The 72,089-nt window shown below is 41.8% G+C and overlaps 2 long non-coding RNA genes and 1 other non-coding gene across 3 annotated transcripts; 2 read left to right on the top strand and 1 right to left on the bottom strand.

Moving 5' to 3' along the window:
* Positions 1-20,875: 20,875 nt before the first annotated feature.
* On the top strand, positions 20,876-54,060 carry LOC122459320. Its single transcript, XR_006279924.1, has 4 exons — positions 20,876-21,549; positions 50,637-50,789; positions 51,254-51,599; positions 52,893-54,060. It is a non-coding gene; the product is annotated as an uncharacterized LOC122459320 (long non-coding RNA).
* Positions 33,817-34,580, top strand: LOC122459323. Its single transcript, XR_006279930.1, has 2 exons — positions 33,817-33,863; positions 34,521-34,580. It is a non-coding gene; the product is annotated as an uncharacterized LOC122459323 (long non-coding RNA).
* LOC119850252 lies at positions 50,634-50,797 on the bottom strand. Its single transcript, XR_005290789.1, has one exon. It is a non-coding gene; the product is annotated as a U1 spliceosomal RNA (small nuclear RNA).
* Positions 54,061-72,089: the final 18,029 nt, after the last annotated feature.

Raw genomic sequence — 72,089 nt, 5'->3', positions numbered from 1 at the left:
CTGGGATTGGGGATGGCTAGATGTGGGGCTAGTGGACACTGAGTGGGGTTGATGAAGCTGGCAGCTGTGAGAGCTCCTGCAGCAGGAGGCTGATGTGACCTACTCTCTACATTTGGGGAGCTGGTAAATCACCATACTTACACCTGGGAGTAGGCAGGGGGTATTCAACAATTGAAAGGCAAGCCAAAAACACAATATAAATTAAACAAAACAAAAACACCCCTCATATGAGCCGGGGGTTCGGTATCGATGTGGCTTCAGTGGCCCACATAAACACACAGCCTTAGATGGTGATACAGTATCCCAGCAGTAGTAGCTGCTGTTTTGAGCTGTGCTTCAGGCCCTACACTGCTTCTGGATTTGGAGTGGATTTTGCTCTCTAGGCCTACTATGCTATGACTTGCATAGAGCCTGGCTAATGTGTGTGAAATGAATTTCACCCAGTGAGAATAAATCTTACATGAAATACAACAGACCATCAATGTGGTCTGCAATCGAGGGGGAGTCTGCAATGTTCCCCTCTGGTGTTATCTGGACTGGTGATCTGCTAGGTCACTCCAATCCTTGACTCTGGGAGCCAGCCTTACCCTGCTCTGCTGTGAGAACCCCCACTCCTGGGCTGTTCATGCACAGCTTCTGGCATGTAAGCTGCTCCTTGGATTGTGCAACTGAAGGACACTAGCCAATACCTCCGGTCCCAGACACAACCCTAGGAACCTCTGTCCAGTTATGCCCACTGGATGCTGCAAGCTTATGTGAGTTCATCACTTTAACAAAGAAATTGATATGTATGTACCAGGCTTGTTATCCCAAGGGGAGTCTCTGAATTGCTTCAAACCAAACACGCTGCTTTGGTAGAATAAACAAACACATTTATTAACCACAAAAGATAGATTTTAAGTGATTACAAGTCAAAATTTAACAAGTCAGATTTGGTCAAATGAAATAAAAGCAAAACGCATTCTAAGCTGATCTTAACACTTTCAGTGCCCTTACAAACTTAGATGCTTCTCACCACAGACTGGCCGGTTGCCCTTCAGCCAGGCTCTTCCCGTTGAACAGTGCTTCAGTTGCTTGGTGGTGATGTCTGTAGATGGAGGTGGAAGAGAGAGGAAGAGCACGGCAAACATCTCTCCCTTTTATCATGTTCTTTATTCCCTCTTGGCTTTGTCCCCCTCATCTTCAGAATCAAGTGAGCATTACCTCATCGCAGTCCCAAACTGACCAAGGGAATGGGGGTGACTCACTCAAGAGTCCAACAGATCCTATGTTGCTGCCTAGGCCAGTGTCCTTTTTCCTGTGTGGCTGGGCTGGGTTTGTCCCATACATGCCCTGATGAGGTGTGAACTGCCCCTTTGTTCCTGGAGAGTTTTGCCTGGGCTTGTTTTAAGCCATGAGGACACATTTTTAGCCTCATAACTATATACATGAAGTTACAACCTATAACATTGCTATAACAACAATGCTCAGTGCATCATGAGCCTTCTGAAGACACCCGACATGACAAACTTTGCATTGGATACCACAAAATCATAATATAAGGATAAACATGGGGTTTCAGGGTGTTCCCCTGAGATACAGAGTGTCACAAAGTCTTCAGTGCTGCCTGTTTCAGAAGTGAAACAGCAAAGAAGTACAGTCACTGTGCGAAGGTTATTCCCAGGGCTGGGGAACAAAGTCCAGGAGACGGCCTTCCAGCACACACAAGGAAACTTTATTAACCTCTCACCCAAGCATGACTTCCATAATAGGGAACAGTCCCAAGACTCTGCCCTGTCTTCACCCACAGAGCATTAGACATCAAGGAGTGAAGTTTCACACAATCCCATGAGCGCCTCTCAAGCTCTTCTCATGTGTGCAGCCCTTTCTTCCTCTCTCTTTCATACTTCATTGGTCACGTGTCCTATATGCACCTCCTGGTGTTTTCATCGCCCTATTGTGCAATCTCTCATGGTCCTGCCTCTGCCTCGTATTCTGCCCCTGCACTGCTGCTGCTGCATGATCCCTCATGGTCTCAGTCTCCCAATTGCTGCCATCATGCCACCCCTCGTGGTCCCATCACTGCACTGCACCATCCGTAGTCATCTTGTGCATCCATTTCTGCCACCATGTCATCCCTTGTGCCCCCTCCCCTATAGCTGCTACCACATAATGCCTCATCCTGTCCCCATTATGCAGGCCCTCTTGGTCCCCCCTGCCTAGCTATTGTGGCTGAACCATCTTTTGTGGTCCTTCTGCTGTCATACCATCCCTCATAGCTCTTCTACTTCCTCCACCGACTACCGCCGCATAATTTCTCGCAGTCCCCTGTGACACGTATTGCAAAGTAATGCAGTACCTTGGGGACAATATTGGATTAAGTTTATGATTGTTTTGTGTACATGGTGGGCCAGGGATTGTCTGCAACTCCATGTGGGGAGGGTTACCACACCTGCTTCAGTAACTAAAAAGTGTGGATGTGAGAGAGAGAGAGAGATTACTACCATCCCAGAGGTCGTGAAACACTCCAGAGAAGTACTATCCCTGGGGTGGGTTGCATATACTCATTTAGGGCAGTCCCAGAGTAGAGGTAAGAGACATAGAACAAACAGGCTATAAAGGCTGAGTTTAAACACTCAGAGGTTTTCTTTTGGTTCAGCAAATGGACGGGACCTTTGGTCCTGTGGGGGGGGGCAGCTCTCACAGAAGGGTTGGAAGGACTTCAGCCTACCAGAGCCCCAAAGGACTCCTGGGTGATTTCTGGTATGTTTAGTGCATGTGTACATTGGGGTGTGTGTGTATTTGTCTGTTTGTTTTTCTCTGCATGCTTTTATCCTAAATGAATGTACTGTGCTGAGAAAGGACTGTGTGGTAACCTGTAACTGATGGCCATACACTGTTCATAGCCCTCAGGGAGAAAGCAATGCCCAACGGGTGCTGACTTTTGGGCAGACTGGCTTGCTGGGGATATGACAGTGAACTACAGACAGACAATTGCAGCTTAAAACCCCAGTCTGGAGATTCCTTCCCAGAAAGAGGTACATTCCTTCCCAGAGCTAGATGGCTGAACCTGACTGGGCATTCCCTAGAGCAGACCATGGAGGAGATCAAAGGTGTAGTTATCCTGAAATTGTGACACCTGCCATGGTGAGATCCCTGAGGGTCCTATTGCCTCTGCTGTGCCCTCCCTTGTGGTCTTTGCACTGCCTCCTGTGTATGATCCCTCACTGCCCTTAATTTCAGGGGTCTCCCTGTTTTCATCTTGAAATCTACTGCCTCGACATTTAGAAATGAAGATAATGATGTCCACATTTGGGAATCCTCTGAGAGTTCAGTTCTGTGCAAATGCTGCTTTTGTGTAGAACAATTTTCACTGATCAGCCTCAGACTCCAACATACCTTTCATGCCCGGATTCAGTTTGTCAGTGGCTTGTGAAGTATGCCTTTAATTTGCTGTCAAGGACCTGAACTGGCTCCAATTGACTTCAATGAGAGCTAGATCAGGCTCTCGGCTGGCTTTTGAAATAGATCTTGTCTATATGAACTTCCTGTCATAGAAGCAGTTTTGAAGTCCGCAGCTGAAGTCCATTACAAGCTGTGGGGAGGTCACAGTCTTGCTAGTTACAATGTGTTATATAGTTGTAGTCAGAGGATTCTCTATATTTTAGACAAAAAAAGTTCCCTCAAATGAGAGGGAAATCAAAATAGCATAAAGCAGCCTCTCAGGTTTCAGAGAGCTTTTATATATTATACATAGTAGTGAGGTAAAGAATTAGGAATTTTATTGCTGTCATATCCTGCCAGGAAAGATGTCTATCTAGAACAAAAAATCTCCACCCAAATACCCTGAAATGTCCCTTCTTGACAAACAGTGAATCCTAGGTAAAAGCTGGAATGGATTATTTGGGGATTGTCTCTACTCTATCTCCACACACCCCCAAATGCCTGTTGAGAGTCACGTAGGGGATTATTATAGGACATTACACGCTCAGTAGGATCTTCACTCAGTTAGTCATGATCTTTCTTCTAAATTTTTCTGACCCCTTTTCTCAGAACTTAAAATCAGACAGATGTATTGATTGTATAATGGAAACATCCTCTCGCCCTCTTCCTCCTTCCTATATCCCAAATCCCAGTAACATCATCCACTTTTTCATTGTTTCGTTCTTTCAGTTTATAAGCAAACAATAAACACCCCCCATTGTCCTGCATGTATTTACAATACATCAATATACACAGTATGAAAATATAAATTCATTACTAACTGTCAGAGTGTAAACATAAGCCCCAATGCTAACTTTATGATCTTCCATCCAGCTGATCTCCAAGTGCCAAGGAGAACTGTTGCTCTCATAGCATTAATGGAGGGATAACAAATTCTGGTTCTGGAAGACCAAGGGTGAGATAGCTCTACACTATGTATGCAGGAAAAGGGATGAGAGGAATGCAAAGGGGCTCTGAGGGTATGTCTACACAGCACTGTTAACCCAGGATTCGAACTTATGCTCAAGCCTAACCCTCCTTCTGTCTACACACAAATTGTACTAACCTAGGGCTTGGACCCAGGATCCCAGAACCCCAAAGGGGTTGAGCTTCAGTCAAGCCAGCACCCAGGATTCAAGCCCTATTGCTTTGCAGTATAGATACAGATCCACTGGACTTGTGCTCTGGGAGTCCACCACAAGTATTCCACAATCCCCCAGGCCAATATTCTTTGTTCTCTGGACAGTCAAGCTTGGTGGACAGTCAAGTTTTCCCTCACTGCACCACAAACTAAAGGCTAGAACAACCACATTTTGGGAAGGCATTAGGAATTCTGGTATATTGGGCTTCGGCCCACATAATGCAATGTAGATGCTGGAGCCTTCACTATCATCTTTAACTCAAGGTGGAAAGCTGAGTTGCCCTGTCTTCAGTTCTATTTTAACCCCAGGCAACATGGGTTAGCTACCATGAGTTAAGAACATTCCTTTTTTTTTTTTAATTTTTTTTGCAGCGAAAACATACCTTGCATATGTAGACAGCAATTGCACTGGCTTATTTTTCCACTAGGCAATTTATCTATTGCTTCCTGTGAACATTTGATTGAGGATTATTATTTTCTAGGGTTCTTGCTCCCACCGAGTATCTTTGTGTTCAGTTTCTTCCCCCAAGATGATTTAGGCTGCATTTTTCAAACCTGGATCTCATCTGGTTATTTCCTTACCCATGCTTTTAATCTCTCTGGGTGCTTTTGTACTCCTTTCTGTTTAGTGTCAGCTGCAAAATTTCGTTAATTTACAGTTTGCTCAGTGTCCTGGATCATTAATGAAGAGATTAAGATTCTGACACAGAGCACCTCCCCTACCACCTGCCTTTGCTGACACAGAGTACATTACTGCAGCAGCATGCAGAATCTCCATTGTTGCAAGGCAGCCCAGACTCTCCTGAAGTTAGGCTTCTTATGTGGCAGCTCAGTGACTGCTGCCACCACCCCAATTCAGCAGCGAACATTACTAAAAACAAAACATTAATTAAAGATTCCAGAAATGTACAGTTTAACTCCCTCTCCCACCCCCAGCCCAGACACATTTTCCAAGGAGGTGCCAGGCTTTTGGTTTTTAATCTAGCCAATGTTGCCAGATTCACAGCTTTGGAAACCGAACACTTCCATTCAGCCACAGAACAGCTGCTGCACAGGTCTCAGCAGTGCAGTCTTCTCCACAGCATCCCTCAGGGGGTGCCTGTCAGGCTTCAGAGATGAATTCAGTTTTCACATCCAAATCCTTGGCCTCCTTATTGAGACTGCTAATGTTGAAACCAATCTAGAGGAACATCCCCATACCCACATCTATCATCGGAGTTTGTTGTTAGCCACTTAAAACAAATAACCAACTATGATGTATGGGTGTAAACAGCCAAGGTATTTATTAAACCATCAACAGTTCTAAACAAGGTAAACCAAATGAATAAGAACACAGGTAAAGCAAGGACCCCACAACAGGTGATAAAAAAGGTAAGTAAAGGACTGGCAGAATGCTGACTGTGACTGAGGATAAGTTCCCTTCCCTAGGACGGGACCTAGGTAAGAGAATGGAGGATCAATGGATCACTACCATGTCTTGCAGCTATGAGGATCCTCACAATAATAGGACAGCTCCGGACTCCATCCAGTTAGGTGGAACCCATAGGTAAGGAATGGACCTCAGGATCAGGTGATGACAGCTCTGTCCCAGCGATGACTCAGCTTGTACTCTCCCTGTGACGTCGTAGGTGTGTGTTTGTCCTCAATGAAAGAGTGGCAACCGGTGACACACTCTCTGCATGCAAGTGAGAATTACCCTCCTGTAACCAGATGGAAGAGCACGGTGCTTAGCGTACTCCTCTGAGGCAATCTAGAGAGCTGAGGTGTCTGCTGTGCTTTCCAACGGTTGCAGTAGCAGCACCTCCAGACTGCCATTCAGAAGGGCAGCCCCCTCCCTCTGCTATGCTGGCACTTATATGCCCTGCTGTTACTGGGCAGATCACAGGTCACATGGTTTTCTTGGTTTCCCGACTGTCGGCAGAAAGGACAGGAAACTACACCTGAGGAGGGGGGAAGAAGGGCAAGCAAGATGGATTCCCAGTTGTTGTTTGGGCATTTCAAGATGGCGCACCTATGATGTTAAGCACCAAATCTTTTCCCCTACACTAGGATATGTGCACCAAGCAGTGTCAATTGTGGGGTGGTGTCCATCGTTGAAGAAAGCTAGTGGATACTGTGATCACCAGCAGAAAGTAATCATCTTTCCCTCAGCATACTTGTTTGGCCTCCATTACCATTGTATCTGAGCACTGAACTAATCACTTGTTACAGTAACCAGTGCTATTGTATGTTACTTACACGTATGTCTGGGTAAAACATACCGACTGGCCTGCTGAATGAACCAGGTTTCAATGGACTATTAATAAATGATAGCAGCACAAGAGCTACAGCAGAGGTTTTTCAGCTTTGTTCAGGATCAGTGTGGCTAAAACCTGCAGGAAATAAGGCTGGCGCCTTTGATCTGCAGTAGTTAAAAGCAGTTCCTCTTGTGTTTAGAGTCCATTTAGAACAAGGGCAAAAATAAACAAAAAAAGGGTGGAGGGGAGCTCTACTTTTTAAGTTTGTATCAATAGGAGATCATCCAATTTTCAGCTTTTTTACAATCATATATTACGGGGGGAAACAATTATTCACTACCAGATGAGATCACTAGTGCATATAACACAGGCTTCAGCACTTTGTACCATCACACAGTGTGTCAGAGTTATCAAAAGAAGAAAAAGTGTTACCGTTTCTCAACTGTGTTCTTTCTGAGGCAAATAGGGAGATATCTGGGGGCAATTCAAAAGGCAGTACTGGGGCACAGGGTCAACCTTTTGTTTGAATAGTATTCCTCTGGAGAAAAAACAAAGCACTGTCATGCTGCAGACTCCTGAATGTTCATATGGCTTGGTGGTTGGCTCTTTGAGTGGTAACCTAGTCCAAGAGGTTTGCAATAACCACAAAATAGACAGTCATACTCAAAAATATTGCTAACACCTTTGGTACTCTGGCAACTCACCTGCCTTCTGAGCCTCTGAAGGAAGGGACTGGGTAATCATGGTCTTTTGTACCCTCAGGAAACAGTGAACAATGAATATTTGGGTTTGGATCGATCTATTATCTGAATTCAGCTTTAATGCCGTAAGATGAAGAGAAGGACTGGGTGGGATCCAAGAGAAATGCAAGTAAAATAGGAGGTAAGGAAAAGAACAATGATAAGTAAAACGCCGTACTGTAATCTTCTCCCTCCCCTCCATCACATCTCTGGCATATGGCAAGCTCTACAGATTGCTCACCAGCTCCTCCACTAATTGCATGCGGCATGTCTCACATTTTTTCCAAGTTGTATTTTGTGTTACTTACTACCTAGCTACTAAGTAGCTTTGGGGAATAGGGGGTGGAGAATGAAATGATCCAATATTGCTTATATTAAAAATCAATGGGACTTGATTTCAATGAGACCAGCATGTTACTTTCAGACTGTGTTATATGTACAAGGTTTGGTTCTTGGATCTGCTGTGGCACTTCTGTACCAATTCAGTGTGGAGCTGTAAAGCCAGCAGATCTGACCAACTGAATACCCAAATGGTATAGAGCCAGTACAACTGTATTGTCACCCTTTCCCCACCTCACCTCACCTCCCTCCGTGTAGAAGGCACGGCTGGGGGAAAGAGGCTTTACTCTGGCAATTGCTGGAACAGCCTGTTGGAGCTATTGGCAGCCAGGTATAATTTAGAGCAGCCCTCAGGATAGCCTCTGGACTGCTCTAACTTTATGCTGGGGGTCAAAACTATCCCTAGCTGTCCCTAGAGGAGCCGCAAAGCTGCCATCAAGCCTCCTTTTGCCCTTTCCCCTATTTCTGTGCTCAGCACAGCTCTATGTGACCCATAATTAGTCCATGGCATAATGCCATGAAAATAAACACCAGTACTTGCTTGGTGATCAGCCTCATTGTGTCTTGTCAGTTGCCCAGCTATATATGGTATCAAAGGACACAATTATGATAGCATCATGTTCAGTGATAATGTGTGGAGATTAAGTTTGTGAGGAAAATATCAAGTATAGTAATTGATAGGCTGTTTGAGAACCCACCAAGCCAACTGCTCTTTCATGCATTTTTAGTGTAAAGAAGGAGATTGTCTCTTATCAGGCTTCACTCTATCCTGGATGTTAAGACAATTGATACAGAATTAAGATGAAGCAAATGTCTGTCTAATGCCTTTCTTTGCAAACTGGGGATTTAAAGTTTGGATTTGGGTAACTTTTTCATACAGATAATGAAACATATCTTTCTCATATATATTAGAGTGGTTTTGCTTTGAAAGGTGACTGTAAAATGTGTTTCACTGATTAGCAATTCAAGCAGCATATATTCCTTCTCAAAAATCAGTGTCAATAATAAACATTCTGCAGCCCAACAAGGCTTGTAGAAATGTCTGCGTAACCTTATCATCATCAGTGAGCTTGCACTTGCACACATGCAATTGGTTGAAACAATCAACCATTCTCATGAAAAGGCACAAAAAGGTAGAGGCCCCAGCCTTCTCTCCTAGTTGGACTGCCTCTGTGGAGTTAGCAGGATTAAACAACAGTGAAGGGTGACTTTGCCTCTACAGGCAGAAGGTGTGATTCCCTATATTGTGACAGGGCAAGGCCAGATGGCTATAGAAAAGTAGTGGGAGATAGATATATTAGCCCCAGGCTAAACAAATCCCTGGTACCAGGTTAAGTGAAATGGAAGCTGCTCCAGCTCAATTAAGACACCTGGGGCCAATTAAGAACTTTCCAGAAGGCAGGGAGAAGGCTAGGTTGATTGGGACACCTGAAGCCAATCAGGGGCTGGCTGAAACTAGTTAAAAGCCTCCCAGTCAGTCAGGTGGGTGTGCATGTCAAGAGCTGTGGGAGGAAGTTGTGCTGTTGGAGAGGCTGAGTAGTACACACCATATCAGGCACAAGGAAGGAGGCCCTGAGGTAAGGGTGAAGTGGAGCTTGAGGAAATCAGGGCTGCTGTGGGGGAAGTAGCCCAGGGAATTGTACATGTCATGTTTCTAAAAGGTCAGCTACTATAGCTGATACTATTAGGGTCCCTGGGCTGGAGTCTGGAGTAGAGGGTGGGCCCGGGCTCCCCCCCCACCTTTGCCCCCGTATAATCACTGAGACTGGGAGACAATAGAGACTGTGCAAGGAAGGATAACTTCTCCTCACCTCCCTTGCTGGCTTATGATGAAAATGGCTCAGTAGACTGTGACCCTTGTCTCTAGAGAAAGAAGAGTTACGTGGAGGGTCAGAGTGAGCAGCCAACAGAGAAACTTCCACCACAGAAGGTGAGCCAGAAGCTGCCCCCAGCCATGACGGCGGCAAGTCATTGGAAGAAGCAGAAGCCGGCCCCTGGGAGCTTGGACAGGTTAGTCCCGGGAGAGAGACTTTTAGGCAGGACCAGGCGGAGGACCCCAGATATGATAACGCCAGGAAAGAGGTGGCCGAGATTGATGGGATACCCGTGAATGGGAGGTCCGGAGTCCCGGACCTTACTTTATAGTGAAGAAAGATCTCCTGTACCGCGTGGTGCAAATGCAGGAGCAAGAGATACAACAACAACTGATGCCACGAAAACATCAAAAAGCTATATTGAGTCTTGCCCACAGTCACCTGTTTGGAGGACACCTAGGGGTAGAGAAAACCCAGGCACGGATCGTGCGGAGGTTCTTCTGGCCAGGAGTACATGAAGATGTCCGGCGATACTGCACCTCTTGTCTGGAGTGTCAATTACATAGCCCTCACCCGCACTTGTGGGCTCCTTTGATACCTCTTCCAATAACAGAGGTTCCTTTCAAACGGATAGCCATGAATCTGGTAGGGCCCATAGAGAAGACAGCTCGGGGGCACCAACAGGTGCTTGTTGTACTGGACTATGCAACCCGGAACCCGGAAGCCGTTCCCCTGCGCAACACAGTTTCCAAGACAATAGCTAAGGAGCTAGTACAGATCTTTGCCTGGGTTGTGCTACCAAAGGAGATATTGACTGATCAAGGGACACCTTTCATGTCCAAGTTGATGAAAGATCTCTGTTCATTGCTCCATGTACAAGCCCTATGGACCTTTGTATACCACCCGCAAACAGATGGCCTTGTGGAAAGGTTCAATAGGACCCTCAAGGCCATGATCAGGAAAGTGGTGAGCCGGGAAAGATTGGGATACCCTATTGCCTTACCTCATGTTCGCCATCTGGGAGTTCCACAGGCCTCCACGGGTTTCTCTCCATTCAAACTACTATATGGGCACCACCCTCGGGGCATATTGGATATAGCCAGAGAAGCCTGGGAAGAGGAGCCAAATCCTGGAAGGAACATAGTTGAGCATGTACTACAGATGAGAGATCGGATAGCCCAAGTTACGCCCATTGTACAGGAACACTTGGAGAGAGCACAGGAGACCCAACGAACCCATTATAACCACCAAGCGAAGCTTCGACGGTTCCAACCAGAGGATCGGGTGATGGTACTGGTGCCCACAGCAGAAAGTAAACTGTTGTCCCAGTGGAAGGGATCTTACAAAATAATCAAAGCCGTGGGAGAGGTGAACTCTAAGGTGCGGCAGCCAGATTGCCGGAAATCGGAGCAAATTTACCACATCAATCTTCTAAAACCTTGGCACGATCGAGAGGCATGCTTAGTCATGCAGGAGACCCTTCCCCAGGAGGATAATTTACACAAGCAAGTGAGGATATCATCTGACTTGACGCCAATCCAAAAGATCGAGGCAGCCGACATGATTAATCACAACAGAGATGTGTTCTCTACAAAACCAGGGCGGATGACTGAAACCTATCACCATATCTGCACGATTCCCGGAGTCAAAGTAACATTGAGACCCTACTGAATCCCAGCAGCCAAAAGAGAGGAAATCAAGGCCGAAGTAAAGAAAATGTTAGAATGAGAGGTTATTGAAGAATCTTACAGTCAGTGGTCCAGTCCAATTGTTCTAGTGCCTCTGAGGCTAGTGAAATCCACCAGGAAACGCGGGACCCATGGAGGCAAGGACAGAGCTTTGTCACAATATGCACCTGGACTAGATGTGTGAAGTTAAGGGGTGGGGGGGTTTTACATTGTCACTTTTCAGAGCAAAGCTGTACTGCAAAGTTGAACAGAAAACGAACATTGTGGCTAATCTTTCTGTTTTTTTTAATAAAGCTGGGATTATTGGATGTATGGATGGGATTATGGATGTAACCAGTAAGTGAATGATCATTTTAAAAGTCTCTCTTCTTTTTGCAGTTAAAATAGGTACACTGAACTGCAGGAAATTTAATTTAGCTGACGTTCAAATTCACACACCTAGTGGCATTTAACTGATAGCACTATTTTCAAGTTACATCCTATGCAGGATCATTTTCAGATTAAAGACAGGCAAAATGTTTCAGACTCAGAAATAAAAATTAACTATAATTTTTGCTCAAAGCTTAAACTAAGCTATTTTGTTGTTTGTTTTAAAAAAATCCTCCCACCGCTTCATTCCTTAGTTTTAGCCAAAACAGGGTAGCAAAAATAGCTGAAAGCCCATTTTCAAGGTATTTTCAGATTAGCCCTAACCAAGGAGACCCAGTGAGAGCTTGAAGTCATAAATGACTAGGATAAAGCGGTTCCAATAAGTGCTTTAGGCATTCAGATATTACCCTATTGGACACAATATAAGAATCTAAATAGAATATATAGAAAGTACTTGAGATTGGCCTCACTCTAGTTCTTACTATGGCTGGTAGGTGACACCTAATCAAAACAGTGGTAGCTTTTGCAATGACCTCTACACAGGTAAGTTAGAGGCAAAGCACCTACAAGTTACAGTGGTTAACAGAAAACTATGAGAGTGTCCTGCCACTTTAAGGCCAAGACTGAAAGATTGAACCTTCCTTTGGCTGCAAAGCTAAAGGAATAAGATATTTCATTGTGAAAGATAAAGCGATTTCTTACAATATCTTGGACGAACCTTATTGAATTAAGCTTAAGTATCTTGGAAATTTCTCCCTTAAGAGTTCATTGTATTAAAAATACAAATGTTTGTGGGATTATATGTAACTTCTTTAAGAGGGAGGCAGGACTAAAGAAAACCTTGGGAAGCGTTATGAGCTTCAAAGGACTCAGTGAGCCAGCCAAGATTAAATTTTTAGTTGAGTGGGTTTCCTGGGAAATATATGGGAGGAGGGGAATGTGAATTACACACCTCTGGACCCATCCTTTTGAAGCCACGCTAAGGAAAAAATTCATTGTCTGTTGATTGCTTGTTATGTGAGGGCAAAATGAGAGGCCCAAACTGGATAAAACAGTGACTTTCCAATTCATGGGTTATGAACTTGTAACCACAGAAAACCCCCTTGGTAGGGTTTGAAGGTCTGCTCACTGGCTAAAGCCCTTGCTGGCATTAGAGTGATCTCTGGTATCCTTATTAGCATGCATGTAGGGTCTTTTGCTGGTTTTAATGCTTTTTTTCCCTCTGCAATGCTTTTATTTTAAGAATAAATGTGCTTGCTTCGAAAGAGCTATGTGGTAATTTTTAACTGTGCCAGTTGCACTGTTTATAGCCTTCAAAGAACACAAAGCAAAGTAGGTCTGCTTAGGCAGTCTGACTGTGCTGGGGAATTCATAGTACGTGCAGGGAGCTGTGCAGCCTAGGAATACCCTGCTCAGGGGTGGAGAAGAGAGAGAGAGGGCGCGAGAGAGATACATGTCTCTGCCCAAGAGAGGTGACCTCTGCGAAGTCAGAAGCCTGTGAATAGGTGCCCTTGCTGGACCACAGAGAGTAAATACAGGTGTAGTTGCCCTGAACTGTGATGCTCAGCAGTTATTGTCCCCATTAAAGCATATGGGGCAGGGTTTATTTTAGAAAGTGACAGCATAAGCATTATCAAACCATGCTGGCTTAGCCCTTCATGTAGCCTTATTCATTACACTCTATCCCCACTTTCCCTTGCAAAAATTTATCTAAAGTTTTAAATGCTGCACCCTTAGAGAATCTGATATCAGATGCCAGTGGAATCAGTTCACATTCCTGAGAGTAGTGCCTTCTAATGTACCCTCCCTGTTTATGGAGTGGAAGGATTCTAGGCTGCTTGCAAAGGGCATTAAGCCTGCCCTCCTGCTGGAATGGACACCCTTCACTCTATCATAGCATCACTTCTGGAGAGTATAGTCAAAAATCCATGTACAGAAGCTGCTTCAAAATAAGTCCTGGTCATGATCCAATTTGACATGACTGCAGCTACTGATCCATACCTGATAAGAAAAGCAAGAATATGCTCAAAATACTCTGCAGCACAAGGAAAATGAGCATAATGTGAGTGATATATGCTGGAAAGAATGCAGCTGGTAACATAAAGCTGGAGTTAAGTTTGTTGGTCATTGTAGTTTTGAGATTATGGACTCTGGCCTAGATTCTCAAAAGTATTTAGGCTTCTAATTCCCATTGAAATCAATGGGATTTTGGGGATCTGGGGGGCCCATATTACAGTGCTAAACCACAGTTTGCAGTGGGATAGGATGAAGGGAGGCTCTTCACAGGTGGCAACTGCTAAAGGAAGTCTACCTAAGGCAGGTAGAATCTCCAGAAATGCAAGGGATCGCCTGCAGCATTACCTATTGTTTTCTCTCTTGAAAGATGCCGCATGAGCCAGCTATGGTCTGTTGGATGTTTTGGAAAGGACAAAGCCTCGTCCTTGTACCCACCCTTTGTTTCCATGACCCTTTGGCATGGTACTAGACACCATGCACTAAGGGAGTATAAGAATTGGGATTGTGGCCAGCTTGTGCCACAGGAACTCAAGTTGGGAGGCCTCCTTTAACCTTCTGCTGCTTGTGAGAGCTGACACAATGCTGGCCACAATCTGGCTCTGTGCACGCAACTCTCCATTCCTCCAGAGAGCACTTATGCATTCACATCATAGTTAGAATGAGAGCATTTAGCTACAAACAGTTCTGTAGAGAGTTGTTCTCATCTGTTGTCATCTCAAATAATGTTGATTATTCTGATAAGGAAGCCCTCCAGGAAGCATTTTCATTTTGTGTCCAAGAAGACTCTACCTTGGTTGTAATTGTCAGTACTGTGTAGTAACAGTTATCTAAGATACCGTGAGCATTCCTTAGATTAGAAAATAGCATTGTGACAATAGATTGCTGTGACATTACCCCAGGGTACAGTCTGGACTGATAGTTGTATCCCCTCAATTCTCCAACCTTTGGGTGCCTTTTACACGGCTTTGCTGTGATAATAACTACTCCTGGTCTGCCCCCACACAGCTTCCAGCATGTAAATCACTCCCAGCTATACTGTATGAGTTCTGTACCCTGCTAGCCAGCCAGCCACTCATGAATTATGTTAGAGCAACACCAGCAAATTCCCAATCCCAGGGAATCCCAACTTTTCCTCAGAAATGTGCTTCTTTTCCTGCCCAGTATCCTCCTGGACGAGACAAGCTCAGAGAAAGTTCATTATTTCATTAATCAAAAATGATGTACATAAATCTTGTTATCTCAAATGGAAGTTTCCCGAAGACTTCAATCCAAGTACACAGCAGTTTAGATAAAACAAGTTTATTAACTACAGAATGATGGATTTTAAGTGACTACAAGTAATGAGGCATAAAGGTCATAATTGGTTATAAGTTTAGAAAAAAAAAGCAAACTAATACCTAACTTAACAATCTAAATGAATCAAAAGCAAAGCTTTCTCTCACCGTATTCTTTAGCAATCTTACTGACTGGAATCCTTTCAGCCAGGACTCCTCCTCCCAATTCAGTGTTAATTTTCTTGTCCTTCAGGTGTTGTTGATACCATGAGTAGAGATGAAGGGAGAGATGATCTGGGGCCTCTGTTCCTCATTTGTATCATTTTCCTTTTCTTTGAGAATCATCTCCAAATGAGGTTCAGGAGACAAAAAGTCTGGAGAGATGAGAACTTCCAGCTGCTTCTTAGCTAAGATTTAAATTTCTCGCTCACACCTTTTTTCCTGCCAAAGAATGGCCACTTAACCTGGTGTTGGGCAGTGTGATTTTATTGACACCTGGGGAAAGTGTCTGTTTGCCTTTTGTTTTCAAGGAACTAGTTTGCGCCTGCTTTTCTAAACTTGGAATACATCTCAGTAATGTTATACAATAAAATCTTATAACTTTACATACAATGCTGCCACAGGTATTTTACCAGAACAATATCAATCAGCAAGTTATGAGTTATCAAATGATACCTCAGAATGCATACCTTTTTACAAAATCCATTATAGTTTTATAAAAAGTGTGAACATAGGAATACAGACTGTCACAATTGCAAACACTGATTTTTTATTAATGGCTATTACTGTGTGTCATAATGAGAATTGTTGAACTTGGATACAAAGTATATGTTGATAGGCTGTGTCTGCCAGGACTGCAAGAACAGACTAGTAATACAGCTAGAATGAATCAAATGTTTCAATGCAGTTTAATACCATGGAAATAAATTCAGTATTCATCATTATCCACTAAGCATCTCTGGAGATGTCTACACTAATGTCACAGTAAATCTATTCAGCTTTTCAGAAAAGAGACCATGTTAATTTCTATTAATACCTAGCATAACAGAAACTTGTTTCACAAGAGTTTTAGACATTACACCTACAATTAGTTAAAATGTACATGCTTTATGACCTTTTCTCATTTACTGAGGTCTGGCTCTCCTCATTCTGAAGATTTGTAAGCTTACAAATCTATCTTAGACAGTACAGTTCTAAAGTAATTAGTCTTGCTAAATTTTGCCTCTGCACAAGATTATTTTATATTAAGGTTTTGCTTTAACAAAACTCAGAAACTTCAGTCCCAATAGTTTGGGGATTTTTTTTACCTCAAAGTTACATATGTAAATTTCTCTAGGTGTAAAAAAAAATCCCTACAAATTAAGGTGCTAACAATAGTTACATTCACTACAGTAGGAGTATCCCTGTGAATGTTAGAGACCATCAGAGCAACACTCATGTCTATTATGGTGTTTAATTCCTGTCAGATAATTTCTATTTGTTATTAATTATTTCTATATCAGAAGTGTCTAGAGCCCCCTAATGAGGACCCTGTCGTATTCCCAGGTTCAACTCTTCACAATATGTATCCCACTACCTCAAAAAATTGGTCACTTAGCTGTAAAATTTTGACACTTCTGTGTGACAATGAATAAAGGGCTAGAAGTGACTGATATTCTCATTTTAAAGGTATTACCAATAAACCGGGAAACAATAACATGACCACTACAAACACTCTGCTTAGACCCAGTAGGAAACTTGACCAAGCTCAGAAGACAGACAGTCTGATCAAATGAATACAATTTGAGTGGAAAGAACCATAAAGTAGGGCTTGTCGGTTACAAATCCCAAGACCTAAAAATACAAATGTACTGGTAGGGTTTTACTACTGACCATCTGATCAGGAAAGTGATGTTGAGTGCACAAAGTTGGGGGAGATGAGTCGACTGATCTTGTTTTCATTTATATCAGTCACTTGACACTACTGAGGCAGCACAGATGGCCTTAAAATGGAAGTAAACTATATTTGTACCAACTTTAAAGTTCCCTTATACATTTAGAATGGTGTAACATGGCAGTAATGTAAATGAAAACAGAAATAGTTGGTGTTTTCATCTACACATATATAAAACTGGTTAAATGTTACCAGAGGACAATGTTTAGAAAAGCAATTTTTTCAACACCTTCAAAGATTTATTTTTGGGACAGCTAATTTTAATGGAACTAGGATGAGGTGTTCTTCTCCATTTAATCCTAAGTAGTAAGTAGTGCGCAGAAGCTGGTTGGCAAGATGGTGACCACAGAGTAATTAAGTTCAGCATTGTGGCAGGGGAATCATAAAACAAACAAAAACAGCAACGTGCCAAACTTTAAAAAGAGGAGGCTTTTCTCCCCAGTCTGTTATAAAATTAGTTATTGGGCTTGGACTAGCTTTTTACAAGTTATAGTATAATGAATATTTTGCTATTTATATGGTTGGCTATAAATTTTATTTAGTTGCCTAAAAGGAATATTAAGTAAAGACACATTTACCAACAGATAATGAGGTTAGTATCAAACCTTATCCCCTTAGTGGAAATGATTGTGTTTCAGCAATTAAATTAGGTTTCCCTGAAGCAGGTTAATAGAACTGCTGTGCAATATTTTTGCCAAGATTTATTCTTTTTGATAAATCTACTTGGTTCAGCTCTATAGCACGGTTCCAGAAAACAACCCCTAAACCAGGTCTAATAATTAAACAGAATGATGAGGTTCAGATAGTTTAGGAAATCATCAAAGGTGGAGGGAAGCTGTTTGTAGCTATGTCTAAATAGATGTGGTGGTGGTGGTGATATCCATGAGGTAAATTATGAAACCGTGTAATAAACTGCATTTATTACACACCACCACTAACTTACTCTGCCCACTAAGGGCCTGAAAAGTATATTGTTGGAAGAGGAATTCCCAGTGATTAGGGCACTAGCCAGGGACTCAGGAATCCAGAATTTTCTTCCCTGCATTGCTACAGACTTCCTGTACGACCGGGGTCAATTCACTTAGACTCTCTGTGTCTCAGTTCCCCATTTGTATAATGAAGCTAATAGCATTTCACTTCCTCATAGGAGTGTTGTGAGGATAAATACACTACAACTATTGTGCCATGATCAGTATGATGATAGGTATTTACTTATATGGTCCTAAGATAGATAGAAACTGCAGGGGCTGAGTACCTCCTGGGAGTGAATGAGTATTCTCAGCTTCCATATTTATTTCTTGAATAACCGTATTCCTGGAAAGTTCTAGATTGTATATAGGGGGACGTATGATTCATCTCCTCCAATCAAATGACTTGTATGTGAATTAAGCTGTTCTTTACCAAAAGGCTCTGAAGAGAGCTGCTGTGACTCGAAGTCCATTTAATATGTGAGGTCTGAAAAGATGGTGTGAACATTTGGGCCAAAAAATGCACTTGATGACATTTGCCATTTTCAGTGGCTCTCTGTGTGCCTATATCTTCTTCTGACCAATGATAGTAAACATATCATAGTTGAGACAGTCTCTGTTGCATGCCATCACAAAGGAAGTACTGACGTAAGAGCCCTCATTCTGACCCCAACTGCAAACAGTCTCCAAGTATAAAAAAGCATATTGAATTCACTTGACTAAGTTGACCTTAAAAGGAATATGAGACGAGTTTAGGAGTGAAATAGTGCATGCAAAGGTGAATAGTTCAAAGAACAATCCTTATTGGAGAAACAGCTTCTCAGTACCAGGCAGAGAACGAAGCACATAAATTACATATATGCCAAACTACCTGAAAATAATCTGGATCCTCAGTGAAGCGAAGTATTGTATCCAATGGTTCACTGCCAGGGCAGATCTATCTGCTTTTCATTTCCCTTTATCCACCATATGAAAATCAACAGAGCCACACTTTTGCACCCCAGTCTACGATCCTTAAAATCAGAAATACCAAAACACCTTCTATTTAGAATGGAAGTCTGAATGCTTAATTTCATGATAGGAAAAGGAATTCTCTTTGGTGCCTAATTATCTACTTTGAACACTCTATTTTAGTGTGTGTAAAGTGAGGGGAGAGAGGATCAAATTTAGATCCCACGATCTGAACCTTTTAAATCAACTCTGTTGGGTTTGGATTGGAGTCATATCCAAAGCTGGGCATGTTTTGTACACTGGTTAAAACTTGGCTCCTGCTGATACAAATCTAATAAGATCACCTGAAATTGTGGGGCTTCCACTGTTTTTAGCTGTGATATCACGTAAAGAGCAAATATATGAGACTTTGACCCCAAAGGACCCTAATCTGAACCCCAAATCCAGATATGAAAGCCACTCTCTTTGTCCATCTCTGTGCAGCTATTACCCGGGGTTCTTTCAACACAAAGCTCTTGGTAACTTTTACTCTGTGAGAGGTGGTGTCAGGAAATAAATCAGGGGAGACATGGCCGTCCAACCGATAGATGGCTGGCACAAACAGGACGACACAAGAGTGCTTTCACTTAAAGCTAAACTTTACTTAGCCTCAAGCACTTTCCACATGTCTGCAACAGGTTAGTAAAACACCCCCAACCCTTAATAATTACCAAAGCTGAGTGTGGCTCTCGAGTGGCACAGCAGCAGCCCGTCTGCTAGTGGGGAACACAAGATGCATCCACAGGGAGAGCCCAGTCCTGAAGAGTCCCACCACCTCAAACTTTCCCCCTTATTTATACATTAGTAATAGAATGACATGTCCCTTAAAGAAAACTTGTTAAGCAAGCAGTTCCAATGGGCAAGCAAGAGGCTCCTTCTGATTATTGATTAACCAAGTGTGGGTTTTTCCAGAGTTTACAGTCTTGAGGCCCCAATAGACATTCCTGGGACACATCCTGCTCTTCTAAGATGCACGTATCAGCAACTTCAACACAATTCCTATTAGGAAGGATGCGGGGTCAAGCTGCCCTTTCTATGGTACCCAAAAATCCCCCTCTCCTCCTGCCTTGGTTAAGCTAAGCCTGCTGATTTAGCTAATTTACAGCCTGCTGACTTGGCTAATTTACAGCCTGCTGACTTGGCTGCTTTTAGCAATAAGCCATAGTGGTTTCAGGCACTTTACTGGTTTGCCAAAGTCTCCCTGTACACAGCAAGTGAATTCCTGATTCTTAAAGCAGCACCATTTAGTATGTGCAGACAATAGATGAAGGAGAGAAGTACTGGAGGGTTGGAAGAGAGACGGGGGAGGGCAGAAAAGAGAAATAGAAAAGAGTGGGCATGCCCAGAATGTGAATGGGAAGCCTTCAAGGAATCTAGAGAAGGATTCAATAGATGAGTTTTTCCTCTGAATCAATATTGTATCAAGGCCTCAGAATGGTATTAAGGAATCTCTGTGCTGTCTTTTAATGAGACATAAAACCAAACTCCTCACTACTTACAGTAATTAAAGAGCTGGTGGGACTGTTTATTGTATAATGGCTTTCTTGGAATGAGTTTGGGATGTCTACATTCAAAAGTGCTCAGCACTGGAATAGAAATTTTACCAGTGACATCAATGGTGGCAGAGTTGGGCTAACACTGAACTCATTTGAATACATAAGCTAGTTGTTTCAGAGACATTTAAAATGTTTGTTTGAACTGTTTAGGCATCCCTTCCATGTAACGCCATCCTCCACTAGTTACCGTGGGTTGATGAGATGGGGTGTGCTTCCCACACTTGCTCTGAAGGGATTAATGTAGGCAAGATGGGCCAATTAACCTTTTAGGCTGCAAGCTGGGGGATATTTTGGCTGAAAGGAGAGCCCCAATTAAGGGAGGTTCATCTGTGAAGGAATAGGCAGGGCTTCTAAAAGCTAGGGAGCTGGTTGCAGGGAGAGGACTACAGTCACTCGCCCTGGGAGCGCGGGAAGAAAGAGGAACTTATTGCCAAGACAAAGGATTTGTCTGACAAATCCAGAGGAAAGGGGATTGGCTGGAAGTGTGGGGAATGCGAGCCTGGGATGGGTAAGGTAGAAAGTAGTACAGAGGAGTATTAGAAAGGTTTATCATTACCCAGACCTTCGCTGCTGGATATAGGGCCTTGGACTGGAACCCAGAGTATAGGGTGAGCCTGGTTCCCCTACCAGCCACTGGCACAATCTGGGAAGTGAACTTTGATGCTGTCTAGACCATGCATTCTAGCTACTGAGGGAGTCGCCCAGCAAGGGCAGTGGTGTAAGGATTTTCTGGGACAGTGAGGAAGGAGTTATTACCATGGATGAGGAGGCTAAACCACGAAGGCAAGGTGCTGCAGCTCCTGAAGACCAAGAAAGGGGCAGCAGACAAAGAGAGCAAGATGAGGGGCAGAGGAACTGCAGGAAGAAGGCATCAGGCTGAAAGAGCCAATCCCCAGATTAGCCAGTAGGAAGTGTGCTCTGGCAGTGAGTAGAGTACCCCAGGACAGTCTGATTTGCAAAGATAGTTAAGTACCAAAAGAGGCAGATCACTGACTGTAAAACTGACCATACAAAATCAAGAGGTAGAGTAATGTTTTAACTTGTGGTTTTAAAAACTATTAAAACATACTGCTGTTACACTAATGCTTATATTAAACAAAATGTTAGAGTAATATAGTCCAGTGTCTTGGCATGCTCCTTAGTTATAGCAGAAATGAGCGCTGTGTTCCCCTATTAGAAACCTGGGGATCTCCACTTGCCAGCTCCATTAAGCACCTGTTTCTAGTAATCATGGGTTATAAGATATTGGAGTTTATAACCCTCATGTTTCACAGCAAACTATTGCCAATCATGGTCCTCGGACTACTGTAATTTTTTGAGGGAGTGGCCCAGTGGTGGTGATTCTGCAATTGGAGGAAATATTTATGTGAGAGGAGGATTTTTACAAGACTGACAGCTATCTGAGCTGCTGCTATGTTAGTAATGTTGCAGATAATCTCCTGTAGAGAAATTAGTGAGCCCAGAGCAGATGAGGTGGTCAAAACTTCACCATACAGGCAATTTATTTCCTGGCTATTGCCACTACACAGTTGATGGCAAGTAACTAATTTTACACTTCCCTGTGATTCATTGGGAGTTGCACCCATTTATGCAACAGCTAAATCTGAGGTTGATAAAGCACTCTGGGATACTTCTCGCTGAAAAGTATTCTATACACATATAAAACATTATTATTTATGAGCAGATTGAGTCAGACTGTCATGCCTGGTACATTTCATCAATCTGAGATTAGACTCAGGCCTGAGCCCAGCAACAGCTCAATAATACAAACTGATAGAGAAATATTTTACCAGGCTAAAAAGAAATCTGAGCAAAATAGTAAACAAATCATCACAAACAAGCCTCCCCAGACGTAGCATTTCTGTGACTTGGCATTTTGAATGGCAGATGGGGTGGCACAGAGCTTTTTCCACTGGGACAAGAACCTGCGTTCCTTCTCCAGTCTGCTGCAGACATGTTTAATTTAGAGCACATAAAGATGGGGAAATTTTGCTGTGTGGTAGAATTATAGAATGGTTATCAATATTTTATTAATCCTATGAATTTCAGCTGCATTGAAATGTTAGTAATACTGAAATCCATTGCAAACAGCTGTAGCATATTCTGTCCTTGGGGGAACCCTTGTTATTCAGTGAGCTATCATGTGTACAGGCATGGGGAACAGATTCCTGTTTGCCACATTCAGCACCTTGTAGACCAATCTCTGTATTCAAAGCTTACCCGCACCCAGCTTCAGCTCCATCCCTCCATTCAGATTTAGGAGGACACAGCCCTCCTCATGGCCACTACTTTATGTGCTTGGTAATATTTCATTTTCTGAACCAAAACAGTTATCCTTTTCCATTCTTACATTTTCTCTCCATTGGCTTTAATTAAGCTTACCCTAAGAAGCTTGTGAGGCTAGATAACCTTGTTACATGAAAGGAAAAGCTTACACCCTAGGGGTGGCTCTCAAGCTTGCCCATCCTTTATAAAGCCAGGATTTATAAATCTTTAAGCTTTTCTGTTTTCAGACTCATTTTATTTAAACAGTATTTATATAAACTGCTCAGTAGATTAGAGGGGCAGCTCCATAGCCTTAATTTCAGTGTCACTTTCCAGATGTTTTGATCAGGCTTCAAGCCTGGATTTAGTGTATTTATGCACCCAAATAAAAAAATATCTCAGTGATAAATCCTCTGGAAAGAAGGGGGAAATAGCAGTAAATAGCATGTGTTGAAAATCCAATGTAAATAAAACAAAGGCCCACAGATAAACCAAATACAGTGGAGAAAGTTTGAAAGCAAAACGAATGCTGAGTTTGGGCTTTAAAAAACCCAATTATCCAGATCCTTAAAATTATACGTAAATGTGGGGTTTGGGATTTCTGACCTAGTGTTTTCATGGATTTGTCAGTAACGGATGATAAGGGGGTAGTTATTAATAGCACATTGGGCTTGGGACCTGATCCAAAGCCCACTGAAGTCAGCTGAAGATCTCTAACTATGTTACAAATATTAATGAAGTTGTCAGATTATCTCAAAATTAATTTTTACAGTGGTCAATTCTTGCAATGGCATGCACCCCAAGCCAAAACAATAGGGCATGATATAGAGGTCTTTTATTCAACCACCTATTAAAAGAATAGTCACTATATATTTCAGAACTTTGAAAATTTTGTCATATGTGGGGTGTCCAAAGTTAAGCACCTAAATAATTGGCCTGATTTTTTTTTCCAGAGGCAGACACCTGCAGCTCCCATTAAAGTTCACCGGGATCTGTTTGATATGGAGAACCTCTCAAAATCAGACTACTTACTTAGATGCCTAAAGTTAGGCACCAAAGTTTGAAAAGTTGGCCTTACCAAATTGTACTGATGCATCTAATTTTGTGTGGACTTGGATCTATGTTATTTACCCAGCATCTCTACATAATGTTCCATTTTCTTTATATCTGCTATGGGAGAGAATATTTCTGAAAATCACTTTTCCAATTCCTAGTGCATTGAGATTGTTGGTTTTATGCCATAGTCGGTTGTGCAATACTTGCGATGTAACTTACCATGACAAGGCAGAACTTAACCCTGTAAGGCGCATTCTGCAAAGCCAGTGTTTTGGGTTTCTCTCTTAAGCATTGAATAGTCTAAACCCAAGCAGGGGGAATACCATTAATTCCACAAGTATGCACTTGAATTTAAAAATGGTTTCACTTTTGCCATGTTGGCAAACTAAAAATTGAAAAATATAATGTTTTCAGTTTTCGAAAACTGTTTAAATGAAAATCACAATTTGAAACAAAAAGAAAATTCTTGTATTTTTTTTCAAAATGTTTTGTGGAAAAATTGAATTGTTTTCACAAAACATTTGATTAAACTGATTTTGGGTCCTTTTGCATGGAAAAATGTAGGGAGTTTAGAGGGACAACTGAGCTATTGAGATGTTGGTCTCAAATAATGAGTCAGCCATACACTGTGTGACCAGAGTAAACAGGTTTGCAAAGCACTGAGAGTGGGGGAAGACACCAAGTTTGAAAATGACATACAAGTACATTAATTTATGGCTCCCATTTATCAACTGCTCTGAAAAGAGCATGTCACTGAAGGCCAACCTATTATATACACTTCAAACTATGTAATTCTTTTATTGTGGCAATAATAAATCATTTTGATCTAAGTATGTTTTTGGTAAATTTCATCTGGTGCATTGGGTTGAAATGTAAGCTTAAATGTTTAGCTGAATTGGAACACTGAGATAAAACACCTGTATCACCAAGGACAATAAATATATCTGGAACCTTCCACCTTCACTTATGTCTATATCTCATTTCCACCCTCTTTATTTCCTTCTGACATGTCTCTTTGGCCTGAATTTTTTTCCTTCGCTTTTGTGATCATATTTAACTTTCTATCATTTTATCTCGCTGATCAGCTTTTTTCCAATATTACAAGATATTCCTCTTTGGGTATTCTTTCTTTTCTTTTCTTCTCTTTTCTTTTTAAATTCAGCTCATCCTACAGAAGCTTAAAACTAAGTTGGCCCATATCTTAGCTGTGGCATGCATACCATACACCACACCTGGGCTACCTGAATACTGTAGCAGACTTTAGATGCTCATGAATCCTGAAGGCATGTTCTAGGTGAATTGTTTTCTCTGTATTGCTTTGGGATGCTTCACAAAAGCCTGATGGTGGTGCCACAAAATTTCAGTAGGTTCTTTCTGCTTCAGGCCTTGTGGCCCTGCAGGCTGTGTGCGGCACAAAATGTGGTTAGTGATGAACTAGGTTTGATATGTCTGACTCATCCAGCCATCTGTGATAACTCTTCTCTTTCCCCTGGCCACAAGTCCTTCCTGTACTAGATGCAAGTAAGCTGATCACTGGAGGGCAGCCATCTGGCATGGTGTCGGTGATCAACCATTCCAGGGAACTACTATAGACATAATCCTATTTAATCAACCGAACATAGTCTCTAGCCCCATCCTTCATTACACTTGTGTTGGATCAACTGTGGGCCCTCAGGCCTCAGGTGAGTAGTGCCTGTATGGTTCTGTTGTTTAGAATGTTCCTTATAGCTGCCTTTTGAGATTAACTTTGCCATAGGTACAGATCTAGAGGCACATCTGTCCCATATCTGGGTTCTCTGAGTGCACCCATTTAAGCTTTAGGCGTTATGCTCTCACCTTTTCTGGTTTGAGATTCCACAGTTCTCCCACTCTTGGACTGGGTCCTGGACTACAGTACCGTGGGTACCAATTGTGCTTACCCAGCAGGTCCAGCTGGGTTTGGCACCTGCAGTTCTTCCCTATAGGAGTCTCATTCATGATATATAGCATGACCAGACACCTTGTCTAAGGGCCCCATTTAATCTTAATAGTAGGAACAAAGTATAACATGAGAGACGATTTAAAAACCCTAAACAGTCTGCACATGGCTTTATTACCTAAAGCCCAACAATCTTGAATAGCTTCCTAATAACATCATCCCTGCAGATGGGGAGAGAGTCTTTTTTTTTCTTCTTTTTTTTTTAATCCATCTAGAGTTCCTTTGTCTTCTCAGTTCCCAGCTTTTTGCCCCTGCTTGGCAAAACTAGTTTTATAATTTGGTGGAGTCAGGAGCTATAATCCTCACCACTAATAGCTTGAGCGTTGCCACTTAGCAATTCTGGAATGTTTCCATGGGGGAGTGGGAGTGGCTTATTTTGAGCCATTATTTTGCTTCCTGCCTATTTTTACAACAACCCCCTATTAAACTAAACCAATATATTAATACAGGAAAGATCCCAATAACCAAATCACATACAGTATTCATGAATTATTACAGTACACCCCTTCATCTGTCTCAAGCTCAACTGGGTTAGTATCAGTGGTAGCACAAACCTAGAGAGAGATGATCATATGCAAGAAAGGGAGCACAGAGCCCTGTTTGTCAGTAATGCCATGTGAAATAATCCACTTTGCTTCTGGCATAATAGATGTATCTACAGAGATATGGAACTGTAGTTAGCTTTCAACGTGTGCATGGTTCCCAATCTCCCATGTGCTCTGAGATTATACATTATAGCCACCTCCTGAGCATCAGCCTGATGGCGGGTGAGAAGAATAAACAAACAAACCCCATGTGGATTCAGTTGCCTGAGGGCATCCAGAATTATGATGACGATGGCTTGTACAGTTTTTATAAGAAAGTTAGGGTATAAAACAAGCCTTCGTTAAGCAACTGCTTAACTGATTACCCATACCACATTTCTTAGGGTCCTTTTAATTTTGATTGCTTAACTAAAGAAAATGGACTCAAGCGTTGGAATTTGTTTTATAGAGTGTATTAAATATCCTTCACAATAGCAATGAATGTAGGCTATAAGAAGGCAAAAATTATATTTAGTCCATACATTAGAAAGTTGGTCAATATAATCTTTTAGATTTTTCGGAATCAAATTATACAACCACAATAGACAATAACACTTATACTCAATTATCTTGGGAAGATGACTTTTGTTTAGATTTTTGACAGAGTCCCTCAGGATGGCCTTGCTTATGTCAATTTGTTATCAACTTCAGCGTTGTTAATACAACAGATGAAAAACAATCCCAAGCTAGATCACAAAACAGTTTGGTCAATTACTTACATGCCTATTAACCAATATCTCCATCCCAATAGATCTAGAGTTGTCAACCGTTTTACCCTATGTCCCAATGAATATTAGCCCTAGGAGCTGGCTAACGATCCTGTCTACCTAAAATAAACATTCTGCGTTTATGACAGACTGAATAGACCAGGTGCAGTATAAGAAGTTTACACACTTGATCTCATTTTATGTCTGTATACACCAGGAACTTGAAATGCCATATAAAACTATTAAATATGGTAGACACATATACAGTTCTACAGTCTGAAGTAACAAGAGTAACTCCTTCAGTTTGAAAGCTACTTTACAACAATCTTTACTGGAAACAAAGACACACAGTAAGTGTGTTACAATCTTTAAAACACGTACACAAACATGTACACTTCCTTTTTAATTAGGTACTCCGTTTCAGGAAGTGTTCATTTGACTGAATTGGGTCATCATCCAAGAGAGTCTGTATTACTTATCACCAGATCTTTGTTCAGCCATCAGTTTTCAGCTCAGTTATCATTCACAGCAGGAGTGAGCCCTGCAAACTCAGGTGGAACACAGGACAGACACAACTATAGTCTTTTCCTACATAGGCATAGTATGACTTCTATGTTTGGGGGTGGGGGAGAGCAGCTCCAGCCAGGCCAAGGGGGCCATGCATGGCGGGGGGGGGAATTCCATGCCTGACCAAAGCTTGCAGTTTGGGGGACGGGTGTAAAGCCTCCAGCATGCCCCTCCTATGCTTTGCCCATGTTTTCCTAGTGTACTAGCAGGCAACCCAAATTGCTGGAAAATTGAAAGAGTTAAAGGTTCCTATCTGAGGTAGGTACTTGATGTGACCAGGAGGAATCCAGGTAGCCAGCCCAGAACCTCAGCCTTTTCCCTTCCAGGTGTCTTTCATTTTGGGAAGTGATGTGATGAAGGAGATAAGCCATTTTATCCTATTTCTGTTGAGTGACCCATCTTGGTTCCCCTTTTTGGAGGTGTTGGTGTGGACCAATTAGATTATGACCCTTATGTCTTCCAAAGATATGAAATGTCCAACAAAAATGAGTCATCCTCTCTCACTGTCCAATCAGGGAATGAGACATCCGCTTTTGAGTTCCTGAAGCTGGGACTGGAATTTTCCAGTCTCTTTGTTTAACACATCTTGTCACTCTAGGTTTTATAAGACAAATTGGCCATAACAGTTCCTACAAACACCTTGGGACTTATTTTGAACACTGGCTGGCTTACTCCAGTCAGCAACTTACCTCAGCAAGTCACTTTCCATGGGGCCCTATACAGTGCATCCCTGGGCCAGTTTTTCAATTTTTCTTTCAAGACTCTGCTAACTGTTGAAATGTCCAGTTTAAAGTTCATATAACTTATACGAAATCCCTCCATATTCTTTGATGCTCTTTAAACTTGTTTTAATAGTCCATTATACAATGCAAAGTCACTTCAAGAACTATTGTTCTCACCAGGCTGGAACAGTTGTATAAATCTTGCATTTCTGTTTTGCTTGTTTTGACAACAATAGAAGGACCTTAGTATGTATGGCTGAGCTGAGTCTGTGCATCATTAATCAAACAGTTACACTTCTGATTAATTCCACTCTGTGGTCAAGTGTCCTTATAAACACACTATTGGGTTTCAGTTCCTTTAATTTACTACCTCTTTCAGCACTGATGCATTTCACTAACTTGATAGCATAAGCATACTTGATTGCCAACATTAGCCTTGCTGCTTCAATTTATCACTTAAACTAAAAGAAATCAATATGAATGCAAACCCTTTCTTTCCTAACAGGATTGCTCATGAGGTGAACTCTGTCATTAAAGCTTACAATATTTTGCCCAAAGCTGTATCCCTTATAGCTGACTTCCCTTTGCACATTTTAATTATAATATTAGATTCCATCAAGTTCCTCATTTTACTACTGTCTCTGGCACATCACGTAATATCAATGTTTGATATGAATGTAATATGATTTTTAATTAATTCATAGACAGGGAAAAAGGAGATGTCTTTTAACTACACCAGGGATACACTCTTGCCAAAGGCTGCAGCAACTCTGAGTTTCCTCAGACGACTGAAGAAATCTAGTTATTAGACATGGGTTGTTTATTCTCTCAGCCCTCTGTTCTATCTGTACTAAAAGGCTCTGATGCCTGGGCAATTCTTAAATAGTAATACTTTTTTCAATTGAAGTAACTAAGGCCCCCAGACTATGAATTAACAGAAGCCCAACCCAGTCACTAACAATGAAAATCACTAGCTACAGATGGTGGCACTGCAGAAGAAGCTGTTTTGAGAACCAGAGGTGCTTGTGTGATCAGAACACCATTAAAGTTCAGAAAACAGTAGTTGCTGACTGATGTCCAATACCTAACCTCCATCCTAGACATCTGTTTCTGTGCCTTATAAACTGGCTGAGTTTGTGGTTGTATTGGCTATTTGTGTGATTTGCATTTGTTGGGGTTTTTAATTTTTAAAAGTGGAGAGAGATCAGTAGCCACTAGAGCTGGTGATATTGACCTTTCCAAGGATTTCTTATTTTTAGACCAATGAGTTCCCTTTCTGAGGTCCAGCTTTTGTTGATGTTTTGTCTTCTGCCCTCCCTTTTGGCCCACAGTTTCATTGTTCCAGTGAATCATGGTTGTTGTGAGAGGTCACAACATGATTTTTGTAATCATGATCCATGTCATATGACTGTGGCCGGGAAACAAAGATTATTGTCTTACTAGGACTCATCTGAGTCACAGATTTATTGCAGTCTCTACCCTTTCTGTACTTTTTTCTGAATCCTTAGCTGAGTAGCTTTCTCCTGCCTTGGCTTCCTTCCTTTGAGAATGTGCAAAGTGCTTTTCTTGCTAACAGTCACTTAGTCCAATTCAGGTTGTCTTACTTAAACTCTATTTTTATTTAAAAAAATTAGGGAGAAAATTGGTCAGAAGGTTTAAAAACTAGGAGTCACGCAAAAGTGCCCTTTAGATTAATATTGCTAAAAATGTCACCAAGTTGTTTAGAAACTTACGTTACCAGCATGGATTGTTACCACAGAATTCCTTTGTCCATACCTGAAAATTTCCATTGCCTTGTCAGGGTTCCATTGAGGAAGAATCCTCAAATAAGAGGAAGAACCTCCCTTAAGCCAGGGTGTTAATGTCCAGGGAGTGACTTGCTGTATCATTGGGAAGCCCTGGTCATGTGTTAAAGGTCTCCAGCTCCCATCTTTCCCTACCTACAAGGTATTCAGTTGCCTAACATTTTATCATCTTTCTCCCCCATCCTCCCAAACAGAATCGTCCAGGCACAAGATGCCCTTTGATGGCCTTCTTCATTGCTTGCTCCCTCACTGAGGGGGCATTTCTCTACTTTCTGCCTGTCTGGCTTTAAGCAAATGTAACTCTTTGCAATGGGATTGTAGCTTTCATTCAGATATGTTATCCTTCTTAACTCTCAGTCCTTAATAGCTGATTACTGTTACTGGGAACTATTAAACACTGGCTGGCCACATTCCAGGCATGAGCAAAGTCACACTCCAGTACCTCACAGGCAGTGGGTGAAGGAGAACAAAATATGATGGGGAGCTCATCAGTTTTAGTGAGCTTTCATCACCAGTCTCATCGTCATGTGGTGATAGGTCTTGTTGTAGTGAGACAGAAAGAGGAGGAGAATGGGGACAAAGAAGAGTTGTGCCTGAAAGGGAGTTCATATCCCCAAGCAGTAGGCCTATATCTGCCAAGCAAAGTGTCTGTATGGTACACCTCTACAGTGGTCCTGATTTCCCCATATCTAGAACTGCTGCACTGTTATGCTTCTTTAGGATGGAAAATCTGTTGCTGTTAAAAACAAAGAAAAATGGGGGAACCACGTCTTTCCTCTTCCATGGAAAAGTCTGAAATACCCGGCGCAGGTTTCTACATTTTGAAAGATTTAAAGACTATTACAAAGGGGAGAAGCAATGTGCAGAACCAATTATGTATGACTGACCTGTCATTGGAAGGGAATAGGTCTCCTCCCCTTCTGCTGGAGGGAAGGGGGAAACTAAAGAAGACAGATCATATTTTAGAAAAGAGGACGGCTCCCAGCAGGGATAACACTTATTCCCCTGTCAGATGTGGTTGCTGCTCCAGCTGTTTCCAGGAACGCTGGGTGAGCCCTAGAAACTTCTCAACCAGGCTGCTCCTCTTCCCACTTCAAAATCCTATGAGTCTTCTCCTCGCCAATCAGGAGGCAAGAGCACTGTAGGAGAGTGTCCTCCTTGTCACCAGAATGAGGGATTGTTGAGGGGATGTACTCTCCTGCTTTTAGTAGAGGTGAAGAAGTCATCTGCTTGAACACTCCCTCTCACTTTCACCCAGCTCACACATGAGGATGAATTCTCTGCAGTGTCATGGCTTGAGTATAGCTGTGCCAATTTACACCAGCAGAGAATTTGGCCCAGCATCAACTGGGCTCCCAGCCCCATCTCCAAAAGCACACTCTTTCTTGTGTAAGTTGTGCTGCTTTGAGCTGTTTGGACTTTCCACTAACTTTCACAGTTAACTGAAGGGCTTTGGGAAAAAAGACGCTCTTTAAAAATGGGTATTTTTAAAAGTATTTTATTTTTCTCAACTTTTTTTCCCTCTGGTACAGAACTGGCTGCAACTTGAGAGCATCAGCCAAAAAAATCAGACACTGAGTAGATTATCTTCTGTAGTTGGTGAAGCACGAAAATCTGAATGGTCTAACCACTGACAACCTATTCCCCTTTCCTGACAGGCACTTTTGCTACCTAAGGATCACAGGGGACTAGAAAAAGGGAGATTTTTGTTATCATAATCACCTTTGTCTGTATAGAACTAAAGGAAACTTCCATTTCTTCCCACCTCCTGAAAATCTCCAAGTCACATTATTTATTTTTATTTATTTATTTTTTGTTGTTTTTGCAGCAGTTCTCCTAGTACTGGTTGATCTGTGTCTTAGACTTGGTCCCAGAGCTGGTTTCAGAGGCATTCAGAAAAAGTGACTGTTATCACTGTAGATAATTATTGAACATTTACTATCTTGTTTACCAGGAGAGAAGGTATTATCACTTTATTGTTATAGTCTGGAAAACAATTGCTATGGTATTTGTAGTTAATTTAATCTTTAAATGGGTATGTGGGTTTTCCCAGTTGAGACTGTACATCAATTCCTCTATCAAACATATAAATATTTCAGGATGTGACAAACTGAAATTTGAAAATATCCTCAAATGCCCCATCATAATCTGGCAAAAATGTTTAGTTTTGTACTCCATTATTAGTCCTTCTTATTTCTTCCTTGCTCCTCTGCATTTTAAATGTCAATACAGGGGTGGGGGATAGAGAATTCTGCTTGCCTGTATCTCTTTGTTAGGAGTTTACTTAACTAATGTTGTTTGCAGTAATCAGTGAATTTGCATGATCTATAATAATAAATCCATCAGTTGAAGCATGTTTTTCTCAGAAAATTCAATACAGTTTCTTAGAGTTAGGTGCCAACTCCATTTCCATCATGTTACATAAGACAAGACAAAGCAACCTACAACACTGGATGCAGTAGCACTATGAGGAAAAGACTCTGGAGGGAAGAACAATCTTTTGAAACACACTTCCAAGGAGCTGAAAGACTCTGCTGTGACTATTTTTCAGCTATTTGATTAAAAATAAAACAACATCCAGAACATATGAAGGACCTGTTCATCATTACCCTACAGCCACTTTGGGCCTTAGGCCTTTACAGAGGCAGCCTCTGTAAAGCCCCATTAGGGCCAGTTAGTGAAGCAATTTATGGGGAAAAAATCTGACAGGATAACCCTGCCTTCCTCCATGCAGAGGCTCTGAAGAAGAATCAAAGAATCTTAGCCCTGGTCTACACTACGAGTTTAGGTCAAATTTAGCAGCGTTAGATCGATTTAACCCTACACCCGTCCACACAACGAAGCCATTTTTGTAGGCTCTTAATGGGCTCTTAAAATTGATTTCTGTACTCCTCCCCAACGAGAGGATTAGTGCTGAAATCAACATTGCCAGGTTGAATTTGGGGTAGTGTGAACACAATTCAATGTTATTGGCCTCCAGGAGCTATCCCAGAGTTGCTCTTTGGACAGCACTCTCAACTCGGATGCACTGGCCAGGTAGACAGGAAAAGCCCCGCAAACTTTTAAATTTCATTTCCTGTTTGGCCACCATGGCAAGCTGATCAGCACAGGTGACCGTGCAGATTCATCAGCAGAGGTGACCATGGAGTCCCAGAATCACAAAAGAGCTCCAGCATGGACTGAATGGAAGGGTACTGGATCTGATCGCTGTATGGGGAGATGAATCGGTGCTATCAGAACACCGTTCCAAATGACAAAATGACAAAATTTTTGCAAAAATCTCCAAGGGCATGAAGGACAGAGGCTATCACAGGGACCCGCAGCAGTGCCACGTGAAACTTAAGGAGCTCAGGCAAGCCTACCAAAGAGGCAAACGCCTGCTTGGGGTCAGCACCCCAGACATGCTGCATCTATGATGAGATGCATGCAATTCTAGGGGGTGCCCCTACAACTACCCCACACCTCTACGTGGACTACTGAAAAGGAGTCTCATGCAACAGGGATGAGGATTCTGGGGACGAAGAAGATGAGAGCGCACACCAGGCAAGTGGAGAAACCTTTATCCTTGGCAGCCAGGAACTGTTTATCACCCTGAAGCCAATACCCTCCCAACCTGGGCTCCTGGATCTTGAAGGTGGAGAAGGCACCTCTGGTGAGTGTACCTTTGTAAATATAATACACAGTTTAAAAGCAAGCGTGTTTAATGATTACTTTGCCCTAAAGACTTGGGATGCATTCGCAGCCAGTACAGCTACTGGAAAAGCTTGTTAATATGTCTGGGAATGGAGTGGAAATCCTCCAGGGACATCTCCATGAAGCTCTCCTGGAGGTACTCCCAAAGCCTTTGCAAAAGGTTTATGGGGAGGGCAGCCTTATTGCATCCCCCATGGTAGGACACTTTACCACACCAGGCCAGTAGCACATAGTCTGGAATCATTGCATAAGAAAGCATGGCATCGTGTGGTCCCGAATGTTTGCTGGCATTCAAGCAACATCCTTTTTTTTAACTCTTTGGGTTATCCTCAGGAGAGTGATATCGTTTATGAGCACCTGGTTGAAATAGGGGAATTTTATTAAGGGGACATTCAGAGGTGGCCATTCCTGCTGGGCTGTTTGCCTGTGGCTGAAAAGAAATCATCCCTATTGTTAGCCACGCAGTGGGGGGGAGCGGTGAAGCCATCAACCCAGAGAATTGGGGAGGGAGGTTAGTTGGGTTTGTGCTGCACGTTAATCTGAGAATATCAGCCCCTCCTTTTAAATGGCCAATGCATCTTTTTCAATTTTACTCTCCCATTTTTTCCTCGCACAGCTGCAAAAGTTTCAACACTGCCACTAGCATCTCCGTCCCAGAGGCTAGCGCAGAGAAGAAGGTGAAAAAAATGCACTCATGATGAAATGTTCTCTGAGCTCATGCAGTCCTCCTGCACTGAAAGAGCCCAGCAGAATGTGTGGAGGCAGACGATGTCAGAGTCCAGGAAAGCACAAAATGAACGTGAAGACAGATGGCTGGAGCAACAGGAGAGGTGGCAGCAGCGTGATGAAAGGAGGCAGGAAGCAATGCTGAGGCTACTGGAGGATCAAACTGATATGCTCTGGTGTATGGTTGAGGTGCAGGAAAGGCACAGACCATCACTGCAGCCTCTGTGTAATCAACCACCCTCCTCCCCAAGTTCCATAGCCTCCTCACCCAGATGCCCAAGAATGCGGGGGGGACTCCGGGCACCCAACCACTCCACCCCAGAGGACTGCCCAAGCAACAGAAGACTGGAATTCAATAAGTTTTGAAGTGCAGTGTGGCCTTGTCCTTCCCTCCTCCCCTCCTTCCCCCATCCAACCCAGTGCTTACCTCTTCCCCCACCCCTCCCGGGCTACCTTGACAGTTATCCCCCTATTTGTGTGATGAATTAATAAAGAATGCATGAATTTGAAACAACAATGACTTTATTGCCTCTGCAATAGGTGATCAAAGGGGGCAGGGGAGGTCGGTTGGCTTACAGGGAAGTAGAGTGAACCAAGGAGGCAGGTTTCCATCAAGGAGAAACAAACAGAACTGTCACACTGTATCCTGATCAGCCATGAAACTGGTTTTCAAAGCTTCTCTGATGCACAGCACACCCTGCTGTGCTCTTCTAATCACTCTGGTGTCTGGCTGCGTGTAATCAGTGTCCAGGTGATTTGCCTCAACTTCCCACCCTGCCATAAATGTCTCTCAGATATTGTGGAGTACACAGAAAGCAGTAATAACAATGAGAATATTGGTTTTGCTGAGATCTAAGCGAGTCAGTAAACTGCGCCAGTGCGCCTTTAACTGTCCAAATGCACTTTCTACCACCATTCTGCACTTGCTCAGCCTATAGTTGAACAGCTCCTGACTACTGTCCAGGGTGCCTGTGTATGGCTTCATGAGCCATGGCATTAAGGGGTAGGCTGGGTCCCCAAGGATAACTATAGGCATGTCAACATCCCCAATGGTTATTTTCTGGTGTGGAACGTAAGCCCCTTGTTGCAGCTGTTCATACAGACCAGAGATCCTGAAGATGCGAGCGTCATGTACCTTTCCCTGCCATCCCACGTTGATGTTGGTGAAACGACCCTTGTGATCCACCAGTGCTTGCAGCACCATTGAAAAATACCCCTTTCGGTTTATGTACTGGCTGCCTTGGTGATCCAGTCCCAAGATAGGGATATGCGTTCCGTCTATCGCCCCACCACAGTTAGGAAATCCCATTGCAGCAAAGCCATCCACTATGACCTGCTCATTTTCCAGAGTCGCTACCCTTGATAGCAGCAGCTCAGTGATTCTATTGGCTACTTGGATCACAGCAGCCCCCACAGTAGATTTGCCCACTCCAAATTGATTCCCAACTGACCGGTAGCTCTCTGGCGTTGCAAGCTTCCAGAGGGCTACTGCCACTCACTTTTGAACTGTGAGGGCTGCTCTCACCTTGGTATTCTTGCGCATCAGGGCAGGGGACAGCAAGTCATAAATTTCCATGAAAGTGCCCTTATGCATGCAAAAGTTTTGCAGCCACTGGGAATCATCCCAGACCTGCAACACTATGCGGTCCAGTCTGTGCTTGTTTCCCGGCCCCGGAATCAGCGTTCCCTGGCATGAGCCTGCCCCATTGCCACCAGGATGGCCAAATTGCCGGGGTCCGTGCTCTGGGAGAAGTCTGTGTCCATGTCCTCATCACTCTTGTCACCACTCTGCGTGAGCAGGCTGCACGCTTGCCATGGTATGGCGAGACAAGAGCAGCCAAGCAGAGTTGCAGCGCAAGTGGCGGATGACAACGGTCATATAGAGGACCTGCAATGTGGATTCATAGCACCAAGAGAGCAGAGTGGCTGCAGAAGTGGTCATTCGATGATGACAGTGTGCAGCCCTACTGCACTGTCTGCTGAAAGCAGTATGGCGCCCGCACGGAAAAAGGCGCAAAACGATTGCCTGCCGTTGCTTTCATGGAGGGAGAAGCTACTAACGACATGAGCAGTCTATGAGAAGGGGCAGAGAAGCATAAAAAAACAACACAGAGTGGCTGTCCTGTGTGTTCCACAGACAAGAGCATGGACACAGATTGCCATCCCAAGAAAAGGATCTGAGACTGAAGCATGGTGCTCTGAAGAAGTGTATTCACCTGGAAATAAAATAGTCACTATTGCCATATTTATATTAAAAGAGGCTGAGTTACTTTCAGTCCTTAGGTTAAATAAACTCCCCATCTTTGAGACACCCTGATTCTGGGCTGCCTCAACCAGCAGCAAGAAGTTAGTTGTAAACCATGGAGACCAGCTGGTGACACTAATTACAGTACTTGTAAATTCAATGCATGTTGCTGCTGCTTTGATTATCTCGGTCACACCCAACTGATTTATCTTCTGCATGTTTGAAATTCGTGGCTTCATTTACTTCAATGCATCAGCTCCACAGAATGGTGTATTTTCTTTTTCTTTTTATTGTTATGTGCTTTATTTGGCTTTCCCTGAATTAGTGAGCAAGCAAACAAGCGATCTTTGGGGAGTTTTTAAAGTCAGTTGAGTGGAGGGGAATTTGTGATGCTGCTAACCCATGTTCAGTGTGAACTCTTTCAAACCCATCTAATTACATGTTAAGATAAGGATATTAATGCCATCAATCTGCACTGCTAGCTCAGTATCCCGGACACTCAGCCCTCTGGCAACTCTCTCATGTAATAGAACAGCTAATGAATGGTTTATAAAGGAAGTGTTATGTATAACATAGCATTTCTATCAGCTGGTTTGTAATCACTAAGCACATGAAAGTGAGGTTAACAAGCTCAAGGCCTGGTCAGCCATTGCTGAGAGAGAGAGAGGGGGTCATCCTTCCTCATCCCTTCCGCAATATGGCAGCAGGTATTTCTAAACTCTGGCTTATAAAACACAGAGATCTCAAGGTTGTTTCCAACATATTCCTGCCTGTTGAAAGTTGAAGTATCAGTCGATGCCTATTTTGAAAAAGCAACTGGAAACGTTTGTGTATATCACCAGTGCCACCTAGTGTTGGATGAGAACAGGAGCGGTTAAGACATTTCCTTCTCAATTAATTAACCTGGCCTTCAGAGGGAAGCAAGGGGAGTTCATTTTTTTCAGTCCCCAAAATGCACACTGTCTCGCTTCAATTTCACCCTGTTTTTTTGAATTTTCGCCCAGATGACACCTCTGTATCCATAATGCATTTCATTCTAAATATATGGGCTTATTTTGCTGGTAAATCAGCAGAGTGGCAAATATTTAAGTAGGAGCTGTCAATTTCTTACACACTTTGAGTCAAAATCAGATGGGATAGAACTGGTGCTGGACGTTGGTGAGGCTCTGCACTGGTGTAATACCATAAGTCTCCTCTCTACTTTATCTTACACCCCTGCCTGGGTGCTTTTCCTGCTTCAACCCCACCCTTGTGCTTCCTCTCTGTATAACTTCCACACCCTTCAACTGACTTTCAATGTTTATGCTACCTATCCATTTGTTGGTGGGGGGGGTTGTGTTTGTTTGTTTTTTAAACAAGATAAAAATATAATATACTGGCCAGTCCAGAGTGAAGATCTCATCCACAGCAAATCAGAAAAGAGACAACGGTTGGTTTGTTGCAAGTTTCAGGATATAAATAAGTGTGAAGGGATAATAGTTATCTTACCTGATGGGAGGGTTTATTTTAATTTTAAATCCAATCAAATGTACTTGGTCCTCTGAACTGCTTCTTCACTGTGATATACCAGGGTGTTCTTTTTAGTTCACATTGAGCAGGTGCCAGAAGATATGTAAAGGCTTGTATTTTCAACCTCAGCTACTGACAACCCACCCTTCAATACCTGATATCAAATGAGAGTAAGGATGATCCAGTGACTTGGGTGTTAGCCTTGGATTCAGGAGACCTTGGTTCGATTTTCTTCTTTGCCACAGATGTCCTGTGTGCGACCTGGGCAAGTCATTTAGTCTGACTGTTATCCATATATAAAATGGGTTTAATAGCAGTTCCTAATCTCACAAGGGTGTTGTGAGGATAAAGATTGTGAGATGCTCAGATACTACAGTAAAGGGGGCCATAAGTGCCTAAATCTACCTATACAGAAATATTTAGATTAACTAGCTGACCCATCTTTCAGACTAGGATCTTTCTGGGAGCTGTTGGATCTCTCTTTCAGTTGCTGTACCCTCCCTTGATAGTGGTCCCAACCTCACTTCTCAGTTGTCACAATCTAAGCATCCAGCAACTCCACCCTTTCAGACTTTATCCACCCAGCGGCTGATAGCTCCCATTGTCTTCCCATTCAAGCACTAATGCCCACACCCAACATCTGTCAGAAAAAGCCTTGTTTCCATTGTCCCCGTGGAAATTAAGTAGCAAAATTTGCTGCTGTTCCCTCTCTTCCCCCCCACCTCAAAAAAACCCACCAACACAAATTGCTGTAGCTTATTGAGCTGTTGTTCTCTCCTCCTAGGAGATAAAGTGTTGTTCATTCTCTAACAGAAAGCTTCGGCTTTTTCAGGAGATTTTTTTGCCTCATGCTATTTGACACTTTGAACCAATTTACCTTGGGGCAGCAGACGAAAATAAGAATTTAATTGGTCATTGAAATTAATACTTTTAAGCAGTGCTAGAATAAATGATTTTTGTTATACCATTAGTCCTGCCTCAGCATTGATATTTTTAGTCAAGGGTGTAAGTTGCATTATAATAATAATAATTTGAAATAAAAACAGCTTGTAGAGATGTGAACTGAATGATCATGCCCTGTTTCCTATCACTTCATTTTGGCATTTCTGGGTTGGGCTGCCATGTAGAAGAGCAGATGTTTGTGAAAATGAAGCACACTGACAAAAAATATTAGTTTTATAAGCACTTGAACATGGATTCTATTTTAAATTAGAGAAATGGGCTATTTCTTACTGTATCAGAACCACTTTATTATACCAAAGTAAGAGGACATCTGAGAAGTACATTGTACTGTACTAAGAGGGCTTCTGAGAAGTACACCTTGAGTCACCCTAAGCAGTAGGGCTAGGCAGAAAACAAGAATTCTGTTCGGCAAAAAGGTTGAGGTTTTAGCATTTGTTTGTTCCATCACTGTAAGTAGAGTCGGAATGAGCTCTCCCCTGACATCTAGTGGTGAGCTGTGGAAAAGGACTTCAGGAGCTGATCTCGTTTGCATGGGCACACCCACCCTGCCTAGGTGCTCAGCATGATGAGATTGCTTGCCCAAATGATTACTCGTGGCTGGTGTTGGATCCCCAATCTCCTAGTTATTGGGGCAGGAGTAATGAAGGGTGGTTATCCCTGTTGTGTGAATTGAGGGCAGCAGAACAATATCTGGCATACCCTGATGGAAGGACTTACCCTCAACTGAATGGCACTCACTAGGCAGGGAACATGGGTTCCCAAAGCCAATGAGCTGAGAGAGGGTGGGGACAGATACTTGTGTCTGGTGGTGTGTGCCCTGTTTAAGGGTCCTAGATGCCATTTGACCCTTCCTCTCCATGGTATAATAAAAGAGCTAATTTAGACTCAATTGAGAGTCTTGTTACTTGCTGAAATCACTGATACCTAAGTCTAAGTATTAGACCTACTTTGGGACAGTGTCTCTGATGGAAGAAAAGGTGTACTTGTGGCACCTTAGAGACTAACAAATTTATTTGAGCATAAGCTTTTGTGAGCTACAGCTCACTTCATCCAATGAAGTGAGCTGTAGCTCACGAAAGCTTATGCTCAAATAAATTTGTTAGTCTCTAAGGTGCCACAAGTACACCTTTTCTTTTTGCGAATACAGACTAACACGGCTGCAACTCTGAATTCTGATGTAAGAGACTTCCCAGTATGCACCAGCAGTAAGGCTTCCCCACTAACATCTGAAATCACTGAGAGCTGTGTTAAATGGTGGGCCTTGAAGACCGCTCGTGAGTGGCTAGGTGGGCAGCTGGCAGAGAGGCTCAGCAGGTGGGCGGCTGGTGAGTGCCTAAGCAACAAAGCATGTAAGATGCCTCCTTACCTCCCTCCCCTTCCACCTAGGGTATGAGGTGAACTCTGCACATGAACCTCTGAACTCAGGGGCTGCACTGACCAAGGGCAGGAACTGTGAGTGGGGTGAAGAGAAGGAAAGGGCACATTAAAGGGACTTTTGGGTTGCTGGACTTAAGAACCTGAGGGGAAAAGGACACTGCCCAAATTTCTTGGGGGTGAGTTTTTTGCTTGTGGTTTCTTTATGAACCCTAATTGTGGTGTTTTCCCAAATTAACGCTGAGTTAACTTTTATTAACAGTTTTTGCTACTCAGATGCTGTGCTTGCGAGAGGGGAAGTATTGCCTCTTAGAGGCGCCCCAGGGGTGGTGTGTAATTGTCCCAGGTCACTGGGTGTGGGCTCGAGCTGGTGCTGTATTGTATTGTTGAAAAGGAACCCCTAGATACTGAACCCAGCCCTTGTTGCTGCCAACTCTGTCTGGCAGAAGGGTTACATCACAATGAAATCTAGATATATTGAAAATTGTCATGAAACATGAGAGAGAGAGAGAGAGGATAAAAACCAACCCACTCAGAATAGCCTGGTGATTAGGGAACTCACTTGGGAAGTGGGAGAGTGGGGTTAAAGTCCCTGCTCTGAACTGGGCAGAGCTGGGACTTGAGTCTCTCACCCTTGGTCTACACTCCAGAATTTATGTTGGTATAACTGCATCGTTCAGGGTTTGAAAAATCCACCTCCCTGAGCAATGCAGTTATACTGACCAAATGCCCAGTGTAGACAGTGCTACGTCGGGCAGGAGGACTTCTCCTATTGACAAACGTACCACCTCTTAGGGAGGTGAAGTGTCTATGCTGATGGGAAAAGCTCTCCAGTCAGCATAGCTAGCATCTACACTGGCACTTTCGTCATTAAAACTTTTATCTCTTGGGGATATGAAAAAACACCTTCCCCCAAAGACAAAAGTTTTAACTACAAAAAGTGACTCATTGGTGGGAGCCACGCTCCCAGCAACGAAGCTACCGCCCCTCGTTGGAGGTGGTTTTATTTTGTTGCTGGGAGAGCTCTCTCCCGGCAACAAAAAGTGGCTACATAGCACACCCTACAACGGCGTGGCTGCAGTGGCACCGCCATTGTAAGGTGTGCAGTGTAGACATAGCCTAAGGGCTACAGTGACCAAGCTGCACTGGTGCAACTGTGCCACTGCAGCGCTGTACGTGTAGACAAGCCCTCACTCTCTCCCTCCCTCCACCAGTCCCTGTCTCCACCCAATCGATCCAGAACCTGAGAAAACTTACGATGACATTTTTACTGAAACTACTTTACATTTCCATGAAAAGTTTTGGGTTTGATGATGAGGCATTTTCTGGGGGTTTTTTAGTCAAATTGCTAACTCATCTTCCTAATCAGTGGATGTGGTGACACTGTTCCTAGCTAGAAATCCTTTTTTCTGAGACTGACTAAATGTTGGAATGACACTGCTTCCACGATGTAGAGAGGAACCAAGGATATGTTCACCTGCTACATCTCTTGGCTCAGAGCAGGAGTAGATACCTTTCTACAAGTATAGCCCAGTATTATGGGCCCAGTCACCTCTCACTCTAGTGAATACCACCCTTAAGCCTATGCAAATGAGAGCCGTATCAGGTACATGGGTGAAATCCTGGCCCCACTGAAGTCCACAGCAAAACTCCATTTGGCTTCATTGGGGCCAATATTTCATCCTATGACTTTAATAAATGTATCCATCACTTATGTCCTCTGAACCCCACTTTTTTGGGATCTACTCCTTGGAACTGTGTGTAGAAATGACATATAAATCAGATTGAAATGGCCTTGCAAAACTGACAAGAAAATTGACTGGCCCAAGCACTAACTCTGTTTATCGGCCACTTCCACTGATAGTTGAAAACTGATCTTTTACTCATCTGCCAAGAAACAAACTACCTGGCTTGAATGGGCGAGAGGAATTTTGCAAGGGTGAGATGAAAATGTGCTCCCCGTCTGCTGGGAGTCAGGTGTCAACTTTTTGTTTGTGGACCACAAAATTAATTGTTCCACAATAGAATCAGATTCTATATAAATGAAAAATTGTGTTGTCACTTTGCTTCAATATCAGCAACTCAGCTAGCAAAACTGCTTCCCTGAGCAGCTAGATAACAATCTACCCTTCGTTCCTCCTTCCCAATTACATTTTTCATTCTGATTTAAAAAAATGAAACTACAGAAAACTATGGAGTCTCATATTTATGTGTCTTACAAGAACCCTGTTCTGTAGAGACTAATGATGAGAGAAGAGTTGCATCTCCATGCTCAACCAATCCTTGGAGACTCTGATGACCGTGCCAACAGCAAGGGCCAGTTAGACCTGGTTATTGTAGTGGTTTCTTTGTGATGTGGACATATCTCCATTTGGAACTGGGCTGAGGCCACCAAACTCGTGTCACAGTAAACTCTTTCAAAAGGTAACAGCTTTTGGCTGCTACTCATTTGGCATACCTTTCGAGTCTGTGATCTAGAAGAAAAAGGCTTCAACATCCTGTTGTTAATCCCTTAACAAAAATGGTTTGCACAAATGGAGACCAGCCAGAGTCACAAAATATCCTTAATTATATACCTCCTTATGCTCTCCTTACTCGGTGTCAAACCAGGACCCTGTGTCTGTTAGCTTACCCATTTGCCCTGAGTTCTTTGTTTCCATTGATATGACATACAGAAGGACTGTGGTCTGGCCAAAAATAGGTGGATTTTTATTAAAGAACACTTGTTTCATTGTGATACTATAAAAGTAAGATGATCCTGAATGAAAATGTTGAGTGTTAGTAAATGCTGCCCTTACCTGGGTTAACTTAGAATTTTCAGCCAATGCAAACATTCACTCAGGAGCCATCTGGCTGCACGTGAGATCGCTCACATCTGCTTACAAATCCAGAGATCCAGGTGCAAGATCTAGCACAGTGAGGCTCCATGTGGCTGAGCAACGCTGCCTGAAAGGCTTTGGGACCATAAACCTGTGTATAGATTTACAATGAAAGACAGTATTTTCTAAATTGGCAAAAATAACCTACATTGAGGCAAAATTGACATACCCTTCCTTTAAGTGTCGCTCTGAAATTTCCAGCAGTGAAAAATATCTCAATAGGAATTACCTGGAAAATGTGTCTGAATTTTAATTTGACATCTTTTGAAACATCACCATTGTATTTTAATTGCTGTACAGGGCTGAATGAACAATTCACAGTGAATGGTTTACTTGACAGTATAGTGGGACTTATAACTATGTCTATACAACAGCTGTGAGATGCAATTCCCAGCTCCGGTAGACATATGCTAGCTTGGCTTGAGCTAGCATGAGTGGCAGCTTGGGCTAGCCACCCAAGTACATATCCAGGCGGGGTGGACAGACTCATACTCAGACAGCTAGCTTGAGCCGCTGCCCATGTCCCTGTAGCCACATTAGTATTTTTAGCACACTAGCTTGAGTGTAGCTAGCTTATCTTTCTACCTGAGCTTGGAATTGCATCTCCCAGCTGCAGTGAAGGCTATCTGAATCTTGGGCCAAAGTGTACAGGAATAACTGCATCCTCCATGCAGTAGGTGGGTGGGTACTGTTCAGAGCTTTAGCTACTCACTCACTGACCAGAGGGGATGAGCTAGTGTGTGTGTGTGTGTGTGTGTGTGTTGGGGTGGGGAGCATTAGTAATTAACTACTGGTATAGCCCTGCAGGAAATAACTAGCTCCCAGGAGCAGGGGAGAAATTATGACCCAGAGGGCAATCTCTGCATCACAATGCCACTCAATGGGGTGGGGTCTTACTGTCTGTTACTTCACTGTGTGGGTGTGTAGGGCCCAGCCACAGTCTCTCACAACGTGAGTAAGGGCAATAATAAACAGCACGAGCTATCTCCTCTCAGGTAAATAGATTATCAAGGAGTCGATTTTTTTATGTGAAGTCAAAACATGGCACCTTAAAAAAAAAACTTTATTTTTAAATGCTTAAACCTAGCTCGCAGATGCAGGGTTAGGTATAGATTGAACACTGGACAAGTGTGTCGGAAGTTCAAACAGACAAATATCTCACAACCAGATCAATGAATGCAGATCTGTGAAAATCCAAGAGAAAAGTCAGGCATGTGCTGCTAACTAATCATGTCAAGAAGTCTGCTAAAACTTTCCTCCTCCAAACTTTTTTCTTTCCAGAGCACAGGAACTGGCTCACAGTATCAAGAGAAAATATTTATACCATCCATTCAATCTGCCTAAATGCTTTAACATTTATCGTACAATTATTGTCCTGCAGTGTAACTAAAGGACACAGTTAAGGGCTGTCTACTTAACTAAGGTATTCTTAAAGTGCATATTGTATATAACAAAGTGCCAACTTATTCCACTTTCCAGACAGTATATGTGCAATAAGAGTTAAATACAAATAGGTCCAGCACTGAATGTTGTCAGAAATCTTATTTTGACTATCCAAAAGACTTGCCACCGTTTACAGTGCTCCTCTACTCTCTGTTCAGGAATCTCTTTTCTATCCAGGTTATTATTCTGACTCTGATTCCAGAAACTAGCATTTCGCTCATTAATTCCCATGCAAAGCCTTGTCAAAAGACTTGCTGAAGCCCAGGTTAAATTACAGCAGCCTCATGACCCTCATTTCATTTCTTGGTCACCTCATCAATGAACTCTATCATATTTTTCTGACAAGGCCTCTTTTTCTCGATCCCCTCACTGACAGTCTCCCTTTATAATGAGCTAACTAGTTTTGTTCCTTAAAGATTCCCAAATCTTTTCTAGGACAAAAACAGATCTATTAAACTCAGTACTTACATGGCCCTCAGCACTTTCATGTCTGTAATTCATTCCATCACCTCTATTTCCCTGCTAGAGAATACAGGAATATTGTTTCAGCTTCTCTCCATTCATCACAGGTTTCAGAGTAGCAGCCGTGTTAGTCTGTATTCGCAAAAAGAAAAGGAGTACTTGTGGCACCTTAGAGACTAACAAATTTATTAGAGCATAAGCTTTCGTGAGCTACAGCTCACTTCATCGGATGCATTTGGTGGAAAAAACAGAGGAGCAATTCATTCATCTCCATTCATCGAGAGTGGATGCTCCCTCCCAATGCTAAGGCTATGTACACACTGCCACTTATGCCAGTATAACTTATGTCGCTTGGAGATGGGAATAAGGCCATGTATATACATACAGCTGCACCGCTGTAACGTGTCTGGTGAAGACGGTCTATGCTGACAGGCAAGAGCTCTCCTGTTGGCATTAAAAAAACTCCTCTGAGAGCAGCATAAGCTGTGTTGGCGGGTGAAACTCTTCCGCCACCTGAATGCTGTGCACATGAACATTTATGCCGATATAATTTATTTCCTCAGTGGGGTGGAATATTCACACCCTTGAGTTTTGCCAACATAGGCTGTAGTGTAGACATAGCCTACACCACCCCCTGGAGTGACGTAAGTTACACTGACCTAAGCGTCGGTGTGTTCAGTGCTATGTTGGTGGGAGAGTTCCCACCGACATACCTACTGCCTCTCGTGGGGGCTGCAGTAGTTAAGTTGATGGGAGAGCTTTCTAGTAGTTGATTGCCCATCTTCTATTTTATTCCTTTATACTGTAACTAAGGTTAAAAAAAAATCACTGCCCATCAATTACAGCAAACTTTTGGGTGGTGGTGTGTGTTCTCGTCCATGTTTCCAGCTTAATTTCTACAGGCCAATGGAAATGGCCCGCCATGGAAGGGAACACAAGTTAGTGTCATAAGGGGCAGTGCAGTGAGCTCTGAGAGGGTCCTGGAGTTGTTTTTTCCATATCACCAACACGAGCCTGTGCCTGATAGGCATCATCTGGTCTTGTGAATACTATAGCACACTATTACTGCAGATAAAATGGATGTGCAGTACAGTACCACACAAATGTATTTATATGCAAAACGTGTTTAGAAATTGAAGACTTGACTATGTTACAAACAAAATGCAGTGGTAGACTGACGCCATGAAGGATCTTAAATCCCTATTTTCTATTAAATAATCACATACTTTATTGCTCTATTTAGCTTTCTAAATTGCATGTTTCATTTTGATTTGATGAAACTGGTACATTGCTATTACTTATGAGTCCAAGAACAGTCAGCAAATGTTAAGTGAATGTGCTGATTAAATAGGGAAAAAAATAGTGGAGGCCTCCCACACAGACCAGAGAGAGGAATATTTTCAGGTACTGAAGCCTGTTATGCATCCCTCAAACCATCTATTTGAATAACTTGTGGTCTTTAGCTCAGAGGATATATCTGGGGTGACTATAATAACCTTGAGGTTTTGGGATACTGTAACTTACCTGCCATTGTCTTCAGTTCCAGCCGGTCATTTCCACAACATTCTATTTATTCCTTTTAATAAAACAGTTTGTCTCCATTTTCTGCTTCACTCGTCTTTTCCCATATACAATGGGTGGGTGACACTGGCAGCTCTCCACCAAAGCTGCTGCTGCTTCTGTAGTTGCAGAAATCAGATTCTGCTGCATAAGACTTTTTTTTAAACTACATATAAAATTGGTCGGGTGCCTAAAATTAATTGATGAAATCTCACCTCAGGTACTGATGGAAAACATAAATGGATGCCCCAATCGATAACAGTCAACAGAGGCATCTATCCCAGGCTCACCAGAGGGGAGTGAGTGCCTCATAAGAATAGAAGTTCATTGGCAGTTGGACACTTAACTCATTTAGGTTATTTTGAAAATCCCAACTTGGATGGATAGTGTAGACTTAACTCTCTTTTCAGCCCAAATGTGACCGTGCCTGAATGGTAACTTCATGCAGAAGCCAACCTGTTTCCAAGGAAAGCATCTTCAGGCTTTGGAAATTACCACCAACTGGGCAAGTCTCTCTTTAGGATTTCTTTGTTTGGATGCAAATGTCTCTCATTTGTCAGATGGTTAATTTTTGAATTTTGTGATCCCCTTCATTAATAAGGCCACTCGATAAAAGCATGCTGTGCCTTTATTGCTACATCTTACTCATTAGTAATTAAGTTTTAAAGATGGCTGTGATGCCAAACTGTATTTTTTCAGTATGATCCTCTACAACTTATGGATGTGGTTTAACATACCATTTAAAATTCAAAGCCCCCCTTGAAGAAAATATGCTTATCTGCTATAGAAATGCCTTTCATTTAGCATGTCCAGACAGTGGACAGGAGTGTGAGGTACTCAGCGAGAAGCTGTAAATTGTGGCACAGTGAACTACAAGTAAGTTAAATCACTAGGAAACCGTAGCATTGCTGGGGATAATGAATCAAAATGATGTTTCCTGCATTAAAGCTGATTGCAAATAAAGGCAGCACAGATCTCTGATTGGCACTTGGCTCCTACACAACTTAACTATGATCAGACAAGGTACTGACAAGCACACCAGCTTGATGAGAACTGTTCTCCCGATGCTAGTGGGCACCAAAGTCAGAGCTGCTGCTTGCAAAATGAGATCAGTTTAGATGGCTAAAACGCAGACCCAATAATCAGGAACTATAGCCATGTATTTGATGGTTGTCAGCCATGTATTTGAACACAGTCACTAAGGCATGGAATTCTTATGGGTAAACCCCAGCCAAAGGGAATTACTTTTGTCCCTACTGTACTGTAGTTACTGTTAAAAGGGCTACATTTGCTCCAAGTAACTGACATCAGAGATTCTGCAGCAATTTACTGTACTTAGAATAGGATGGTACCCAGATGCCATAGTGACTGGCAATATGTTGTATAGCAATATAAATACTGCTGTGTGGTAACTGTTACACTGTAGATAGAGTAAATATTAATTCTATGTATCAAAGTTCTTGCACAGGGACTTTAGTTTTCAGTGTGACTAATTTACAAGGATTCCCATCAGACGACATTACAGGGATACACAGGATATACTGTACCATTCCACATTCTTTTAAAAAATATCCCTCTTTCTGTCTATGCAATTGTTCCAAATAGGACAGTAATCAGAGATGGGAAAGATCTAATATATTTCACTGTCAGTACTTTTTTAAAATGATATTCATCCTCACTTGTCCCAAACTTCATTTTAGCCCCTTGCTCCCACTTCTGTCCCCTTGACGCCAATCCAAATAATTCCTTCCTATCTACTGTTTACACCATTCAAATTAATCAAATGAGAGAGAGGGAGAGAGAGAGAGAGAGTCACCATTTGGCCACTCAGTATGATACATGGGGTCAAATTCAAATTCACCAGATGCCCAAGGGTATAAGTCAGGGCAGAACTTTGCTCACTGGGTTCTTTGCATCATAAGGCAGTCCCTCCAGACTTTTGCTGCCACCTAAATACCTTGAGCAAAAATCAATCAGGAAGGTGAAGGAATGATGATGCTTTGATCCCTGGTTTGCTTGTAGCACACAACAGACTTGGCTAAGTATCCACCAGACAATGAGAGTAAAAATATCAGAGGTTGTTACTAGCCAGATCCGTAACTGACAGGGGTATAAAACCATATGCTGGTGATAGCATGATACTTAGACTGAGACTCATGTGATCTCTTCCTGGCTGTGCCAGTGAACTGTCTGACCCTGGGCAAGTCACTTAACCTCTCTGAATTTTTCTTGTAAAATTGGAGAGATTTTCATACTTCACAAGAATTTCTGAGACAAAATGAAATAATTATGTCGAGCACTTTCAACTCCTCAGACAAAAGATGGTATAAGAGAGCAAAGTATCGTTTCCATTTATAATATAACAATATGCTATTTAGAGGGCACAGTTTAGTTGCAACCCACAGTGCAGAACAACTGAATAATCTTTTGGTGCTACAGTGTAGCGGCTATTAGATGCACTAGAAGAGATCCTCAGCTGGCATAGATCCACAGCAGTCAATGGAGCATCACTGATTTACATCAGCAGAGGATTTGGCCCATCATTAGGCCATCCAAAAAAAAGTTAGTGAACCATATAAATTATGCACATTAAAGTGGCATACTCTGACTCAAATTAATATTTTCAAGTATTGAATACATATTCAGTGTAAGTAGAGATGGGCAAATTATGGGGAAATACTTGAAAATATTAATTGGAAGAAAAAAATCACCAAATTCATCAAGTAAATTATTTGGTGAATGTTATTCAGCCAACTCTAACTAATCTGAGATATAAAAGGAGAAGAATGAACTAAATTTGGTGTAGTCTGCGTTACAGGATTTTGAACATTGATTTCAGCGCAACTGCTTAGGGAGTAATTCAGCACATAATCTGTCCCCTTGATCCTAGAAAAAGACAGCAGTCATTAGAGTACAGTCAAGAAACAAACTAAGAGTTCAGAAGTGTGCAATCACTGCATACCTCTGGGCCTATTAATCTATCCATGCATGTGGGATTTATGCACAATATTCAGTGGGGATTTGCAAAGAAAATGTGCATGTCTAACTCCCATTAGCATTAACGGGAGACATGCATGCAAATGTCTTGCACGTTGATGGGAGAATAAATCCCCTTGAAGTGTGGAAAATAAGACTATGAATGAAATTCATGGTTCACTTTAATAACACTAATGGAAGTCAATGTAAACAGTCAATACACAATTTCCTCCTAGTCATTAATATGGCATACGCATACCTCTCCAGCAACAAGGACACTCTCCTTTTCTACATCCTTTTTTTCTCATCCTACTATTCCCTTCCATTTTCTTCTCCCTTTCCAATGTTTGCCTTTACTAAAAGATATAGGGCCAGATTCTCAGCTGTTTTAAATCAGCATTGCTCCATTAACTATGCTGATTTACACTAGTGGAGGATCTGGCCAATAGTTTTTAGAACTTCTGATGCCATCCTGCCGTTGGTCTGTTTCCTTGTTCTCATTGTAACCCATGTGCAGGGTTACTTTAAGAGACCCATTGAGGGGAGGTAGGAGTGAGTTGTGTCTGGGTCATTCTTTTTGGGATTTTTTTTTCAGGGGAGAGTGCGAACGCGGTCCTCCACTACCACAAATTATGCAGTCGAGTTTCCCGCATTTGGGGAAATCGCAGAGATCAGCGCACCCTCAGTGCAATGGATGAGCCTCATCCTGGCAAAACCACCTTCGTGATCATGGTATCTCCCCTGCCAGGTAAGTTTGCTAGGCACATTAAGCACTCCGCAACCAGAAGCTTCTGGAATTGGGTGTGGTAGTTTTGAGTCTGCTCCAATAGGTTCGCTGTTGTTGGGGTCAGACTCAGTCAGGGCAACTGCTTTGCAGAAGGTTGTGTGCCCTGTGTGAGTTGGGAGAAGGTGAGCCCAGAAGCAGGGAGCAGGCTGTTGTCCTTAACTCTGAAGCATTTTGCAGCAGGTTAGTGATATTGTTAAACATCTAATAGGGAAGCCTGGACAATGCTAATTATAGCAAGGGGAAATTGGGAGGGAAAAATAACTTCTATTTTAATTGTATGCTTTGAATGTTATTTTGATTTTAGCCAAACTGTTCTAGTTAAATTGTCTCAGCTAGTCTGATTCACCAACTTTTCTTTAAATCTAGTAATGGGGAAAGAGTCATTTCTATTTTGCTATTCTCAGTTTTGTATTTTCTTGTAACAGGATTTTCTTTATACACTTAACTGAGTAGTTAATCAGTCGGCTGACTGGCTAGCAGAGATTTCAGCAGAGGAAGAGTCTGCATGGGTTCCAACTGAAGATTCCTACAAGCAAGTGGAGGGAAGATGTTGTTTTAGACCAGGGGTGGGAAAACTAAAGCCTGGCCCGTGAGCTCCAGCCGGGGCGCCGGGTCAGGGGCCACACCACATGGCTCGGCCCCACTCCGGGTCGGGGACTGCAAGCCATGACTCCCAGAAGCTGCAGCATGGCCCCGCTGCAAGGGTTGGGGGTCGCTCCACGCATAGGAGCTGGGGAAGCGACATGCTACTGCTTCCAGGAGCCGCTTGAGGTAAGCACCACTCAGAGCCTGCTTTCCCCCCTTTTTTTAGTAGTTTAAGACAGTACTGTACTGTAGTTGTTTTTTTCTCTCTCTCTGCTGTGGCCTGATTATGTACTTCCGCTTCCAAATGACGCGTGTGGTTGACTGCTCCGTTAGTCACTCTGAAGTTCTACTGTGGTTTGGAAAGAACTTAGCATCTTTTTTTCGGAAGGTTCCTATCTCTTCATCTGTGCTTGTACAGCACAAAGAGGCCCTGATCCTGATTGGGGCCTTTGAGTGCTACTGTAATAAAAATGATTAATGATAATGTTAGGGTTTGTTTGTACTGAGACGGAATGTATGACAAGCTAGGGAGTGAATCTACAGCACACTAGCTGGGCCATGTGAACCCAGCTACTGTGCACCAAAAGTTTCCAGGTAAGCATTGACTATTCTGCAGTATGTCAAAGCACACAACAGAACGTTTAGAGTGCAGTAGTAGGATCCACATACCAGTTAGTGCACTGTAGATAAACACCCCGGCATGCCAGGCACTTAGTTGTCATGTAAACAAGCCATTAGTTATCCATTTAATTTGCTCAGCTGCCTTTTGGTTGACAGCATTTGGACTGCTGGGACAGAGCTAAACACTTTTGTCATCTGGAACGCAGTGCAATATGGTTGTGGATTTTATAAAGGTGATCAACCGAGTTATCACAAACTGTCACTGGATCCCACAACATTCACTTTCCTCCCCATGGCTCTGTTTCTCCTTTTTCTTTGAAATCGTGTCAGTGGAACAGATGCACTTCCCTGCAGCATTGCAGAGGGAGAACACCTCTTCTAAAGTAATGCTGAAGGGATGTTCTAGGAACCACAGTTTCCAAATGATCATTGCCTTAGAAGGGAAGGTGGTATATTTTTTTTGTTTTGTTTTTAAATCCCCTTCTTTTTATATCTCTGACTCCAAAATGGATACTTAATTCATTGCACCTGTAGTCAATTATCCAGTCAAAACAATTGCTATTTCACGGTGATTAGTTGATTTGCCAATATGACAAATAGCTGGGTTTTCAATGGCCAAGTAGCAGAGTATGAAGGTACGAAATCTTCCAAATACAGGTTTTTCTCCATTTAAAACATACACATTCCTGTTTCTAAATAAGGATTCCTTCTTCTAAAATAAAAATATAAGTATTTTTGGTTCTAAATGGAGATTGCAATGGTGGGTTGTTTTTTGTTTTTGTCTTTGTTTTTTTTTAAATGTCATATGACTATGGTGGGCAAATGTTCTCAGTGAAGACCAGTTTCTTTTCTCGTTAGCCAGGATTCAAACCTTTTGGGGCACTGAGTGTTCCTGATTCCTGAAGAAAAAGACACCACACCACAACTTCTGTGGCACTTTATGATAAACCTTGTTCATTCCTGTCTGTGAGTTTCAAATCTTGGCTTTTCCTCAGTACAAAGGCTGAACAGTTAGTCACTGTCGAAATATGAGACACTATTGGCCAGGTATAATGCTTTTTTGATATCTCATATAAAGTTACATTGAAAATATAAGAAGAATCTACATTGGACCTGATCCTGCCCTCAGTTGTGTGGATGTAGATCAAGATTAACTCCGCCAAAGTCAGTGGAGTTACACTAATGTAAAACCAATGTAAATGATATTAGAAGAAGACTCAGAGTGGTTTTGATATGTAAATAAATTAAGTGTTGATCTTTTTTGTTTTAAAAGATTTATAGTATGTTCACTGGAAACAAGCAAAGCCTTGTTTTGTTAATCATTTATTGCAACATTATACTTGCTGAAAATGGTTCCTTTTCAGCCACAGTTGCTTTGGATTCTTTCCACATTGCACAATTATTACTAAATTGTTACTAAAACTGAATAGCAAGGTGAAAATATTATTGAAGAGGAATATGCTTCTCTTTCCTTGCTTTAACATGTTTGTGTGGATATATAAAATGGGTTGTACCCATGGAAGTGATTTCTAGGAGCTGTAGCTACTTAGTTTAATGACATACATTTGTTATAATTTATATGAATGAAATAATTATATGGTGTTAGTATGGTAGTGTGGAAGATGGTGCTTGAATTTTTTTGGCCAGGTTCTCAGTTGGTGTGAATTGGTGTAGCATCATTGAAGTCAATGTGTCTGAGATGATTTACACCAATTGAAGATCTGGCTCAATATTTAGAAAAGAAGTTGATTGCAAGATACTTAGTGTTCTGAAAGAAATTTTCAAAGTTCTTTCCGTATGCTGAATTCCCAATCAAATCACTGAGTCCTCTATTATTCATATACATATCTGCAGATAGCTTACTGGTTCTGCTTATGAAAGATCATTGCCCATTTCCTTTTCATTAATCTTTTAGGGCTGTATCCAGTTTTGTTCTGCACCCCACCTGCATGAAAGCCTGTGAAATAGTTGGCTGAAGGTTGGTAAAGGTTGGCATTTTATGACATATTCCACAGAAATTTTCAAAGCAAGGCAAATAAATGTTTCACTGTTTAAAATGTCTCTTTCTATTCCAGTATGCACAACTTCACCTAGTTCAACATAGACCAAAACCTCTCTTTGTGCACCCAAGGAACCATGGACATTTAAGATTAATCCAGCACAGCACTGGGATGTCACTAGTATATGTGCTGAACTATGGGGGAATAAATTTAGTACACTGGGCATTTCTGACTGGGTATCATATACCTGTACTTGAAGCACATACATGGTGTCTCGCCTCACTACAGTCATGTCCATCTGCTTGGAAGGCATTATATTCACTCACAGGTGCAGCAAGCAGGACCATTAGACTTTATTTGCCCAACAAAGATAGATTTGGAATGCATAACACTGCAATCTCTTTGGTACAAAGCTCTCATTACTGCATATGATTATAAGGAAACGTTGCCTGCTATATTTTAATACAAATCTATAGACACTTAACAGATAAGCCAAATAAATGTGAAAAGAAGGAAGCTGCATAGTTCTCTGTGGAGACCAACAGTGACAGTTGTAGAGGAAACAGATCAAGCTAGCAAAATAAGGGTCAATTTGACTTCAGTCATGTTAATCCAGAAATTCTCTTCTTTCTTTTGACATATCTTAAGGATAAAATTTGGGGATGAATAAAGTATATTTGCAGGAATGTGAGATGTGATTTTTAGTAAGTGGCACGCTGACCACTGATTTGATACCAAACCAATTCAAAAGCATGGTAATGTTGGAGGCCAGCTCCCATTGGTAGTTGCATCTGCTAACCTTGAGAACACACTCAATCCCAAGTATTTAGTTTACTGCTCCCCTGAGAAATATGTTTGGAATAACAGTAAGCAAAGGGCAAAACCAGTCTGACAAGCTTGAAAGAAGAAAGAACTGAGAAATCTGTTTTCTTCTTCCAGTCCAGAAGGAAGAAGCATAAGGACTCTACATGGAAGTGCAAGACAAATGAAAAAGAAAATTTAAAAGAAACAATTAACCAAACTTTAGTCAATTTCAGAGTTTTGGTTTGATTTCAATTTGAGATTGAGGCAAAGGTTGTGTAGGAGGTGTTATTATTTAAATACTTTCTATATATACCACATTCCAAAGAGAGGAGTCTGAATTCTTACCCAGCACTAGGAGAGTTAGGCAGATGTTGTCAGAATTTGAATCTCAGAACCGTGGGAGCAGCAGAAAGAACTTTTTTCCCTCCAGAATCAAATTTAAGATCCTTGGTGCTCAAGCTGTTCAAGCCCCAGGATGTTTCCTGGACCAAACTGCAGAAATCAGTCTTTTATCTTGAGTTGAGCCCTCACCGATGATCATGAAAGCAGACTTGAAAGCAAGTCAAATTCTCCTTTTTTCTTCCTTATCCACCTGCTTGTTTGTTTCTCTGATCTACATCTGAAAGAAGAGTTTGTTCAAATTCAGTGAAAGATATGACAAAATAGCTGCAGATCTAAATCCAAAGTGTTACATCCAGTAGATGCAGTCTCAGTCTCCATAAAGAAAACAGCAAAGGAAAAGCTGCTTGAAAGTTTTGCAATAATCATAAGACAAGAAATTCACAGGTTTCATTTCCTACAGGAACCCAACATTATATGATTTTAGTAACTCAGAACTGTAGCCATTGGTACATATTTTAGAACATGGTCCAGGCCACTGGATTTTTTTTCTTCAGTGGGAGTCACTAAATCACATGCTATGATTTAAACATATCTCACAAGCTGAGCTGTATAGGGCCGGGCCACTATGTGGATGAGAGATATCTGGGTAAACCCCCACAATGTTATGAGATCGCATGCTTTTCTGTGATCCAGTGTTAAAACTGGGCCCTAGCAGGGCCATCTTTCAGACAAAACACGAGATCCTGGGCATTTGTGAAAGCAGTGTGGTTTCAGCATACCGCTAAGAGTTACTACTACTAAAAAGAGACAAATATTTAATGAGCATTTTAGCAACTTTTTTTGTCCCCAATTTTCATCAATATCTAGCTCACCTCTAGTCATTACTATTATTATTTAATTCATATGTAGATGTACATGACATTTTACAATAGAGATAAAGATTGCTCCCTGCCAGGAAGCTCTTACCATCAGGAAAGCATCCCTATTCAGGAAGGGCACTGGAAGATATATTTAACTTTAAGCCAATAGTACTAAAGCACATGCTTAAATTAAGCAAAGTGCTTTCCTGTATAACAATGAATTTATGAATGAAGTGAAAAGAAACCCCTTTTTGGAAAGAGGTCTTATTTATTTGTTCTGGGCACCAACACAACTCAAAGTCCTGTCATTAAGGCCCATGTCACCTCTGGGCTGCTTACTCGCAAAATTTCAAACAGGAACAGGCCCGGGGAAACTGGATATGTTTGTGTTTGTAACATACAGTGTATCACCTCTCAGGGAATGAAGAGCGGTTAAATTCTAGCAGTAGAACCTCCCTGAGGAGGCTAATCTGTTGTCCTGTTTCTTTACTGGTAATCAAATACAGCTGTTCTGTCTCCATTGATGTGCAAATACAGGAACTACCCTGGGTCCTAGCCTCGCACCTCATGAGTAGAGAATACTCCATCATACTAAGGAAGCTGGGACTTGATACCCTATCCATTCAAAATGCAGCTGCTAAAATCTTCTGTTTTGCCTGTTGCTCTTATCACATGATTTGTTCAGCTCTATGTTTGATAAATATTACATATTATCTAGCAAAATAAGTTACTCTATCAAGTTTTGCTCATGCAGGTCTGGAAATGCAAAACTTAAGATTCTCTTAGTAACCTTAAGATATTCAAGGGATCCTGTTTTTGTTCTCACTCCTCTCATATGAGACTTCTTTGTGCATATTTGAGAATGGATTGGGCCTGTTAGATGTAATCTTATAAGAGAATAAACAATAAACCATGCACTCAATGTCTTCAAGCTAAGGTTACTATGAGATTGTGACTGAATATACCCTTGTATTCACACCCTGCGCACTATTGCAATAATCTTTGTACAATATATGGCTTGTAAGGATCATTTGAAAACTCATAATTTGCTGGTCAGTATTGTCCTGGTAAAATGTGTGGCAACTTTGTGTGTGAAGTTATAAGATCCCCCGGTTATAAGATTCAAAATCCCACAGCCTTGCCCAAACAGAATTTGGCAAACAGGTCTGTCCTAAACAAAGGAACATGTGCTCTACTCAGTTTTCATTTAAGCAGTATACAGAATCATCAAGCAGGAAGGGAAGATAAAGGAAGTTCAAACCGGTGACAAAACCAGGAAGGAATATCCTTCCACATAGACCCGTTGGCTCCTGGTTCTCAGCTGGAATTTTTTTTGAAGAGAAGGACTGCAATTATAAAATGAAGGGACAAACACCCCCTAGCATCCCTCTCTCTAGCATCACACCCACTTTACCTGAAAAGACAAAGGAAACAGCCATTGGATTCTTGGGGTGGGGTCCTGACCTAAAGGGTTTGGTCGGTAAGACTGCTGAAAGAAAGAAAATCCAAAATGATTCCCTTCTGCCCCTCAATCACACTTAACATTGCCAATACGCAAACAATGGTATTAAAACAAAAGGGAAACGTTACATCATGCAATTAAGACTTCAATGGAAGTATTAGGAAATGTTCGATGGCATGGAAGTACTGGGTCCAAATGAGCTGTCTCTATCTGCCAAGCAAATGTTTACATAGGGGACTTCATTCAGATGGATCTGCATATGCAAAGTAACTGTGTTTGCTGAAGGATGTCTTGAAATTTCTGATGAGAAGTTCAACAAATGCTCAATAACCTTTAAAAAGCTGGCATTTTCTAGGATACCAGTCTACTTAATCATTAGGAGAATGAAGATTATTATTTATTTTATCTATTAGCTTATCATAACTAGACCTCAGCAAGTCATCTGATTTTACAAACAATTGCAGTGTGTTGGAGTCCATGATTTTAGGATAATTTCTGAATGTGAATTTTCTCCCAGTGCAATTGAATTTTCTAGATTGGTTATCTTTTATATGTCTTGGTTATGATTCCACTTCAAACTTGGGGCCAGGTGTTGTAGCCCTTACTCCTGTATATACTTGTGGGAATATCAACAGAACTACTTTGATCAGTGAGTCAGGTTGTAGAATCTCATAAAAACTCATGAAACTGCACCACCAAAAAGATCTATGACTTGGTGAAGTCAATGGCAAACCTCTCATTGACCTCAAAGACAACAAAACTGAGCCTTTATTAACTCTAAATCTTTCTGTGAAATCAACATCTGGTCAGAAAGAACAGCACAAGATCAAGAATAGATATAAAGTTGGGGTCTGTTTCACTCTTCATAAATAGGTACACAAATCAAAGAGGAACAGTGGAGAAATATATTTTAAAAAAGGAAGTCACAAGTGTAGAATGAAGTTTCTCTTCTCAGTAGCTGTGGCTAGCTTATAGAGATTCAAGCTTCTGTCTTATAAAATGGCTTTGAATAAGAAAGGAAGCCATGTTATTGCAAAACAGTATTACTTAAATGCAGAATATGAAAGATCTACTTTTCATATCTGCTCATACTAAAGTCCATGCATAATTGTGCACACAATTACCAGATTTCTTGCACAAATAACTAAATTATCACTCTTAACAGTAATTACATGCACAAGTGAGAGAGACCAGGTGGGTGAGGTAATATCTTTTATTGGATTAGCTTCTGTTGGTGAAAGAGACAAGCTTTAGAGCTACACAGAGCAGTTTTTCAAAGCTAAAGTAGAGCTCTGTGTAGCTTGAAAGCTTGTCTCTTTCACCAATGGAAGCTGATCCAATAAAAGACATTACCTCACTCAACTTGTCGCCCTGACTTCCTGGAACCAAGATGGGTACAACACTGCAAGTGCACAGAACTGTTATTTTTATTGGGTTTTTAAAAAAACCTTGTAAGGATATGGGACAATAGTGACATTAGCTGAAAGAGTTATTTGCTGTTATATGAGTTTGAAGTTAACAGGGTTAGTCGATGATCAATACAAAATTTCCACTACCTTAACAATTACATTGCTATTTCTAGGACTATAAAATAATATAAATTTATAGGTGCAGCATAGCATTGCTATTTCATGGTACCATAGTTGGATGCAATATTGACCGTGCAACAACACAGCAAGTTAAGGTCCGTATAGAAATTAATGGTTTGCTTAATTATCTATTTAGAAGATGGAAATTAAACACAAAAACTTGCTTTAGTGTAATGTTAAGGTTACAACTTTAAACATTCAAAACATCAAGGAAGTAAAAATGTAAAGTATCTCTGTGACATACCAGGGTACAATCCAGACCAATGAGTAACTGTGTCAGCCCTGCCCTGTTATCTTGGGTGCCCTTTACAATGCCTTGCTGATGTCTCCAGCCTGGATTGCTCAGAAACAGTCTCCAGTATGTAAGTCACTCCCAACTATGCCTGTGTTTGAGCACTGCAGCCAGCCAGCCACACACTTGGCTCTTATCAGTCTTAAGTATCACTACAGGGTAAGCCCAACACACTTCCAGTTTTTCCCCCAGAAACTCATGTTCTGTACTGACCTGCCTTCTCCTGGACAGTACAGATATGTTAAATCCATTATTCCTTTAAGGGAATAAAATGCACACAACTTGTTGCCTCACATGGAATTATATAAACTAAAGGTTCCCTCATGCACATTAACAAAGTGCTGTTTCAAACAGTACTACATTAACACACATTAGGGAACTTTTAGTTTGTGCCAGGAGGGTCTAGATGGGCCCAGTTATCATGCAGCACCCTGGTGCACTTGAAAAATCACACCTCTCTAGTGCTCATTGCTGCTTCATGTAGACAAACCCTAAATCAGTCCTTTTCTGAGGCACTGAGGAAACAAAATGCTTCACTTTTGCATACTCTTTAGTGTTCCCCAAAAATGCAGACAAGATTCATTGTCACCCCTGGGGAAAAAAGAGCTCTGCAGGAAACAGCCATTTGTTCCTCTGCTTCTCCTACTTTCTTATGGGAATAAATTCATTGAAGCTTTGCATGTGTAAAAAGCCTTAAAGCCCGATCCCAAGCCCACTGAAGTCAAAGGGAGAATTTCCCTTAGTTAGGAAAAAGAACAGGATTGTATTACCTTTACAGCTAATGCCTCCTGCTGCTTTTTTTTTTTAGTTCTCTGCTTATCCACGGATATCACACAGATGTTGCTGCCTGGATTGTCCTTTTCTCCAGATTTACACATGAGGATTCTGTAGTCCTTTCCAACAGAGAGCGAGTCCTCAGTAATATCAGTTTTCAGGAGATCTGTGAAGGTTTTCCCCATCTGTAAAGGTCTGAGGTTTAGAATGAAAGTTGTTTGGAAAGCCTAGAAGTTGAAAGTTGCAAACTTTTCATAGTTTCATAGTTTTTCCCGTCCTCCCCCCACTCCCACCCAGGTTTTTTATCTGTTAGAGAATTGATTCTAATTAAGGATCTTTCAAGTTTGGAGGTTTCTCTTGCTGTTTTTTTTGGTGGTGGTGGTGGTCTCATTCTCCCCAGGGTTCAGTTGCTGCTTAGTACCAGCAGCTCAAGAGACCAGAGCATGTAACTTTTTTTGACACAAACACAACATTTTCCTCCATTGAGAATGTAGATTTTTGCATAACATTTTAACAATATAAGTGTTAAGGCAAAATTTCTTCTAAAGAGTCCCTGTGAACAACCTCTTCTCCCACTGGAGCAAGATGGAGCAGGGAATCTGTGGTCTAAATGGTCAAGTTTCCCTTTACTATTTTTTGGTGCAGCCAAAAGGTGAAAAGGGAAGCCATTCTTCTCCTTAAACATAAGAAGGAAGTTGCATGTGTTTGGGAAAGTTTTATTCTCCAAAGTCAGAGCTGCTCTACCATATATTGGTCCAAGCAATGCCACTGATTTCTGGGCAGGACTGGGGTAAGGAAATAATGTGATCGGTAGACAAATTAGTTTAATGTGTATATATCTCTTCAATAGTTAGCTAGTCTGGCAAGTAAATTCATTACAAATTTCCTTGATGATGACAAATCTTGCTTTAGGTTAGGGCTAAAAATTGTGAAAGAGATTTAGGAGCCTAAGTCCCATTGGCTTTCAATGAGATTTTGTTGCCTTAGTGCCTAAGAATATGTCTACACTACGAAATTAGGTCGATTTTATAGAAATCGATTTTTGAAGCGATTTTATACAGTCGATTGTGTGTGTCCCCACTAAGTGCATTAAGTCGGTGGGGTAAGTCCACAGTACCATGGCTAGTGTCAACTTTCAGATCGGTGCACTGTGGGTAGCTATCCCACAGTTCCTGCAGTCTCCGCTGCCCATTGGAATTCTGGGTTGAGCTCCCAATGTCTGATGGGGCAAAAACATTGTTGCAGGTGGTTCTGGGTACATGTCATCAGTCGCTCCTCCCCTCCCTTCCTCCCTCCCTCTCTCTGTGAAAGCAACAGCAGACAATCGTTTCACAGTTTTTTTCCTGGGTTACCTGTGCAGATGCCATAGCACTGCTAGCTGTCCTCATCAATGGTGTTTGCTCATTCCACCACTTCCACTGCAACTCTGCTATCCTGATCTTCTGCAAGCTTGAGGCTTCTGCCTCAGGCTGCTCTCCCAGCCAGCAGCACCGTATGGTCGCACCCCAGCCTGCCCCTTGCTCCCATGGCTCGTGGGGCCTGGACAGTAGTAAGGAGCAGTTCAACGATAGGCTGAGCAAGTGCAGAATGGTGGTAAAATGTGCCTTTGGACCTTTAAAAGCTCGCTGGCGCTGTTGGTCAGACCTCAGCACAACCAACATCCCCGTTGTTATTGCTGCTTGCTGTGTGCTCCATAATATCTGTGAGAGTAAGGGGGAGACGTTTATGGTGGGGTAGGAGGTTGAGGCAAATCACCTGGCATCCAATTTTGAGCAGTCAGACACCGATTAGAAGAGCACAGGTAGGCGCGCTACGCATCTCAGAGACTTTGAAGACCAGTTTCATGACTGGCTGGGCTACCGAGTGACAGTTGTATGAGTTTCTCCTTGATGCAAACCGCCCCCTTTGTTGATTTTAATTTCCTGTAAGCCAACCACCCTCCCCCCTTTGAAATAAAGTAACTATTGTTTTGAAACCATGCATTCTTTCTTCATTAATTTATTCACACTACCCCAAATTCAACCCAGCAATGTCAATTTTAGTGCTAATCCCCTTGTTGGGGAGGAGTACAAAAATCGATTTTAAGAATCCTTTAAGTTGACCAAATGGCTTCATCCTGTGGACGGGTGCAGGGTTAAATCGACCTAACGCTGCTAAATTCGACCTAAATTCATGGTGTAGACCATGGCTAAGTCTCTACTGAAATGGGACTTAAGTCACGTAGGAGCCTAAGAGCATTTGAAAAATTTCCCCTCAGATTCTTAGCCAGAAACCTTGTCTACATGACAGAATACCACAAAATATTCTCAATAATGTTATTCTCAGTTCCTCTGCACCAGTGTTAGTATCAGTACCTGCTGGTTTTGGTGGCTGGATCCATTTTTATCATTAAGTTAGCTAAGCAAAGTTAACGACCCTCAGGTCATAAGCTGCCTGGGGCCTATGGCTCCACTGGTCCAAGCATCAATATACCTGAACTGCCTTAATATTGCCCTAATAGGAAACATTTTTCTAACATTCCGCACAGCTAAGACTTTACTTTGTCAGCCTTTTAACTAGTGTTGGTTAAAAATTTTTCCATCAAAACTGTTTTGTTTTGGAGTTGTTTTTTGGGGGGTAGGGGGTGGAGAGTGGCTTGTTATACTTACAAGGCTGTGGGCTGCATTTGACCATCAGGATAGAACAATAGCTCCACTGTCTTAATTCTGAGCAAGGTATTGGCAAAGGGCATCATGTAGTGAATTAGGAATGTGGAATAAGGAGGAGCCTCCCAATGAAGTTAAAAGGTTAGAAAAATATTGTCCATAATATCCAGTTTATCAAATCAAGAACAACATCCAACACTCCCTAATATAATGTTGTTCCGCAGCATCTCTACTAAACCTTGGGCATTCTCTAACTAGTTTTAGAATTGGAGACAAATGCTGCTGTTAAAGAGTAGCATGTCACTATTTGTCTTTTCTAGGGAGATCTTCTGATAATTCAGTGTTTGAGAAGTTCTAATTATCTAATCAAATCACCTGGAAATTATTTCTTGAATTCAGTAGATTCATCCTTAAATGCTTTGGTCATTCTTTTCAGTGCGCCAGTGGTAATTGGCTGTCAATCCAGTTTTAATGTACATTGCTGAATGTCTTTGGGGATTATTATTCAGTGCCCTGTGGATAATCTTTCCTAGCAGAAGATGGAATTGTTTGCATTTAAATGGTGGTTTTCTTTGATGTAAACAGTAATAAGCAAGCTGTATAGGAAAATTTGTTCCTGCCTCTCTCCCGCCTGAACACAGCCATAAAAGCTCTATAACATCTATACATGTGCATTTGGTAACATCACTCCTTTAGTCTAAATAGTGACTCACCTTTGTGATGTGCACTAGAGAAGATGCATAGTTTTAGTTTTCACAGAAGGTGAGAGGTTTATCGCAGGAGTGGGTGGGTGAGATTCTGTGGCCTGCATTGTGCAGGAGGTCAGACTAGATGATCATAATGGTCCCTTCTGACCTTAATATCTATGAATCTGTGAATATTTTTATTTTTAAAAATGGTATGCTAAATTCTGCCTTGGGATACCCATACTTGACTTCTATTTGTGTGTATCTGATATCAGAATCAAGTCTAGTATTCTAATTTAGAACAGCCATCTCTGCTAGCTTTATGATGATGTCTGGTGCATGTGCATGCTCAAGTGCACATTACCTTACTGGCCACTTGTAAATACACAGTATATGTTCCTGTCTTGCTCCCTTCACACCACCCAAGTCAGTTTTCTAACTGCACTCTTTGTAATCTGCTTCCACATTTCTCAGCATGCCTTCTTTAATGATGCATCCCATACTTCAAATAATCTCTTGTCATTCAAATCGCTTCTTGAAACATACTTTTCTATGGAGCATTTAAATGATAATCCACCAATTAAAGTGAGAGAGTGAGAGAAGAATTGAAACAATCTGCACTGTGGTGAGACTGCCAAGCTCCGATTGGACCACCCCATCTTGGGTCATGTAGGTGTCAATATTGTAGTGTCTCTACATCTTATGCCATGCAATTTGTGTCACTTCTACCTTTCAGGATAAATGTCTATTCCCTATGAGAGCTCCACAGCAAGAAGAGTCCCCAGGACACAAAGTTGTAATGGCCCTTATGCTAAAGAAGAGACTGGAGTTGGCTGTATTACAGGACACTGCTGGAGTCCTCTCTGACTCTAGCTCCAGGGTGACTAGCAGAGCCTATTCTGCTTACTGTTACTAAACAAAGTCTTCCTCATTCCTGGCCTGAACAAAGTAGCCACAGAAGGGACCATTGACTACATCATAAGAGTCAAAACCCAAATCAGCGAAAATGAAAAAAAACATTTATTGGAATCTTCCACGCCAGTGAGACAACAAACTATAAAAGATAATCAAATGTTACATGTGTGAGAATGGACTCTAGGAAATGTTCCATTAAGTGGCTCTACAGAATGAATAATTTTTTTTTTACTTGACCCTTTTCATGATAGTACACTCTTAGCTCTGTAACAGTTCAGAGCTGGTTGGGTTTTTTACCTCTGAGAGCTTTGAGCTGTGGGACATGCTTCCAAAGGGAATACTCTGTGTGACTGGAAATTGTCCTTTCTTAATTAAAATCCTCTGAAGGATTTTTCTGGGATTGTGCCTGAGAGAGTTGCTGGGGCAGTCATCAATCAGCAGGGAGTTTATGGGAGAGTGCTGAATTGTGGGCTGAGAGCAGAAGAGGGGGAGTCATGTGGATGCATTGGGCCCCTGTGCAACTGCTCCAGCCCTCCCGGAATGTCCCAGTAATCCTGTAGATTGTGGGACAGTTGCTGGCCTGGAGGGTCATACTGTAGTCTTGCCCACTACATAAAGGAGTGGTTGAAGTGATGGGCACAGTTGGGAGGAGATCCATATTAGTAATTCCTGGCGGAATATTTCCACGGTAGCAATGAGTGCTGATGAAACTTGTTCTGACCCTTCCAAGGGCTATGTCTGTGGAACAGAAGATGCAACCCTGTCATTTACGTTGAGGTATTACAATTCCAAAGCCGACCTATTCCTCAAAATATATATAATATTTTTGTTCCACCCACCTCCTCTTTTGCATATGCAAATTCATTTCTCTGCTTCTTATTCCATATATTGACTTTTCTTTAAAATGTTTCTCTTGTGAATTTTCTCCTGTTTAAACAGAACCTTAGGGTCTTCCAAATTGGAAACACCTCATAACAAAATATTTGCAAATTTTCTTACTAACCCTTTCTATGCCTTGTAGAAGATTGCATTCAATCTTTCTAGGGATAGACTCAAATAATGTCAATGGGCAGGCCACAATTTTTTTACACCTCATGTATGTTTAAATTATCAAAACCGCACTTGGTAACTAAATCAGTTTTATAAAGCAACACAGGGTCTAAAACCATGATGAAGGCACAGTTTATAAAAAATTATAATGCACAAATATTGTGTATATATTGAATCTAAAAGTGTATTGCTTTTCTTTTAGTTAGCATAATTGCTGCTCTATTTTTAGTAGTATACAATAGATATTTGAGGTCAAATTAATTTGTGGTGTAACTCTATTAAAATCAGTAGGTTACAAGAAGGATGAATTTATCCCTTCATATTTAGTATTATACCAACCAAAGTACAATACAAATCCAGATTTTTCAATTACATAGATACGTGAAATGAATAATACAAAAGAAATTTGCATTTATATAGCACCTTTCATTGACAAAGGATCTCAGAGCGATTTGCAGATAGTCGTATAAAATTTCAATTAAGGATTCTCTTCTGATTATTTTTACTTAAATGCATGTCTCTCTTTAATTACCAGATTTTTATGTTTGAGTGTATTGACTGTGTCATTCCAAGCTATAAACATATAAATTATGAACTAGATTATGCACCCCTGCTCTGATTGGCGAGCATATACTCTCATGAGCAGACCCACTGAAATCAATGAGACTCCTCATGTGAGGAAGTACCACTATTATAAGTAAAGATGGTACAGCCTAGCCCTGTATGACAGTCTACTGCAATGAAGATGGGTCATTTCTGCTGCCTCGTATGTTTTGTCACTGACTACATATTAGACTCGCTTTCCATCTCAGTAAATCATTATTCAGACTACAACTACATTATCTTCACTCATTCGGATTCTTCATCTACCAATTGATAGAAGATTGAAACATGTCATCAAGAGGATGTCATCCTAAAAGAGAGAGGTTCCATTTTAGAAATTTATGCTACTGTTGGTGCTAATCTGGTTTCTCTTTCTCTTGCTTTGGTGGACATTGTTACTGTCACACATGCGATATCTGACTTCCTGCACAAAGGACAAAAAATGAAATGTTTATAGACCCCTTTGTACTCAAGGAAAGGAAACCCAATCTTCTCACAAGCTACTGGCAGAGCAGGGGTTGAGCACCCCCCAGGAACTTGGGAAGTCGGCACCTCTGACATTGGCTGTTGGCAGCTACTGTTACGTGGGCAGGGAGACGATAAAGACTGGAAGATGGTGAGAGGAGGTTTGCTGTGTGCTGTTCAAGGAGGCCTTATATGAGTGTGCTAGGCCTGGCCACTGACTATAGCGGTCTGTGAACTATACTTACCTAATGTCACCAATGGAAACAGGCTTTCTCTATATCCAATAATTAACCTAGCACTAACCAAACTAACACACTCCATTATTCCTCACTTCCTTAGTCTCCTGAATATTTTTGCTCTATATCCCATCACACTGTTTCCAAATATGTCTAAAGCCAAAAGTTAAGCCACATCCTCCCAGCCTCCTATATATGGACAGCTGGACCATGCTCCTTCAAGTGCCTATCTGTGCACCATTTCCAATGAAGCAAGTTTCAGGAACTAAAAGTCCTTTTAGAAAAGGAGTACTTGTGGCACCTTAGAGACTAACAAATTTATTAGAGCATAAGCTTTCGTGAGCTACAGCTCACTTCATCGGATGCATTTGGTGGAAAAAACAGAGGAGAGATTTATATACACACACAAAGAGAACATGAAACAATGGGTTTATCATACACACTGTAAGGAGAGTGATCACTTAAGATAAGCCATCACCAGCAGCAGGGGGGGGAAAGGAGGAAAACCTTTCATGGTGACAAGCAGGTAGGCTAATTCCAGCAGTTAACAAGAATATCAGAGGAACAGTGGGGGGTGGGGTGGGAGGGAGAAATACCATGGGGAAATAGTTTTACTTTGTGTAATGACTCATCCATTCCCAGTCTCTATTCAAGCCTAAGTTAATTGTATCCAGTTTGCAAATTAATTCCAATTCAGCAGTCTCTCGTTGGAGTCTGTTTTTGAAGCTTTTTTGTTGAAGTATAGCCACTCTTAGGTCTGTGATCGAGTGACCAGAGAGATTGAAGTGTTCTCCAACTGGTTTTTGAATGTTATAATTCTTGACGTCTGATTTGTGTCCATTCATTCTTTTACGTAGAGACTGTCCAGTTTGGCCAATGTACATGGCAGAGGGGCATTGCTGGCACATGATGGCATATATCACATTGGTAGATGCGCAGGTGAACGAGCCTCTGATAGTGTGGCTGATGTGATTAGGCCCTATGATGGTATCCCCTGAATAGATATGTGGACAGAGTTGGCAACGGGCTTTGTTGCAAGGATAGGTTCCTGGGTTAGTGGTTCTGTTGTGTGGTGTGTGGTTGCTGGTGAGTATTTGCTTCAGATTGGGGGGCTGTCTGTAAGCAAGGACTGGTCTGTCTCCCAAGATCTGAGAGAGCGATGGCTCGTCCTTCAGGATAGGTTGTAGATCCTTGATGATGCGTTGGAGGGGTTTTAGTTGGGGGCTGAAGGTGATGGCTAGTGGCGTTCTGTTGTTTTCTTTGTTGGGCCTGTCCTGTAGTAGGTGACTTCTGGGTACTCTTCTGGCTCTGTCAATCTGTTTCTTCACTTCAGCAGGTGGGTACTGTAGTTGTAGGAATGCATGATAGAGATCTTGTAGGTGTTTGTCTCTGTCTGAGGGGTTGGAGCAAATGCGGTTATATCGTAGCGCTTGGCTGTAGACAATGGATCGAGTGGTATGATCTGGATGAAAGCTAGAGGCATGTAGGTAGGAATAGCGGTCAGTAGGTTTCCGATATAGGGTGGTGTTTATGTGACCATCGCTTATTAGCACCGTAGTGTCCAGGAAGTGGATCTCTTGTGTGGACTGGTCCAGGCTGAGGTTGATGGTGGGATGGAAATTGTTGTGATTTCATTCATTTCATTCATTGAGTCATTACACAAAGTAAAACTATTTCCCCATGGTATTTCTCCCTCCCACCCCACCCCCCACTGTTCCTCTGATATTCTTGTTAACTGCTGGAATTAGCCTACCTGCTTGTCACCATGAAAGGTTTTCCTCCTTTCCCCCCCCCTGCTGTTGGTGATGGCTTATCTTAAGTGATCACTCTCCTTACAGTGTGTATGATAAACCCATTGTTTCATGTTCTCTTTGTGTGTGTATATAAATCTCTCCTCTGTTTTTTCCACCAAATGCATCCGATGAAGTGAGCTGTAGCTCACGAAAGCTTATGCTCTAATAAATTTGTTAGTCTCTAAGGTGCCACAAGTACTCCTTTTCTTTTTGCGAATACAGACTAACACGGCTGCTACTCTGAAACCTGTAAAAGTCCTTTTGTGTCTTTAATATGCAGGTGAAGTTCAATGCAAAGGCATCAAATTACTAATGCAGAACCCATTTGACTGAACATGATTTGATTCATTCATTCATCCTCAGGCCCTCTCATCCTGCACAACTATCTGATCAAGCTGATATTCAGGGAGGATAGTTTTACAGTGTAACAATATTTTTATGTGAATGTTTTCAAATATTTAAGCTAATTTTCATAGGATACAGTAGATATTTGGTGGGAAATCTAGCTGATCAGGCATATTCTTCCTTCCACCAAGCCCCCCACACTCAACTGTGGACACACTGCAGAGTGAACTGTTAAACTCCCAAACCTGGAAACTGCTCAGACTTCTGATATCTTGCAATGGAAGCCTGATCCTGATTCTACCAAAGTCAAATAAAGTTTTGCCATAGATTTTAATGGGAGCAGGAGCAGGCCCTAGATGCCTAGTTAAATTTGGTGGAATGTTATTCTATTGTCCTTCTGGAATTTTTAAGCTACCCTCAGCCAAAAGCATGTTACATAAGTCAGAAATTAAATGGACACCCTCTTTCAAAGAAAAGGCAGAGATTAATGAGTAAAACTAAAATGATGGATTACATGAGGATAGAGAGCTGCATCTGCACAATGGCAAAGGGGAATAGCATTACAGAAGCTGAAACCACTAGGATGAGATAAACTCACTAACGTTTTTTACAGGCATGTTAAAAATGAATGCTATGACTACAGCAAAGCAAATGGTTTAATACACATTTTTAAAAAATGTATAAATTGGGCTCTGTGCTTAATCTAGTTCACCATATGGGTCAAATTCACAGGACATGCTTAGTTTGATGTAAATTACTCTCTCTTACTAACTCAGACTCCCTTTCACCCAGTTAGATGCTCTTAAATTAAGGTGACCAGACAGCAAATGTCAAAAATCAGGACAGAGGGTGGGGGGTAATAGGAGCCTATATAAGAAAAAGACCCAAAAATCAGGACTGTCCCTATAAAATCAGGACATCTGGTCACCCTACCTTAAATCTACATACATCAATTCTTCTGGTTTGTAGGAGAGTCTGTATTTGTGTAATTCTCATGCTGAGAAGGTGAAAAAAGGTGCAGGTTTAAGATAAGTGGTGTCATCTGGTCTACACTGGGTGTAGAGAGCAGATTCTGGCCCAGCTGCCAAAGGTTAATAAAGTTTTTGTAAACAAACAAGTCAACATTGTAAACTGGCAGAGAGCGTTCTGAAATGGTGACTCCTCAAAGATTTGTTTTGAGTGTGTTGTGAGAGGAGTTATAAACAGAGGCACTGTGGCACATGCTGTTCTTTATTTTATCAGGGCAATTCACCTTAAATTTTTCTGATCTGAGGAGCATACACTAACCTGAATATAACTCTGTGATAGTATTTTGATGTTCCCACAATACAGGATCTCATAAGAGCAACAGCACAGTTGGAGTGACATTTGGCTCCAGAAAATTACAAGTGGCCCTAGTTTGGATATGGTATGTTAGAGGGGTTCTCAGAGAGTTGTAGCAGAATAGATATAATTATGGGGGTTTTCCTGACAATTAATTTGTAACTCTAACTTGGTATCAGCTATTGTTATTAAGGGTCTGACAGATATTGAAAGATAGCTTTGGGTTAGTTAATGGTCTGACCAAGGATGGTTCTCCTGTAGCTGAACGGTTGTCACAGTGGTGATGTTGAGTGTATGATACATCCACATGTTTCTAATTTATAGTTCAGTTTAATTCTAAATTCCAGTTCTGGTTCAAGCTGTGGTTGTGTGGTTCTAAACTAGTTTCTCTCACAATCATTGTTCCTAATGGAATTATAATCCACTTTTTACTCCAGACTTCTTGTAGAAGACACACAATTGTCCTTACTAACAGCTCATACCCTGTTCAATAATCCATGCTATAACCAGTGTACATAATCTTTTCCCATTTGCAACAGAATTAATGATAAAGGCCATTTTGCTACAGTTGGGTACAATTTCTGATTTGTGAATTTAATTAATGTCTGACAAGATATTATGCAAATAGCCAATATTGCGTTGAGAATTTATCATTCTAAACATTTTTTGAAGTCACATAATTCATTTTAATTAATTCTTATTCTGCAAACAATACAATGTGCTTCTCTCTGTCTAGCCCAAGGGGTTACTAAACTGTCGTACATGTACCAGTTGTGGTACATGCGCTTGTTGGAAATGGTTATCCAAACCTTGTTAAAACTTTTTTAAAAACCTTTCAATTTCAAACGAATGGTCATCTCATGCATTGCAGCATGCCAGAAAATGGCCGAGAACATAATGCCCTCTCCGTGTCCATCTGGGTACATCTACACGGTGAGCAGCAGCCCATGGAAGTGAGTCGTAGAGCCCAAGTTGACCAACTCAGATTTGCAGGCCTCAGACTACCCTCTAGAAACAGCTATATAGACACTAGCACTTGGGCTCTGGTGCGATAGTGCAAGCCCAGGCTCTGCGACTCACTGCCCAGGGCTGTGGAGCTTACAGATCAAAGAACCCCCCACACATGAGCCCACTGCAGAGCAAGAACTCCCTCTGTGCTATCTGCCCTGTAGAGGCTGCAGCCGGGCCACTGCAGTGCTGGGAGGGAGGGAGGGGGCACATGAGAAGCCCATGGAAACTGTTTAAAAATATCCTTGTGGATTTCTGAGTAACTCCTCAAGCCTGGTAACTTATATAGATCAGGGGCATGGTGCCTTCATTTAACACTTGAATATGAATAGCGAGGAATAGAGCAAGTTTTTGTTTGCAAGTGTTCAGCATTACTGTGTTGCAATTACACATGTCTTGGCTTTACAAGGTGCTGAGTGCCCTTACCTCCCAGGAGTTGGCACCATAATAGAGTGGTGGAAGCAGCATGAATACTCCCTTTTCCAAGTGTTGTGCCTGCATTTAGCTTGCAGCCCCATTGATGTTAACACACCGACCCCATGAGACTGCCTCCTTTACCATCTTCTACATTTTAAGATCAGCCAGGGGTTAATGTAAAGAGAAATTGAGCAGAAAAAAAATACTGTTTAACTTCCTTTCCTTTCAATACACATAGATAATACACAAGGTGATCAAAGGGTGGAATGGTTGTAGGCATTGGAGAGTTTGCTAATTATTCAGCCTAAATAATAACACATTCTGACTGTGTCTCTGCCTCTGTTAATTATTCATTATTATAGTTAGCTGGAGCAAAAATTGTTGTATGCACTTCACAGATAGATATGAAAACAAGATCCCTACCCCCCAAAAGCTTATAGTCTAAG

The sequence above is a fragment of the Dermochelys coriacea genome, chromosome 1, assembly GCF_009764565.3.
Source record: "Dermochelys coriacea isolate rDerCor1 chromosome 1, rDerCor1.pri.v4, whole genome shotgun sequence".
In the NCBI taxonomy this organism is placed as follows: Eukaryota; Metazoa; Chordata; order Testudines; family Dermochelyidae; genus Dermochelys; species Dermochelys coriacea.
The sequence above is the reverse complement of the archived record's forward strand: the minus strand, read 5'-3'. Positions and strand labels throughout refer to the sequence as shown.